This window comes from Aegilops tauschii, chromosome 1 (assembly GCF_002575655.3).
Source record: "Aegilops tauschii subsp. strangulata cultivar AL8/78 chromosome 1, Aet v6.0, whole genome shotgun sequence".
In the NCBI taxonomy this organism is placed as follows: Eukaryota; Viridiplantae; Streptophyta; class Magnoliopsida; order Poales; family Poaceae; genus Aegilops; species Aegilops tauschii.
The window spans coordinates 472,306,925-472,379,013 of record NC_053035.3 but is presented as its reverse complement, the minus strand read 5'-3'; the positions used below and the strand labels follow the sequence as shown (position 1 = coordinate 472,379,013).

General features: G+C 46.8%; 3 protein-coding genes across 6 annotated transcripts; 1 reads left to right on the top strand and 2 right to left on the bottom strand.

The window, feature by feature from the left end:
• Positions 1-38,204: 38,204 nt before the first annotated feature.
• On the bottom strand, positions 38,205-46,000 carry LOC109773600 (oligopeptide transporter 7). Of its 4 annotated transcripts, none has more exons than XM_020332304.4 (7): positions 45,852-46,000; positions 45,259-45,734; positions 45,070-45,167; positions 40,082-40,651; positions 39,734-39,989; positions 39,450-39,632; positions 38,205-39,324 (listed from the first exon to the last, which is right to left on the bottom strand). In XM_020332304.4, the coding sequence occupies exons 1-7, from the start codon at positions 45,928-45,930 to the stop codon at positions 38,707-38,709; spliced, it is 2,280 nt and encodes a 759-aa protein (XP_020187893.1). In that variant the 5' UTR covers positions 45,931-46,000; the 3' UTR covers positions 38,205-38,706. The 4 variants fall into 4 exon arrangements, with proteins under 4 accessions (XP_020187893.1, XP_020187887.1, XP_020187898.3 ...); XM_020332298.4 differs by having other exon boundaries at positions 45,828-45,990; XM_020332309.4 differs by having other exon boundaries at positions 45,259-45,729; positions 45,828-45,968.
• A 3,451-nt stretch (positions 46,001-49,451) lies between these two features.
• On the top strand, positions 49,452-50,510 carry LOC109773639 (putative cyclin-dependent kinase F-2). Its single transcript, XM_020332343.4, has one exon. The coding sequence runs from the start codon at positions 49,452-49,454 to the stop codon at positions 50,508-50,510; it is 1,059 nt and encodes a 352-aa protein (XP_020187932.1).
• A 40-nt stretch (positions 50,511-50,550) lies between these two features.
• On the bottom strand, positions 50,551-51,747 carry LOC109773627 (NADPH-dependent aldehyde reductase-like protein, chloroplastic). Its single transcript, XM_020332333.4, has one exon. The coding sequence runs from the start codon at positions 51,599-51,601 to the stop codon at positions 50,786-50,788; it is 816 nt and encodes a 271-aa protein (XP_020187922.1). The 5' UTR covers positions 51,602-51,747; the 3' UTR covers positions 50,551-50,785.
• Between the last annotated feature and the right edge of the window lie 20,342 nt (positions 51,748-72,089).

The following is a 72,089-nucleotide window of genomic DNA, read 5'->3' as shown; positions in this document are numbered from 1 at the left end:
GCCCTTGCTGACGAGGCGGAGAAGGAGGAGGCTGGCTGCTCTGGCGCGCCGGCGCAGGCGGAGAAGGAGGCGGAGTGCCGCCACGCGCCGGAGAAGGAGGCTGAGTGTCCTGATCACTCGCCGGAGGAGGAGGCGGAGTGCCGCCACGCGCCGGAGAAGGAGGCTGAGTGCCCTGATAACTCGCCGGAGGAGGAGGCGGAGTGCCCTTACTCGCCGGAGGCGTCCAGTTCGGAAGGTTGATGAGCTCCTTCCGCCATAGGCATGGAGTCTTCAGAGCAGAACCCAACCGAGTCTCCCGTTCACCGGTAGGGTGGTCAAGCTGGAGGTCCTCAAATCCCTCCGTTATTTCATCCACCATCACCCTAGCATATCCTTCTGGAATCGGCCGGCGGTGGTAGGTTGCGCCGGGTTCAGGAGGTAAAACAGAGCCAACAACCGCCTTGACTTTGAAGTTCTGCCATTGCGTCATAAGGTGGCAATGTTGAGACTCCGTGATAGCATCCACGGGGTAGCTAGCAGGAGCCGTCAAGACATGCTCCGGCTGAAGCAGCTCGGTGGAAGACACGCTGCTTCTCCGCTGAGATGGCGGGGTAGCTTCGGGGGTAGTTTTGGCATGTCGATTGCCGTCTCGTTCCTCTAGTGCTTGAACCCTTTCATGCAGCTTCTGAATTTGGGTCTGCTCCACTTTTTTCCTCCTCTCCTGGCTTTTGTAACCGCCTGCGTCCGGAAAACCAGCCTTCCTCGGAACGTAGCCTGGCGTGCCTCGTGTCCGTCCAGGGTGCTCAGGATTCCCGAGGGCCATTGTGAGCTCGTCGTTCTCTCTGTCTGGAATGAACGTCCCTTGCTGCGCTGCATCGATATAGTGTTGAAGCCTCTTGACTGGTATTCTCAAAAGCTCGTCCGTCCAAACGCACCTCCCGGATACAGGGTCCAATTTTCCGCCAGCCCCGAAGAACCAAGTCCGGCAACGGTCTGGCCAGTTCATTGTCTGTGGTTCAATCCCTTTATCAAGCAAATCATTCTCAGCCTTGGCCCACTTAGGCCGGGCTTTGAGGTAGCCACCTAACCCCGTGCGATGGTGAAGCTTCTTCTTCGCAGCATTCTTCTTGTTTGTCGCTGACATCTTCTTACTCTTTTCCGATGTCTTGTGGGCCACAAATGCGGGCCAGTGATCTCTGATCTTCTCATACCGGCCGATGAATTCTGGTGTCTCTTCTTTGTCGACAAACGTTTTCAGCTCATTCTTCCACCTCCTGAATAGGTCTGCCATCTTCTTAAGAGCATGAGACTTGATTAATTGCTCTTTAACTGGCTTCTCCGGATCCTCCTCTGGCGGTAGGGTGAAATTTGCCTTCAGCTCAGTCCAAAGATCATCTTTCTGCATATCATTGACATAAGACACCTCAGGGTCTTCCTTCTTAGGCTTATACCATTGGTGGATGCTGATCGGGATCTTGTCCCTAACAAGAACCCCGCACTGAGCAGCAAATGCTTCCTTTGTTCGGATGGGTTCAATCGGTTGGCCGTCGCGCGCGATTGCTGTGATCTCAAACGTTTCATCCAAGCGCAACTTTCTCTTCGGGCCTCGTCTCTTTACCGAAGTTGTGCTCGATCCGGAGGGCTAGAAAAAAGAAGAAAGACGAGAGTTAATTAATATGTGTACATACCAAAACAATGAATGCATCAATTAGCTAGTCAGCACAGGCTTAACTAATATATTTACCTGGCTGGACCCTGTTCGGTCACCGGAGCCGTTACCACGGGCTCCTTCTTGCACCAGCATTGGGTCACCAGAGCCATCATAGTCATGTCTTTCCTCCTCCACTCTTCGATCACCGTAGCCTGCTTCTTCACCCTGTTCTTCCAGACCATCATTGTCGTTAAGATACGACAAGATATCACCTCCGGCTAAGATTATGTCCCCCCAACACCTCTTCTGCTTCCTCGTCTCGTCCGTGCTCCATTGTTTCTGCAAATATTACAACATGGCAATTATTACACAAACATGACAGCAGGTGGATATATTAGTGCAAACGTAGACCTAGCTTATTCCGGGTTTGGGGTGGCCTCGGCAACGCTTCAAGGCTAGGGGCGCGGCGGAAGGGGGTAGGAGACCGACATTGTTTTTTTCCTAGGGTTTGGGTGTCCTCGAGAGTTTTGGTCGAGCGAGAGGGCCCGAGGGGTGCTCCCGTGGTATAAGTTATCATGGTCGAGAGGGGGTATATATATCGACCGCCCATCATGTCGAAGTTATTTTGTAATGGAGTTCCGATAAAAAATAAGAAGAGGAAGTAGAAGATAAAAAAAGTGGAGAAGAAGAAAAAAAGGAGAAGAAGAAGGAATAGAGGAGAAGAAGAAAAAATAGACTATTTTTTCTTCTTCTCCTCTTATTTTTCTTCTTAATCCTCTTCTTAGTTCATTCCTTCTCCCTTTCTTCCTAGCTAGATATATAAAACTTTTCTAAAAAATGTTATCGGGGAGGGGGTATCGACCTCCCCTCATGTTGAAATTATCGGGGAGGGGGTATATCGACCCCCACCCCCCTCATCATGCATATATAGCTACCACATACATATATACATTAAAAAAATTACATATGTACAACAAAAACATTAATACACATATGAACAAAAAAAATACATATATGAACAAAAACATGTTGTGAACAAAAAAGTTAATGTAATAAATCTAATAAGAAATTAATCTAATAAAAAACATGCTTTGAACTTACATATAGCCACATACATACAAATATACATTTTATATATATGAACAAAAAATTAATCTAATACAAAATAAAAACAGAGCTGGACCGGCGCGGCGGCTCACAGCAGGGGCGTCTGGCGATGGCGACGGCGGGGGAAGCGAGGGCGCCGGCGCGCGGGGGCAGGCCGCGGGAAGGGGCTCGGGCGCGGGGCAGGGGCCGGCACGGCGACGGCGTGGTCGGGGACAGGGGCAGCGCGGCGACGGCGTCGGAGGCAAGGGCGGCGTGGCGACGGCGTCGGAGGCAGGGCGATGACGGCGACGGCGACGAGGAGTAGCGCTGGGGCGTCGGGCACGAACTGACGGTGAAGTTGTGAAATTTCACAAGTCCAGCTTATATACAAAGAGCATTGGTATCGGTTGGTGGCACCGTCGGACCAAAGGGCGGGAAGCGGCGGCCTTTGGTCCCGGTTGGTGGCACCAACCGGGACGGAAAGCCTTGCACATCGGCGTGGCGTGGTGGTGGGAGCTTAGTCCCACCTCGCTAGCTGAGAGAGAGCCGCACCTATTAATAAGGTGCGGTGCGCCTGAGCCGTCGAGCTCCTCTCTAAAGCAGGCTTACGGGCCTAACCTCTCTGTACATGCCTGTGGGCCTACTGGGCCTTCTGCGGGCCTGAATCCTGGCCCATGGATGGGTTTCTAGTCGTATTCAGGCCGTGGTGGCCCAGTAGGTGGCATAATTTTTATTTGTTGCCTGTTTTTTGTTTTCTTTTTTGCTTTATTTATTTTGTTTTGTTTCTACTTACAACAAAAAACTTATTTTTTTTTTCTAATTACTTATTTATTTTACTTTATGATAATTCTTTTTGCTATTAAAGTTTCTAACAAAAAAAAGTTCTTTATGAAAATTATTTTTGCTTTCAATGATTTTGAACAGAAAATACTTCGATAATTTTAGTTGCATCAATTTTATATAATTTTAGTTTCAATAATACTAGAGGTTGCTTATAATGTTTTGAACAGAAAATACTTTGATAATTTTAGTTTCATAAATTTTATTTATGTTATTAAAGTTTATTTTATTTTGTTTTTACTTATATATTTTATTAAAGTTTATATTATTTTGTTTCTAATTACTTATTTATTTTAATTTTTATTTTTCATGCACCATTTTTCATGCATTTACTGATTATTTTGAGCTATAAGACCCTAAAATTGAAAAGCATTTCAAATGAACTCTGAAAAGGTTGAAAGTTGGCATGGTATCATCATTTCATCCACATAGCATGTGCAAGAAAGTTGAGAGGGTTACGGCAAAAACTGGATGCACTTGGTGTACAAAACGGACAATCTCTTTCGAAGTATCAGGATTTCATACGGAAACTCGTCTGTTACAAAGGGATTTCACTTTTTAAAACTTATTTGAACTCCTGACTTTTTGTGTGTTCAAAATGCACCATTCAAAGCCACATCATCAATTTTCAACCCTTTCTGACTTCATTTGTTATTTTTCATGCATTTATTGATTATTTTGAGTTATAGGACCCTGAAATTGAAAAGCATTTCAAATGAGCTCTGAAAACGTTGATAGTTGGCATGGTATCATCATTTCATCCACATAGCATGTGCAAGAAAGTTGAGAGGGTTACGGCAAAAACTGGATGCACTTCGTGTACAAAACGGACAATGGTATCATACTCGTTTGTTACAAAGTTGGCATGGTATCATCATAATAGTTGCGGGAGAAAGTATTCACTTTTTCTTCGCTTGTGTCATTTGCTTATTGCGCCGTGACCATGGATAATCTTCATCGTTTATCAGGATGCTTGGGTCAGCCTTGACTTTGAAGGGAGGAATTTCATGAAACTTTTCATAATCTTCAGACATGTCTGTCTTGCCCTCCACTCCCACAATGTCCCTTTTTCCTGAAAGAACTATGTGGCGCTTTGGCTCATCGTATGATGTATTCGCTTCCTTATCTTTTCTTTTTCTTGGTCTGGTAAACATGTCCTTCACATAGATAACATGTGCCACATCATTGGCTAGGACGAATGGTTCGTCAGTGTACCCAAGATTGTTCAGATCCACTGTTGTCATTCCGTACTGTGGGTCTACCTGTACCCCGCCTCCTGACAGATTGACCCATTTGCACTTAAACAAAGGGACCTTAAAATCATGTCCGTAGTCAAGTTCCCATATGTCCATTATGTAACCATAATATGTGTCCTTTCCCCTCTCGGTTGCTGCATCAAAGCGGACACCGCTGTTTTGGTTGGTGCTCTTTTGATCTTGGGCGGTCGTGTAAAATGTATTCCCATTTATCTCGTATCCTTTGTAAGTCAATACAGCCGAAGATGGTCCCCAGAACAACGAGTACAACTAACCACAAACAATGGTGTCACCTCTGAGACGTGTTTTCAACCAACTGCTGAAAGTCCTGATGTGTTCACATGTAATCCAGTCGTCACACTGCTCCGGGTGTTTGGAGCGCAGATTGTTCTTGTGTTCATCGACATACGGGGTCACCAAGGTAGAGTTCTGTAGAACTGTGTAGTGTGCTTGAGACCAAGAATGCCCGTCCCTGCATATTATTGAGTCCGCTCCTAGCGTGCCTTTTCCAGTCAGTCTCCCCTCATACCGCGATTTAGGAAGACCTATCTTCTTAAGGCCAGGAATGAAGTCAACACAAAACCCAATGACATCCTCTGTTTGATGGCCCATGGAGATGCTTCCTTCTGGCTGTAACGCCCGGATAATCAAGCTACAGTAATCCCACGCTAATGGTGCCATGTCACCACAGTTACTGTTGCTAATCTACCGTTAGGTCAAACCGTTTCAAAATTCAAATTCAAATTAATATCAACAATAAAAGTTTTTCAAAATTGAAACAAAAATGTTCGGTGGGTGCCGAATATTACAAGGGTAATTATAGTAAAGAAAACATATTTTTATAAAACGCCTAAATAATTTAAGTTGAAATAAAACAGAAAAGAAAATAAATAAAAGAAAGAAAATACAAAAGAGAAAACAAACAGAAAAAAAAAGAGAAAACCCCTGGACCGTGGCCCAACTGGGCCAGCCCCCCCAGGCCCAGCCGGCCAACCCACCCATTACCTTAACCCCCTGGACCCCGAACCCCCCCACCGACACTCCCCCCCAACGAAATATCTCCCCCCTCTCCCCCGATTTGGATCGGGATCGAGAGGAGACCGCCGACCCCGCGCCAGGACGCCGCCGCCGCCCGGAGCGCTCCCCCGCCGGCCTGCCTTCTCCTCCTCGCGGGCCTGCACCTCATCACCGCGTCGCCGTCGTCCCCGTCTCCTCCCCGCGCCCCACTGCCCCGATCCCTGCACCCGTCGGTGAGGCCCCGGCCTCTCCTCCTCCCCCCTGCCCGCCTCTGCTCCTCACGCTGTTGTGCACACGCGCGCCCGCACGGCCATAGCCGCGCCCGCTCACCTATCCTGCATCCCCACCGCGGCACTCGCCCGCTCCGGCCACTCGTCCTACGCGCGCGCCCGCTCCGTGCTCGTGTGCACCGCACCGCTCGTCGCCCTCGCTCCCCGTGCGCGCCCGTCGCCTACTCCTGCGCCCACCGTCCCCTCTCCCTCGCCTTAGCCAAGCCTGCTCACCGCGCCCCGACCGGGTTCGGCCACGCCTCAGCCGCCACAACCGCGCCCCAAGCTGCGTGAGGTCTGCCTTCCCCGCTACACCTCGCTTCCGCCATCGCCCTGCCTTGCCTCGCCAACACCCGCGCGGTCCCCACCGCTCGAGCCCACAGCCGCCGCGCTCGGCGCCCTACTGCGCCGATGGCCGCGCGCCGCTCCGCCTCGTCGCGCTACGCGCGTCGCCCCCATTGTCCGTCCTCGCCGCCGTTTCGCCGTACTGCTCCGGCCGCCGTCGAGGCCGGCGCCCCCCTGGTGGCCTCGGGCCTGCGCACCCGCACGCCCGTTACTGTCGCCCACTCACACGGGGTCGCCCTGACGGGCGCGTGCCCGCACCCGCAGCAGCTGAGCCCACTATGGCCCTCGGGCCAATGACATGTGGGGCCTAGCCCAGAACGTTTAAAAAAATGAAAAAAGATTTTAAAAAAAATTTAAAAAATTAAATTTATAATAATAATAATAATAAATAAATAAATAATAAAGATAATTAATTAACTTAATTAATCCTGTTAATATTAACTAATTAAGATTAATTCAACTAATAACTAATTAACCTAATTAACTACTATTAATTAGCTAACAGCCCCTGACAGGTGGGACCCACCTGTCAGGTTGACCAGGTCAACGTTGACTGCTGACGTCATGCTGATGCATTAATTAAATTTTGAATTAAATTAATTTATTAAATTCTAAAATGATTTAAATCTTTAAAATTTAATATAAAATAAACCGTAGCTCGGATGGAAAAACTTTGTACATGAAAGTTGCTCAGAGCGACGAGACGAATCCGAATACGTAGTCCGTTCGTCCGCCACACATCCCTAACATATCGAACTCGCAACTTTTACCCTCCGGTTCATCTGTCCAAAATGCGAAACATCGGGAATACTTTCCCGGATGTTTCCTCCCTTCGCCGGTACCACCTACTGCCGCGTTAGGGCACACCTAGTACCGCTCATTGTCATGTCATGCATCGTCATGCTTATGTTTGCATTGTATTTACTGTTTCTTCCCCCCTCTTCTCTCCGGTAGACTACGAGACCGACGCTGCTGCTGCCCAGTTCGACTACGGAATTGACGACCCCACCTACTTGCCAGAGCAACCAGGCAAGCCCCCCCTTGATCACCAGATATCGCCTATTCTTCTCTATACTGCTTGCATTAGAGTAGTGTAGCATGTTACTGCTTTCCGTTAACCCTATACTGATGCATAGCCTGCCCTTGTTTCTACTGTGTTACCTTTACCTGCAATCCTACATGCTTAGTATAGGATGCTAGTTTTCCATCAGTGGCTCTACATTCTTGTCCGTCTACTATGCTATACTATCGGGCCGTGATCACTTGGGCGGTGATCACGGGTATATACTTATATATTCTAAAGATGACACATGTGGTGACTAAAGTCGGGTCGGCTCGTAGGAGTACCCGCAAGTGGATCTTTGTGGCGGAGCGACAGGGCTGGTTGAGACCGCCTAGGTGAGAGGTGGGCCTGGCCCTGGACGGCGTCCGCGGTTACTTCAAAATAACACGCTTAACGAGTTCTTGGTATTTGATCTGAGTCTGGCCATTTGGTCTATACGCACTAACCATCTACGCGGGAGTAGTTATGGGTATCCCGGCGTCGTGGTATCAGCCGAAGCTCTTCTTGACGTCAGTGACTGAGTGGCGCGCGCCGCATTGGACCGTAAGCTCGCGCTTGTATTAAGGGGGCTAGGTCTGCTTCCGGCCGCGTACGCAACGTGCAGGTGTGCAATGGGCGATGGGCCCAGACCCCTGCGCGCATAGGGTTTAGACCGGCGTGCTGACCGCTCTGTTGAGCCTAGGTGGGGCTGCGACGTGTTGATCTTTCGAGGCTGGGCATGACCCAGAAAAGTGTGTCCGGCCAAATGGGATCGAGCGTGTTGGGTTATGTGGTGCACCCCTGCAGGGAAGTTTATCTATTCGAATAGTCGGGTCCCTCGGTAAAAGGATGACCCGGAGTTGTACCTTGACCTTATGACAACTAGAACCGGATACTTAATAAAATACACCCTTCCAAGTGCCAGATACAACCCGGTGATCGCTCTCTAACAGGGCGACGAGGAGGGGATCGCCGGGTAGGATTATGCTATGCGATGCTACTTGGAGGACTTCAATCTACTCTCTTCTACATGCTGCAAGATGGAGATGGCCAGAAGCGTAGTCTTCGACAGGATTAGCTATGCCCCTCTTATTCTGGCATTCTGCAGTTCAGCCCACTGATATGCCCCTTTACACATATACCCATGCATATGTAGTGTAGCTCCTTGCTTGCGAGTACTTTGGATGAGTACTCACGGTTGCTTCTCTCCCTCTTTTTCCCCTTTCCTTTCTACCTGGTTGTCGCAACCAGATGCTGGAGTCCAGGAGCCAGACGCCACCGTCGACGATGACACCTACGACACTGGAGGTGCCTACTACTACGTGCAGTCCGCTGACGACGACCAGGAGTAGTTAGGAGGATCCCAAGCAGGAGGCCTGCGCCTCGTTCGATCTGTATCCCAGTTTGTGCTAGCCTTCTTAAGGCAAACTTGTTTAACTTATGTCTGTACTCAGATGTTGTTGCTTCCGCTGACTCGTCTATGATTGAGCACTTGTATTCGAGCCCTCGAGGCCCCTGGCTTGTATTATGATGCTTGTATGACTTATTTATGTTGTAGAGTTGTGTTGTGATATCTTCCCGTGAGTCCCTGATCTTGATCGTACACATTTGCGTGCATGATTAGTGTACGGTCAAAACGGGGGCGTCACAAGTTGGTATCAGAGCCGACTGCCTGTAGGAATCCCCCTTTCCACACTCCTTGGCCGAAGTCGAGTCTAGACATTGCAGAACTTTTACTAACATGGCTGTGTGTCTTACGGGCCCACGTCGCCATTGGGTGGTACTAGGATCTTTTACTCCTCGACCTTTACTCTCGGACTCTGAACTCTCTTCTACTCGGGTTAAACGAATTTACTAACTCTAACACTAGGATCCCGTGACCGCATTCACCCCAAAGTTGGATAAGCCATAGCTATTTCTTAGAATAGTATTTTGAACAATTCACACACTGTCATTTGACTCCTTTGAAACATCTTTGCTTTCAGATGGAACCCATGAGGCAGGTCGTGCGCCACACGACGGCCATTGGTGCCTCGGGATCACCTGCTGTGCTAGCTGAGATGATGACCTATCTGGGTTATCGCTGGCACCCTGAGTACACCGTCTACGAGGAGTACCAGGACTTTAACCAGGAGCAGTACCATGCCATCGTCCACCTCTACTCGCGGGAGTATGACTCCACTACTGTGCTGCACACCGCTCATGGTGTTGGAGTGACCATCGATATGGCTGTCCACGACGCTGCTTATGCAGCTCTGACACGTCTTCGTGGAGAGTACCGGGAGTTGGACACCTCCCCTTTCAGGCACATTGCTATCACATCTGATGTTGGTGCGGAGGGATACTAAACTGCTGCCTACTCCACTGTCACCCGAGAGCCCTTCTACCATCAGAACCTGGTTCTGCATGCTGATGGGCTGGATCGAGCTAACCGAGCTCTTCGTCACGACTTGTACACCACCCGACAGCACCTTTACCGAGCTCTGACGCTGTTGCACCCCCGTGTCCGTTCTGGTGATCTGTCGCGTTCTGCGATCTACCCAGCAAGGACTGTGATGCCCCAGGGTGTCGGTTGGCCAGATGTGGGAGGCTACTCTCCCGCACTTGGTCCTCTTCTGCCACCTGAGCATCAGGTTCTGCACCAGAGTATTCGCGGACCCCAGGTTGCTGACGTGGAGTTCCCGATGCGACACTACCAGCTTTCGGGCTACACCTACCTCCACAGTACCTCTTGGGACTGATGTAGGCTAGCTTGTTAGTGTTAGATGCATTCGCCGCGAGCCTGTGTGCCGCCTATGTTGTTTTAGTCTATGTACTGAACTCTGTGTACTGAACTCTATGCATGACCCCTTTTGTAAGTTATGTCGACTACTATGTAGTAGCTATCGTGCTCCTTTCATTATGCATGTTTTATCATGAATGATTCTTGTCTTTGCAAATTTTCTCAATGCTGAACTACCCCTGTTATATATTAGCAGGATGGTTAGACCAGGTGGTCGTGGTAGTGGTGGCAATGCCCCACCACCACCTGAGTACATGGCTGGTATGATCCAACAGTTCGAACTGAACCGCCAATTCATGGAAAATATGATGGCTCAGTTTCCTCGCCCCAATATGGACCAGCAACCAACCCCAGTAACTATGCAGGATTTCATGCACCTCAACCCAACTGTGTACCGCAGCTCAACTCAGCCTCTGGATGCTGATGACTGGCTCCGTGACATCACCTATGAGATGGAGTCTGCCAATGTAGCCCCTGCCAGCTATGTCAACTTTGCTTCCTTCTTTCTGAAGGGACCCGCAGCTCAATGGTGGGACAGCCACAGGCGTACTCTGCCAGCTGGAACAATCATCACCTGGCCAGACTTCCAAGCTGCTTTCCGTGCCCGCTTCATTCCTCAAGGAGTCATGGACCGGAAGAAGCGTGAGTTCCGCAACCTCACCCAAGGCAACAAAACTGTTGAAGCTTATCGGCGGGAGTTTCTGGACTTGTCTCGCTATGCTGAAGAGGACATTGCAACTGATGCACGCAGACAGGAGAAGTTCCGTGATGGCCTTCAAGCTGACATCAAGCTCGCACTTCTAGTGCATGACTTTGCTGATTTCGCCACCTTGGTGAACAAGGCCATCAATGTCGAAACTGGTCTGCAGGAATACCAGAGCTCTCACAGGCGCAACCGTGACACGGGCTCATCTTCGGGCCCGCCCTCACAGAAGCGTAAGATATGGATCCCGAACAGCATGTACCGTCCAAATGCATCTCCCCCAAGGCAGACCTATGCTGCACCTCGTCTGCCTCCACCACCATCTAGGCAGTCAAGACTTCCAGCTCCACCATCCCAAGCTCCTGTTCCCACTCCCAATAATGGTCTGTGCTACAAGTGTGGAAAACCAGGTCACCGTGCCAGGGACTGCAATCAGAATCAGAATCAACTTGCCCTTCCCGCAGCTGGCCGTGGTAACAACCAGCCCCGCAACAACAATGCTAAGTCATATGGTCGTGCTCATGCCAACCACGTTGATCTGAACGAAGCTCAAGACCAGCCTGCTACTGTGATGGGTACACTCCTCGTAAATTCAGTACCAGTATCCATTTTATTTGATACAGGTGCATCACATTCATTCATGTCAGAAGATTTTGCATACAAGCACGACGTTAAATGTGAGGAGATGAACACCTCGGTATTGGTCAAAACCCCCGTGGGACAGTGTCAAACCTCCCTGGTTGGCATCGATGTCCCCGTGGAAATCGAAGGGCTGGAATTCTATGCCTCTCCCATTATCCTGAAGTCGTCTAACATTGACCTCATTTTGGGGATGGATTGGTTGAAAGCGCATACTGCTTCTATAGTTTGCGCCACTAAGACCGTTCATCTACTTCACCCTTCAGATGAAATAGTTGCTTACCAAGCTCATCTGGTGCAAAATGCCGAGGCCAGGCTCTATGCATTGAATGCCTTGAACGCCGCACCACTCGAGGGCATTGAAAACATTCCCGTCGTGCGTGAATTCCTCGACGTCTTCCCTGAAGAACTTCCAGGGATTCCCCCTGCTAGAGCTGTCGAATTCATCATCGACTGTAAACCAGGCACCACTCCTATAGCCAAGCGACCCTACAAAATGCCGCCGCATGAACTCCTTGAGCTTAAGGAGGAAATCGACAAATCTCTTCGCAAAGGATTCATTCGCCCAAGTTGCTCTCCCTGGGGAGCACCTTCTCTCTTTGTCAAGAAGAAGGATGGGACAAACCGATTAGTTCAAGACTACCGTCCTATAAACCAAGCTACCATTCAGAATAAATACCCTCTTCCTCGGATCAATGATCTATATGATCAACTGGCGGGTTCATCAGTGTTCTCTAAGCTTGACTTGAGGTTGGGTTACCACCAGATCCGTGTTCGCGAAGAGGATATCCCAAAGACTGCCTTCGTGACTCGCTATGGTTCATACGAGTACACCGTCATGTCTTTCGGTTTAACCAATGCTCCAGCCACCTTCTCTCGTCTGATGAACTATATATTCATGGATTACTTCGACAAGTTCGTCGTGGTTTATCTGGATGATATCCTGGTATTTTCCAAGAACGAAGAAGAACATGCTGAACATCTTCGACTTGTGCTGGAAAAGCTACGAGAGCACCAACTATATGCCAAGTTCTCCAAATGTGAATTCTGGCTACCGGAAGTAACCTATCTTGGGCATGTCATCTCTAAGGATGGTATTGCCGTCAGCCCTGAACAAGTCCAGGCTATCCTTGATTGGACTCCTCCCAAGAACGTTAAGCAAGTCAGAAGTTTTCTCGGTCTCGCCAGCTATTGCCGTCGATTCATCGAGAACTTCTCCAAGATCGCCAGGCCTCTGACTAACCTGTTGCATAAGGGCGTCAAGTTCCAATGGATAGACAAATCTCAGGAAAGTTTCCAGGCACTCAAAGACAAGTTGACTTCTGCCCCAGTTCTAGCTCCACCTGATACTAAGAAGGACTTCGTCATTTACTGCGACGCTTCCCGTCAAGGATTAGGCTGTGTCCTAATGCAAGACCGCAAAGTGATTGCTTATGCCTCTCGGAAATTGCGACCTCACGAAGAGAACTACCCAGTTCACGACCTCGAACTTGCTGCTGTCATTCATGCGCTGAAGCAGTGGCGACATTACCTTCTCGGTAATCGTTGCGAGATCTTCACTGACCACCAAAGTCTGAAGTATCTGTTTACTCAGCCAGACCTGAACGTCCGTCAGCAGAGATGGATGGAGCTTGTTGCAGACTTTGACTTGGGTATTTCCTATACGCCAGGCAAGGCCAATGTAATGGCTGATGCCTTGAGCCGCAAGTCTTACTGCAACCACCTCCAGGTTCACAAAGTTCAGCCCTCGCTTGTTGAAGAATTTAAGAAGCTGAACCTCCATATTGTTCCTCCGGGTGCACTCGCTCCCCCTCCTAAGGAGTTTCGCAAGATGAACCTCCGTGTTGTTCCCCAGGGTTATCTCAATACCCTGGCTATCGAACCAGATCTCTTGGACTCCATCAAGAGAATACAGGGATATGACTCTGAAGCCCACAAGATTAAGCGCTACCTTGCAGAAGGAAAGCCCTCATTCTTCACTATTGCTGAAGATGGCACTTTGTACTTCAAGGGCCGCCTAGTGGTGCCATGTGCAGAGAAAAACCTGGATATGACACAGGAAGTTATGAAAGAAGCTCATGATACGCCTCTATGTATCCATCCTGGTAGTACAAAGATGTACCAAGACATCCGTCAGAGATTCTGGTGGTCTAATATGAAGCAAGACATTGCTCGTTATGTTGCTGAGTGTGACGTTTGCCGTTGTATCAAAGCAGAACATCAAAGGCCTGCTGGAACTCTGCAACCTATCTCTATTCCTGAATGGAAATGGGACCATGTTGAGATGGACTTCGTCACTGGATTTCCCAAATCACAGAAAGGTAATGATGCTATTCTTGTCGTCAATGACCGGCTTTCCAAGGTTGCACATTTTCTGGCGGTCAAAGAAACGATCACTGCTAGTCAGCTGGCAACGCTCTATATGTCCAGGATTGTTTCACTCCATGGTATTCCATTGGTTATCAGCTCAGACCGTGGCAGCTTATTCACTTCAAGATTCTAGGCAAGTTTCCAAGAAGCTATGGGAACTCATCTGTCATTCAGTACTGCGTTTCATCCTCAGTCGCAAGGGCAAGTTGAACGCGTCAACCAAGTTCTCGAAGACATGCTTCGAGCTTGTGTTATTTCCTTCGGCAAGAAATGGGAGGAATCTCTCCCGTATGCTGAGTTCTCTTATAATAATAGCTATCAAGCTAGTCTGAAGATGGCCCCCTTCGAAGTGTTATATGGACGAAAGTGCCGAACCCCTCTGAACTGGTCAGAAACTGGGGAACGTCCACTCTTCGGTCCGAATATTATCCAACATGCCGAAGAACAAGTCCGCATTATTCGTGAGAATCTCAAGACTGCTCAGTCACGTCAGAAGAGTCAGTATGACCGTCATCATAAAGACATGGTCTATCAACCTGGCGAAAAGGCTTATCTTCGAGTCACACCAATGAAGGGTGCTCACCGCTTCGGGATCAAGGGCAAGCTAGCTCCTCGCTATATTGGCCCATTCACTATTCTCGAAAGGCGTGGAAAAGTGGCATATCGACTGGAGCTTCCGCCGAACCTTTCTCAGGTTCACGATGTGTTCCATGTGTCACAGCTCCGCCGTTGCTTCAAGGACCCAATCCGAGCAGTGGATCATGAAGTGCTCGAATTGCAGCAGGACCTCTCCTATAAGGAGCATACGGTCCGCATTCTCGACCAAGCTGAACGCCGCACACGTCAGAAGGCGATCAAGTTCCTCAAAGTCTAGTGGTCGCACCATTCTGAGGATGAAGCCACTTGGGAACGCGAGGATCGCCTGCGTGATGAATACCCCGCACTATTTCCTTCTACCTCCTAAATCTCGGGACGAGATTTCTTGTAGTGGAGGAGTTTTGTAATGCCCGGATAATCAAGCTACAGTAATCCCACGCTAATGGTGCCACGTCACCACAGTTACTGTTGCTAATCTACCGTTAGGTCAAACCGTTTCAAAATTCAAATTCAAATTAATATCAACAATAAAAGTTTTTCAAAATTGAAACAAAAATGTTCGGTGGGTGCCGAATATTACAAGGGTAGTTATAGTAAAGAAAACATATTTTTATAAAACGCCTAAATAATTTAAATTGAAATAAAACAGAAAAGAAAATAAATAAAAGAAAGAAAATACAAAAGAGAAAACAAACAGAAAAAAAAAGAGAGAAAACCCCTGGACCGTGGCCCAACTGGGCCAACCCCCCCAGGCCCAGCCGGCCAACCCACCCATTACCTTAACTCTCTGGACCCCGAACCCCCCCACTGACACTCCCCCCCCCACGAAATATCTCCCCCCTCTCCCCCGATTTGGATCGGGATCGAGAGGAGACCGCCGACCCCGCGCCAGGACGCCGGCGCCGCCCGGAGCGCTCCCCCGCCGGCCTGCCTTCTCCTCCTCACCGGCCTGCACCTCGTCACCGCGTCGCCGTCGTCCCCGTCTCCTCCCCGCGCCCCACTGCCACGATCCCTGCACCCGTCGGTGAGGCCCCGGCCTGTCCTCCTCCCCCCTGCCCGCCTCTGCTCCTCACGCCGTTGTGCACACGCGCGCCCGCACAGCCATAGCCGCGCCCGCTCACCTATCCTGCATCCCCACCGCGGCACTCGCCCGCACCGGCCACTCGTCCTACGCGCGCGCCCGCGCCGTGCTCGTGTGCACCGCACCGCTCGTCGCCCTCGCTCCCCGCGCGCGCCCGTCGTCTACTCCTGCGCCCACCGTCCCCTCTCCCTCGCATCGGCCAAGCCTGCTCACCGCACCCCGACCGGGTTCGGCCACGCCTCAGCCGCCACAACCGCGCCCGAAGCTGCGCGAGCTCTACCTTCCCCGCTACACCTCGCTTGCGCCATCGCGCTGCCTTGCCTCGCCAACACCCGCGCGGTCCCCACCGCTCGCGCCCACAGCCGCCGCGCTCGGCGCCCTACTGCGCCGATGGCGCCGCGCCGCTCCGCCGTCGTCGCGCTGCGCGCGTCGCCCCCCATTGTCCGTCCTCGCCGCCGTTTCGCCGTACTGCTCCGGCCGCCGTCGAGGCCGGCGCCCCCCCCTGGTGGCCTCGGGCCTGCGCACCCGCACGCCCATAACCGTCGCCCACTCACACGGGGTCGCCTTGACGGGCGCATGCCCGCGCTTGCAGCACCTGAGCCCACTATGGCCCTCCGGCCAATGACATGTGGGGCCTAGCCCAGAACGTTTAAAAAAATGAAAAATGATTTAATTTTTAAAAAAAATAAATAAATTAAAAAATAATAATAATAATAATAAATAAAGATAATTAATTAACTTAATTGATCCTGTTAATATTAACTAATTAAGATTAATTAAACTAATAACTAATTAACCTAATTAACTACTGTTAATTAGCTAACAGCCCCTGACAGGTGGGACCCACCTGTCAGGTTGACCAGGTCAACGGTCAACGTTGACTGCTGACATCATGCTGATGCATTAATTAAATTTCGAATTAAATTAATTTATTAAATTCTAAAAATGATTTAAATCTTTAAAATTTAATATAAAATAAACCGTAGCTCGGATGGAAAAACTTTGTACATGAAAGTTGCTCAGAGCGACGAGACGAATCCGAATACGTAGTCCGTTCGTCCGCCACACATCCCTAACATATCGAACTCGCAACTTTTCCCCTCCGGTTCATCTGTCCGAAAATGCGAAACATCGGGAATACTTTCCCGGATGTTTCCCCCCTTCGCCGGTACCACCTACTGCCGCGTTAGGGCACACCTAGTACCGCTCATTGTCATGTCACGCATCGTCATGCTTATGTTTGCATTGTATTTACTGTTTCTTCCCCCCTCTTCTCTCCGGTAGACTACGAGACCGATGCTGCTGCTGCCCAGTTCGACTACGGAGTTGACGACCCCTCCTACTTGCTAGAGCAACGAGGCAAGACCCCCCCCCCTTTGATCACCAGATATCACCTATTCTTCTCTATACTGCTTGCATTAGAGTAGTGTAGCATGTTACTGCTTTCCGTTAATCCTATACTGATGCATAGCCTGCCCTTGTTTCTACTGTGTTACCTTTACCTGCAATCCTACATGCTTAGTATAGGATGCTAGTTTTCCATCAGTGGCCCTGCATTCTTGTCCGTCTACTGTGCTATACTATCGGGCCGTGATCACTTGGGCGGTGATCACAGGTATATACTTATATATTCTATACATGACACATGTGGTGACTAAAGTCGGGTCGGCTCGTAGGAGTACCCGCAAGTGGATCTTTGTGGCGGAGCGACAGGGCTGGTTGAGACCGCCTAGGTGAGAGGTGGGCCTGGCCCTGGACGGCGTCCGCGGTTACTTCAAAATAACACGCTTAACGAGTTCTTGGTATTTGATCTGAGTCTGGCCATTTGGTCTATACGCACTAACCATCTACGCGGGAGTAGTTATGGGTATCCCGGCGTCGTGGTATCAGCCGAAGCTCTTCTTGACGTCAGCGACTGAGTGGCGCGCGCCGCATTGGACCGTAAGCTCGCGCTTGTATTAAGGGGGCTAGGTCTGTTTCTGGCCGCGTACGCAACGTGCAGGTGTGCAATGGGCGATGGGCCCAAACCCCTGCGCGCATAGGGTTTAGACCGGCGTGCTGACCGCTCTGTTGAGCCTAGGTGGGGCTGCGACGTGTTGATCTTCCGAGGCCGGCCATGACCCAAAAAAGTGTGTCCGGCCAAATGGGATCGAGTGTGTTGGGTTATGTGGTGCACCCCTGCAGGAAAGTGTATCTATTAATAGCCGGGTCCCTCGGTAAAAGGACGACCCGGAGTTGTACCTTGACCTTATGACAACTAGAACCGGATACTTAATAAAATACACCCTTCCAAGTGCCAGATACAACCCGGTGATCGCTCTCTAACAGGGCGACGAGGAGGGGATCGCCGGGTAGGATTATGCTATGGATGCTACTTGGAGGACTTCAATCTACTCTCTTCTACATGCTGCAAGATGGAGATGGCCAGAAGCGTAGTCTTCGACAGGATTAGCTATCCCCCTCTTATTCTGGCATTCTGCAGTTCAGCCCACTGATATGCCCCTTTACACATATACCCATGCATATGTAGTGTAGCTCCTTGCTTGCGAGTACTTTGGATGAGTACTCACGGTTGCTTCTCTCCCTCTTTTCCCCCTTTCCTTTCTACCTGGTTGTCGCAACCAGATGCTGGAGTCCAGGAGCCAGACGCCACCGTCGACGACGACACCTACGACACTGGAGGTGCCTACTACTACGTGCAGTCCGCTGACGACGACCAGGAGTAGTTAGGAGGATCCCAGGCAGGAGGCCTGCGCCTCGTTCGATCTGTATCCCAGTTTGTGCTAGCCTTCTTAAGGCAAACTTGTTTAACTTATGTCTGTACTCAGATGTTGTTGCTTCCGCTGACTCGTCTATGATCGAGCACTTGTATTCGAGCCCTCGAGGCCCCTGGCTTGTATTATGATGCTTGTATGACTTATTTATGTTGTAGAGTTGTGTTGTGATATCTTCCCGTGAGTCCCTGATCTTGATCGTACACATTTGCGTGCATGATTAGTGTACGGTCAAAACGGGGGCGTCACACTGGCCTAGCGCGGTTACGGACATATTTCTTTAGGACTCCCATGAACCTCTCAAAGGGGAACATATTGTGTAGAAATACGGGCCCCAGAATGACAATCTCGTCGACTAGATGAACTAGGACGTGCGTCATGATATTGAAGAAGGATGATAGGAACACTAGATCGAAACTGACAAGACATTGTGCCACATCACTCCTTAGCCTTGGTATGATTTCTGGATCGATCACCCTCTGAGTGATTGCATTGAGGAATGCACATAGCTTCAGAATGGCTAATCGGACATTTTCCGGTAGAAGCCCCCTCAATGCAACCGGAAGCAGTTGCGTCATAATCACGTGGCAGTCATGAGACTTTAGGTTCTGGAACTTTTTCTCTGGCATATTTATTATTCCCTTTATATTCGACGAGAAGCCAGTCGGGACCTTCATACTGAGCAGGCATTCAAAGAAGATTTCTTTCTCTTCTTTTGTAAGAGCGTAGCTGGCAGGACCTTCATACTGCTTCGGAGGCATGCCGTCTTTTTCATGCAAACGTTGCAGGTCCTTCCGTGCCTCAGGTGTATCTTTTGTCTTCCCATACACGCCCAAGAAGCCTTGCAGGTTCACGCAAAGGTTCTTCGTCACGTGCATCACGTCGATTGAAGAGCGGACCTCTAGGTCTTTCCAGTAGGGTAGGTCCCAAAATATAGATTTCTTCTTCCACATGGGTGCGTGTCCCTCAGCGTCATTCGGAACAGCTAGTCCGCCGGGACCCTTTCCAAAGATTACGTGTAAATCATTGACCGTAGAAAGTACGTGATCACCGGTACGCATGGCGGGCTTCTTCCGGTGATCTGCCTCGCCTTTGAAATGCTTGCCTTTCTTTCGACATTGATGGTTGGTCGGAAGAAATCGACGATGGCCCAGGTACACATTCTTCCTGGATTTGTCCAGGTATATACTTTCAGTGTCATCTAAACAGTGCATGCATGCATGGTATCCCTTGTTTGTCTGTCCTGAAAGGTTACTGAGAGCGGGCCAATCGTTGATGGTTACAAATAGCAACGCGTGTAGGTTAAATTCCTCCTGTTTGTGCTCATCCCACGTACGTACACCGTTTCCATTCCACAGCTGTAAAAGTTCTTCAACTAATGGCCTTAGGTACACATCAATGTCGTTGCCGGGTTGCTTAGGGCCTTGGATGAGAACTGACATCATAATGAACTTCCGCTTCATGCACACCCAAGGAGGAAGGTTATACATACATAGAGTCACGGGGCAGGTGCTGTGATTGCTGCTCTGCTCCCTGAAAGGATTAATGCCATCCGCGCGTAAACCAAACCATACGTTCCTTAGGTCGGCTGCAAACTCAGCCCAGTACTTTCTCTCGATTTTTCTCCACTGCGACCCGTCAGCGGGTGCTCTCAACTTCCTGTCTTTCTTACGGCCCTCACTGTGCAACTTGGCATGCTCTTCGTTTCTGAACAGACATATCAACCGTGGTATTATAGGAGCATACCACATCACCTTCGCAGGAACCCTCTTCCTGGGGGGCTCGCCGTCAACATCACCAGGGTCATCTCGTCTGATCTTATACCGCAATGCACCGCATACCGGGCATGCGTTCAGATCCTTGTACGCACCGCGGTAGAGGATGCAGTCATTAGGGCATGCATGTATCTTCTGCGCCTCCAATCCTAGAGGGCATACGACCTTCTTTGTTGCGTATGTACTCTCGGGCAATTCGTTATCCTTTGGAAGCTTCTTCTTCAATATTTTCAATAGCTTCTCAAATCCTTTGTCAGGCACAGCATTCTCTGCCTTCCACTGCAGCAATTTCAGTACGGTACCGAGCTTTGTGTTGCCATCTTCGCAATTGGGGTACAACCCTTTTTTGTGATCCTCTAACATGCGATCAAACTTCAGCTTCTCCTTTTGACTTTCGCATTGCGTCCTTGCATCGAAAATGACCCAGCGGAGATCATCATCATCGGGCACTGGTTCCTTTTGATCTTCAGCAGCTTCCCTCGTTGCAGCATCATTGGGCACATCGTCTGGTTCCTCTTGATCTTCAGCAGCTTCCCACGTTGCAGCATCACCGTATTCAGGGGACACATAGTTGTCATCGTCCTCTTCTTCTTTGCCGTCTTCCATCATAACCCCTATTTCTCCGTGCCTCGTCCAAACATTATAGTGTGGCATGAAACCCTTGTAAAGCAGGTGGGTGTGAAGGATTTTCCGGGCAGAGTAAGACTTCGTATTCCCGCATGTAGGGCATGGACAACACATAAAACCATTTTGCTTGTTTGCCTCAGCCACTTCGAGAAAATCATGCACGCCCTTAATGTACTCGGAGGTGTGTCTGTCACCGTACATCCATTGCCGGTTCATCTGCGTGCATTATATATAATTTAGTGTGTCAAAAACCATTACAGAACATCATGAATAGATAATTAAGTGACCAAATTAATAAAAGTTCATCATCACATTAAAACCAAAGTACATACATAGTTCTCATCTAACAACATATAGCTCTCCAGAGCATCTAATTAATTAAACCATACATTGAAACTATGTAAAACATTTCAATGCGAAAACAAATGCGATCATAATCGCAACCAAGGTAACAATTGATCCAACGGCATAATAATACCAAGCCTCGGTATGAATGGCATATTTTCTAATCTTTCTAATCTTCAAGCGCATTGCATCCATCTTGATCTTGTGATCATCGACGACATCCGCAACATGCAACTCCAATATCATCTTCTCCTCCTCAATTTTTTTTTATTTTTTCCTTCAAGAAATTATTTTCTTCTTCAACTAAATTTAACCTCTCGACAATAGGGTCGGTCGGAATTTCCGGTTCACATACCTCCTAGATAAATAAAATCTATGTCACGTTGGTCGGCATAATTTTCACAAACAATAAATGAACCAATAGTTATAAAGATAATATATACCACATCCGAATCATAGACAGGACGAGGACCGACGGGGGCGGATACCAAACCATCGCACTATATAATAACAAGCAATAAAATAGTAAGAAAATTAGACAAGTATCTATCTAAAGTAAGAATTTTTTTCTTTCAGAAAGAAGATAAGAACAAGAGGCTCACCACGGTGGTGCCGGCGACGAGATCGGCGCAGGCGATCGACGGCGGTGAAGACGGGAATGGGACGTGACGGGCCGCTAAACCTAGACAAATCTCGAGGAAAATGGAGCTTTGAGGTCGAGCTTCGAGAGGAGAAAGCTTAACTAGTGTGGCTCGGGCATTTCATCGAACACCTCATGTGCATAGGAGGTGAGCTAGAGCACCACAAAGCCCTCCCCTCGCCGGCCAGAAAGAAATAAAGCACTGGACCGGGACTAAAAGGCAGCCTGTGGTCCCGCTTCAAGCCACCAACCGGGACCAATGGTGGTGGGCCAGGAGCGAGACCCATTGGTCCCGGTTCTTCCCACCAACCGGGACCAATGCCCCCACGAGGCCCGGCAGGCCCCTGGCCTCACGAACCGGGACCAGTGCCCCCATTGGTCCCGGTTCTGGACTGAACCGGGACTAATGGGCTGACCCGGCCTGAACTAAAGCCCCATTTTCTACTAGTGTCCTCCGCCGTGATGGTAAACACTCCGGTCTCTCCTTCGATCACTGGTGTGTACTACTATCTTGGAGGGTATGGTGTGCTAATGACACTCATTTAATTAAACACTCATGTGTTTGTTGCCATCTCTGTTAATAAAAGTGATTGTAATTGGAGACTTTGAGCTCATCGACAAAAGAGCTACATTGACTGTGTGGAAACCACGGGCATCAGTTTCGGAGAAGCTTTCCTTGAGTCCTTGTCATGACATCGAGGGTGACATTTCCGCGGTGTACCCGGCAAGAAAAAAGATTTTTCGTTGACGCGTCATGTTATATGTGGGCGTTTTCTTGCAATTTTCAGCCTTCTAATCAGTTTGTCGCGATGATGAGTTTAGTATGCTATGGCGGTGGCATGTCACATCGTGGAATACTTTGAGGGGCCTTTGATGACTCGTCTACACAAAATTTACACCAGAAAAAACAAGAGATTTCCACATTATTTTTCTTTAATTAACCTAGCACTGATAGCAAAATTTCTAGTCTACATTTTCTCATAAGTTGAGCCAGTAATCTTTTAGTAGTATTTTTTTTGCGGGAAAAACTTTGAATCTATTCATCTTCAATCATGATAGTACAACAAACACTAGAAATAATAAAAATTACATCCAGATCCGTAGACCACCTAGCGACGACTACAAGCACTGAAGCGAGCCGAAGGCGCGCTGCTGTCATCGCGGCATCGCCCCTCCCTCGCCGGAGCCGGGCAAACGTTGTTGTAGCAGACAGTCGGAAAGTCGTCGTGCTAAGTTGAGCCAGTAATCTTTTAGTAGTATTTAAAGCTTCTTTCCACTCGACGATGTCAGTCCAAAAAAAAAGAAGTAACAAATCTGCCAAGTCAATCCAAAAGTCTGTCCAAGTCGAGGCAAAACCATGAGTGACACGTTAGTTAAAGTTAGTTGGTATTCCCTCCGTCCTAAAATGTAAGATGTTTCTTAACACTATGAGAATGTCAAAAAACATCTTACATTTTGGGACAGAAGTTTGTACTGTATTAATTACTGGCACCAGTGCACCACACATGTATATGTCCAACAGCAACATGCCAATTGCTAGTTAGCAAAAGCTAATGCCACCCTGGCTTTGTTCGATCGAGCAGCTGAAAATTCAGCGAGATGGTAATCAACGAAGCTTTCCTTTGGGAATGTAGATATTTATAGCAGCTCTACGAAACAGCTCTCGCCGGTCTCTTACTGCAAATCGCAAAACAAATTATCTACCTCGATCTTCAGGCCGGTGTGGTACAAATTATCTACACGTTAGTTAAAATCAGACCACACGGAGTATGTCGTAAGCAATCTCAAAACAAACAATGTCAACAAAAAATATACGAAAATCAGGAAGCAAGTATAAAAAATAAAAAAATGCCAAGCCCCCTAGCTTTTACGGCTGTACCACCATCAGTGGCGAGTTGCTGACGTGTACAGTTTTGCCTGTTTTGGAGCTTAGATACGCCTGCATGATGTGCATGGACTTGATCAGAGATTCAGAGTTTGGTAGCAGCTTGCAGTCAGCTAAGTTCAGGCAAATATTTATGCTTCGTGAGCGATACGTTCTGCGTCGTGGACTTTTCCATGTGTACTAAGTAGTTGTTGCCAATGTTTCTCTCCGATTTGACAGAGAAAAAGCGGCCGATGAAAATGTTATGGTCGCTGCCGCCGATCGACCATCGCCGACTCGGACAACTTAGTTTAACTGGTTTCAGAACGAAAAAATCGCCCACTTTGGTTCGTACTAGTGCTAAGCAGTAAAGTTTTCAGAAGCTGCACGCGGTTGCTTCGGTGTTGCTCCATTTAACTCCTCGGTAACAAAGGTGTTGGGATTGGATTGAAATGGCCGGCGTGTGGCTTCTTCGCCGGAAGTTTGCTTAAAGCTTCCTTGGCAGTCTTTCGTCAGTCACATGACCAATTCTTTTCTTATTTGTCAATTGTATAAACTCCCTTTCCTTTCAAGGTTCAACAGAGACGAAGAATGCGGCGTACTTGTGTGTACGGTGCTCTCACTCTGCTTGATGATTTATCTCTTTCTCCATCATAGGTACCACGTCCTAACGATCGCTCGAACAAAAGGCCGTCGTGTCGATCTCGCAGCACTACCAAATGTTCCTTCTTTAGCTGTCGAGAAAAAGAAACAGACTGTCAAGTTAGCAGAGTTTTAATTTCCGGTTTGAGATTTTTTTTGGCCCAAGGCCGAGATGGCCGAATTTCGGTCATTTTCTAAAATGTCGGTTGAAAGTTGACCGACATTTGACTGAAATTTGACCAATATTTGCCAAATTTGTCGGCGAAAGATACTTTTCGCCCCAGGCCGAGATTGCCAAAATTCGGCCACTTGGAGCTGATAATCCACGCCTTTTCGCACTAATATAGCACTAAAAGGATGCAACTTCAGCACCGCGGACAACATTCTGCACTTGAGAACAGCAACGGATCGTATCCTTTCCCAATCAGTTGCTACATATCATCAGCTAGCACATGGATGTGTCTCTCGCTGTCGTTTCCTCTTGTCTCGGCTCTTTGCCACACGAAGATTCTGCATCCAAAACCGCCTGTCCGTCTGCCTAATCAGTGCTGGCAGCCAACGAGGATAACTACCATTACCATAACCAGTCCTGCATAGTTGCAGACAGAATGTCACTCTCAAACAACCCATACGGACTGGTCAAAGGGATGCCCCCCTCCCAGCTACCGTCCAACAAACCTCAGTGTCAAAATCAGAAGGTCCCTCCGCTGCCTAACAATTTTGCTATTAGTAGCACTACTCTTTGGGTCACTCGTTCTAAAGACTGAAGGTGCAGATGCATGCAACGAGCTCGCTGAGTCGGAGAGCATGGGACGGATCAACACGCCCGAGGGGCTCGCGCATGTGACTTGTTTTCGCGCGTCCCCGCCGCCGTCTACACGCCCGACAAAATGTTGAAGCAAGAATCACTTCTAAACAAGCTTTCATCCCATTTTATATATAACACAACAATCAAATAGGATACATAGGCGAATGCTACAGGAAGATGGGGTGACCCTCGTATAATGCCGATTCCAAGATAATTGGATCACGCAGAGCACACTCAACTACGCTACCAATAATCACTCGCCGGCCGCCAGTTGCTAGTACCACCGCAATCTATCCTTGATCCGACCATATAATCTAGAAGCTTCTACTTATTTTGTTTTATTTATTTACACGCTTTTCTCTTTCCCATGTACCACGATATGTTCAAGTACTAGTATGTAGGTGTTTTTTTTGGAGGGAATAGTATGTAACTCCCTCCATTCCTAAATATAAGATCTTTTAAAGATTTCAATATGGACTACATACAGAGCAAAATGAGTGAATTTACACTCTAAAATACGTCTATATACATCCGTATGTAGTTCATATTAAAATCTGTAAAATGTCTTATATTTAGGAACGGTAGGAGTAGGTGTTTATTTTTTGAAACAATTCAAATATTGATCCAGTTTTACAAACCTTCCATGCGGCAAGAGGTAAAGAAAAATAAGTCGAGTACATAGGAGAAAACCTAGGAAATGTTTTTTTAAGTAACTGGCATGAACTCTCCTTTTCACTAAACTAGTAAGCGTAAACGTACAATACACGTCTCTGCATGGTCATACGTTTTATAGAAATTATTTGCACTCACTTGCTTCACTTAGATCATTTTTGAGAGTTGAATAGGGAGTGCTAATTTGCACGAGTTATATGGTTGGTGAAGGAAATATGCACTAGAGGCAATAATAAAGTTATTATTTATTTTCTCATATCATGATAAATGTTTATTATTCATGCTAGAATTGTATTAACCGGAAACATAATACATGTGTGAATACATAGACAAACATAGTGTCATTAGTATGCCTCTACTTGACTAGCTCGTTAATCAAAGATGGTTGAGTTTCCTAGCCATGGACATGAGTTGTCATTTGATTAACGAAATCACATCATTAGGAAAATGATGTGAATGACTTGACCCGTTCCGTTAGCTTAGCACTTGATCGTTTAGTTTACTGCTATTGCTTTCTCCATGACTTATACATGTTCCTGTGACTATGAGATTATGCAACTCCCGAATACCGGAAGAACACTTTGTGTACTACCACACGTCACAACGTAACTGGGTGATTATAAAGGTGCTCTACAGGTGTCTCCGATGGTGTTTGTTGAGTTGACATAGATCGAGATTAGGATTTGTCACTCCGATTGTCGGAGAGGTATCTCTGGGCCCTCTCGGTAATGCACATCACAATAAGCCTTGCAAGCAATGTGACTAATGAGTTAGTTACGGGATGATGCATTACCAAACGAGTAAAGAGACTTGCCGGTAACGAGATTGAGCTAGGTATTGAGATACCGACAATCGAATCTCGGGCAAGTAACATACCGATGACAAAGGGAACAACGTATGTTGTTATGCGGTTTGACCGATAAAGATCTTCGTAGAATATGTAGGAACCAATATGAGAATCCAGGTTCCGCTATTGGTTATTGACCGGAGACATGTCTCGGTCATGTCTACATAGTTCTCGAACCCGTAGGGTCCGCACGCTTAAAGTTTTGTGACGATCGGTATTATGAGTTTTTGTGATTTGATGTACCGAAGGTAGCTCGGAGTCCCGGACATGATCACGGACATGACGAGGAGTCTCGAAATGGTCGAGACGTAAAGATCGATATATTGGACGACTATGTTCGGACACCGGAAGTGTTTCGGGAGGTTTCGGACATATATCAGAGTACCGGGGGTTACCGTAACCCCCTGGGGAGTGTAATGGGCCTATTGGGCCTTAGTGGAGAAGAGGAGGGGCGGCCAGGGCAGGCCGCGCGCCCCCTCCCCCTCTAGTCCGAATTGGACAAGGAGGGGGGCAACGCCCCCCTTTCCTTCCTCCTCTCTCCTTCCCTTCCCCTTCTCCTACTCCTACTAGGAAAGAAGGAGTCCTACTCCCGGTGGGAGTAGGACTCGCCCCTTGGCGCGCCCTCCTCCTTGGTCGGCCGCCTCCCCCTAGCTCCTTTATATACGGGGGCAAAGGGGCACCCCAAGACACAACAATTGATTATTGATCTCTTAGCCGTGTGCGGTGCCCCCCTCCACCATAATCCACCTCGGTCATATCGTAGCGGTGCTTAGGCGAAGCCTGCGTCGGTAGCATCATCATCACCGTCACCACACCGTCGTGCTGACGAAGCTCTTCCCGGAAGCTCTACTGGATCGTGAGCTCGCGGGACGTCACCAAGCTGAACGTGTGCTGAACGCGGAGGTGCCATACGTTCGGTGCTGAGGATCGGTCGATCGTGAAGACGTACGACTACATCAACCGCGTTGTCATAACGCTTCCGCTTACGGTCTACGAGGGTACGTAGACAACACTCTCCCCTCTCGTTGCTATGCATCACCATGATCTTGCGTGTGCGTAGGATTTTTTTTGAAATTACTACGTTCCCCAACAGTGGCATCCGAGGCAGGTTTATGCGTAGATATTATATGCACGAGTAGAACACAAGTGAGTTGTGGGCGATACAAGTCATACTGCTTACCAGCATGTCATACTTTGGTTCGGCGGTATTGTTGGATGAAGCGGCTCGGACCGACATTACGCGTACGCCTACGCGAGACTGGTTCTACCGACGTGCTTTGCACACAGGTGGTTGGCGGGTGTCAGTTTCTCCAACTTTAGTTGAACCGAGTGTGGCGACGCCCGGTCCTTCTGAAGATTAAAACAACACTAACTTGATGAAATATCGTTGTGGTTTTGATGCGTAGGTAAGAACGGTTCTTGCTCAGCCCGTAACAGCCACGTAAAACTTGCAACAACAAAGTAGAGGACGTCTAACTTGTTTTTGCAGGGCATGTTGTGATGTGATATGGTCAAGGCATGATGCTATATTTATTGTATGAGATGATCATGTTTTGTAACAGAGTTATCGGCAACTGACAGGAGCCATATGGTTGTCGCTTTATTGTATGCAATGCAATTGCCCTGTAAATGCTTTACTTTATCACTAAGCAGTAGCGATAGTCGTAGAAGCAATAGTTGGCGAGACGACAACGATGCTACGATGGAGATCAAGGTGTCGCGCCGGTGATGATGTGGCGGTGCTTTGGAGATGGCCATATCATATCACTTATATTGATTGCATGTGATGTTTATCTTTTATGCGTCTTATTCTGCTTTGTTTGACGGTATCATTATAAGATGATCTCTCACTAAATTTCAAGGTCAAAGTGTTCTCCCTGAGTATGCACCGTTGCCAAAGTTCGTCGTGCCGAGACACCACATGATGATTGGGTGTGATAAGCTCAACGTTCATCTACAACGGGTGTAAGACAGTTTTGCACACGCAGAATACTCGGCTTAAACTTGACGAGCCTAGTATATGCAGATATGGCCTCGGAACACTGAGACCGAAAGGTCGAGCGTGAATCATATAGTAGATATGATCAACATAGTGATGTTCACCATTGAAAACTACTCCATCTCACGTGATGATCGGTTATGGCTTAGTCGATATGGATCACGTGATCACTTAGATGATTAGAGGGATGTCTATCTAAGTGGGAGTTCTTAAGTAATATGATTAATTGAACTTAAATTTATCATGAGCTTAGTACCTGATAGTATTTTGCTTGTCTATGTTGTTGTAGATAGATGGCCCGTACTGTTGTTCCGTTGAATTTTAATGTGTTCCTTGAGAAAGCAAGGTTGAAAGATGATGGTAGCAATTACACGGACTTGGTCCGTAACTTGAGGATTATCCTCATTGCTGCGCAGAAGAATTACGTCCTGGAAGCACCGCTGGGTGCCAGGCCTGCTGCAGATGCAACTGACGACGTTAAGAACGTCTGGCAGAGCAAAGCTGATGACTACTCGATAGTTCAGTGTGTCATGCTTTACGGCTTAGAACCGGGACTTCAACGACGTTTTGAACGTCATGGAGCATATGAGATGTTCCAGGAGTTGAAGTTAATATTTCAAGCAAATGCCCGGATTGAGAGATATGAAGTCTCCAATAAGTTCTACAGCTGCAAGATGGAGGAGAATAGTTCTATCAGTGAACATATACTCAAAATGTCTGGGTATAACAATCACTTGATGCAACTGGGAGTTAATCTTCCGGATGATAGCGTCATTGACAGAATTCTCCAATCACTGCCACCAAGCTACAAGAGCTTCGTGATGAACTATAACATGCAAGGGATGGATAAGACAATTCCCGAGCTCTTCGCAATGCTAAAGGCTGCGGAGGTAGAAATCAAAAAGGAGCATCAAGTGTTGATGGTCAACAAGACCACCAGTTTCAAGAAAAAGGGTAAAGGGGAGAAGAAGGGGAACTTCAAGAAGAACGACAAACAAGTTGCTGCTCAAGAGAAGAAACCTAAGTCTGGACCTAAGCCTTAGACTGAGTGCTTCTACTGCAAACAGACTGGTCACTGGAAGCGGAACCGCCCCAAATATTTGGCGGATAAGAAGGATGGCAAAGTGAACAAAGGTATATGTGATTTACATGTTATTGATGTGTACCTTACTAGAGCTCGCAGTAGCACCTGGGTATTTGATACTGGTTCTGTTGCTAATATTTGCAACTCGAAACAGGGACTACGGATTAAGCGAAGACTGGCTAAGGACGAGGTGACGATGCGTGTGGGAAATGTTTCCAAAGTCGATGTGATCGCCGTCAACATGCTACCTCTACATCTACTGTCGGGATTAGTTTTAGACCTGAATAATTGTTATTTGGTGCCAACGTTAAGCATGAACATTATATCTAGATCTTGTTTGATGCAAGACGGTTATTCATTTAAATCTGAGAATAATGGTTGTTCTATTTATATGAGTAATATCTTTTATGGTCATGCACCCTTGAAGAGTGGTCTATTTGTGTTGAATCTCGATAGTAGTGATACACATATTCATAATGTTGAAGCCAAAAGATGCAGAGTTGATAATGATAGTGCAACTTATTTGTGGCACTGCCGTTTGGGTCATATTGGTGTAAAGCGCATGAAGAAACTCCATACTGATGGACTTCTGCAATCACTTGATTATGAATCACTTGGTACTTGCGAACCATGCGTCATGGGCAAGATGACTAAAACGCCGTTCTCGGAAACAATGGAGCGAGCAACAGATTTATTGAAAATCATACATACTGATGTATGTGGTCCGATGAATATTGAGGCTTGTGGCGGGTATCGTTATTTTCTCACCTTCACAGACGATTTGAGCAGATATGGGTATATCTACTTAATGAAACATAAGTCTGAAACATTTGAAAAATTCAAAGAATTTCATAGTGAAGTGGAAAATCATCGTAACAAGAAAATAAAGTTTCTACGATCTGATCGTGGAGGAGAATATTTGAGTTACGAGTTTGGTCTACATTTGAAACAATGCGGAATAGTTTCGCAACTCATGCCACCCAGAACACCACAGCGTAATGGTGTGTCCGAACATCGTAATCGTACTTTACTAGATATGGTTCGATCTATGATGTCTCTTACTGATTTACCGCTATCGTTTTGGGGTTATGCTTTAGAGACGGCTGCATTCACGTTAAATAGGGCACCATCAAAATCCGTTGAGACGACGCCTTATGAACTGTGGTTTGGCAAGAAACCAAAGTTGTCGTTTCTTAAAGTTTGGGGCTGCGATGCTTATGTGAAAAGCTTCAACCTGATAAGCTCGAATCTAAATCGGGGAAATGTGTCTTCATAGGATACCCAAAGGAAACTGTTGGGTACACCTTCTATCACAGATCCGAAGGCAGGACATTTGTTGCTAAAAATGGATCCTTTCTAGAGAAGGAGTTTCTCTCGAAAGAAATGAGTGGGAGGAAAGTAGAACTTGATGAGGTAATTGTACCTGCTCCCTTATTGGAAAGTAGTTCATCACAGAAACCGGTTCGTGTGACACCTACACCAATTAATGATGAAGCTAATGATGTTGATCATGAAACTTCAGATCAAGTTACTACTGAATCTCGTAGGTCAACCAGAGTAAGATCCGCACTAGAGTGGTACGGTAATCCTATTCTGGAGGTCATGTTACTTGACCAAGGCGAACCTACGAACTATGAAGAAGCGATGGTGAGCCCAGATTCCGCAAAATGGCTTGAGGCCGTGAAATCTGAGATGGGATCCATGTATGAGAACAAAGTGTGGACTTTGGTTGACTTGCCCGATGATCGGCAAGCCATAGAGAATAAATGGATCTTCAAGAAGAAGACTGACGCTGGCGGTAATGTTACTGTCTACAAAGCTCAACTTGTTGCGAAAGGTTTTCGACAAGTTCAAGGGGTTGACTACGATGAGACTTTCTCACCCGTAGTGATGCTTAAGTTTGTCCGAATCATGTTAGCAATTGCCACATTTTATGATTATGAAATTTGGCAAATGGATGTCAAAACTGCATTCCTGAATGGATTTCTGGAAGAAGAGTTGTATATGATGCAACCAGAAGGTTTTGTCGATCCAAAGGGAGCTAACAAAGTGTGCAAGCTCCAGCGATCCATTTATGGACTGGTGCTAGCCTCTCGGAGTTGGAATAAACGTTTTGATAGTGTGATCAAAGCATATGGTTTTATACAGACTTTTTGGAGAAGCCTGTATTTACAAGAAAGTGAGTGGAAGCTCTGTAGCATTTCTAATATTATATGTGGATGGCATATTGTTGATTGGAAATGATATAGAATTTCTTGATAGCATAAAAGGATACTTGAATAAGAGTTTTTCAATGAAAGACCTCAGTGAAGCTGCTTACATATTGGGCATCAAGATCTATAGAGATAGATCAAGACGCTTAATTGGACTTTCACAAAGTACATACCTTGACAAAGTTTTGAAAAAGTTCAAAATGGATCAAGCAAAGAAAGGGTTCTTGCCTGTGTTACAAGGTGTGAAGTTGAGTCAGACTCAATGCTCGACCACTATAGAAGATAGAGAAAAAATGAAAAGTGTTCCCTATGCTTCAGCCATAGGCTCTATCATGTATGCAATGCTGTGTACCAGACCTGATGTGTGCCTTGCTATTAGTTTAGCAGGGAGGTACCAAAGTAATCCAGGAGTGGATCACTGGACAGCGGTTAAGAACATCCTGAAGTACCTAAAGTGGACTAAGGATATGTTTCTCGTTTATGGAGGTGAGAAAGAGCTCATCGTAAATGGTTACGTCGATGCAAGCTTTGACACTGATCCGGACGATTCTAAATCGCAAACCGGATACGTGTTTATATTGAACGATGGAGCTGTCAGTTGGTGCAGTTCTAAACAAAGGGTCGTGGCGGGATCTACGTGTGAAGCCGAGTACATAACTGCTTGAGAAGCAGCAAATGAAGGAGTCTGAATGAAGGAGTTCATATCCGATCTAGGTGTCATACCTAGTGCATCGAGTCCAATGAAAATCTTTTGTGACAATACTGGTGCAATTGCCTTGGCAAAGGAATCCAGATTTCACAAGAGAACCAAGCACATCAAGAGACGCTTCAATTCCATTCGGGATCAAGTACAGGTGGGAGACATAGAGATTGGAAAGATACATACGGATCTGAATGTTGCAGACCCGTTGACTAAGCCTCTTCCATGAGCAAAACATGATCAACACCAAGACTCCATGGGTGTTAGAATCATTACTGTGTAATCTAGATTATTGACTCTAGTGCAAATGGGAGACTGAAGGAAATATGCCCTAGAGGCAATAATAAAGTTATTATTTATTTCCTCATATCATGATGAATGTTTATTATTCATGCTAGAATTGTATTAACCGGAAACATAATACATGTGTGAATACATAGACAAACATAGTGTCACTAGTATGCCTCTACTTGACTAGCTCGTTAATCAAAGATGGTTGAGTTTCCTAGCCATGGACATGAGTTGTCATTTGATTAACGGGATCACATCATTAGGAGAATGATGTGATTGACTTGACCCATTCCGTTAGCTTAGCACTTGATCGTTTAGTTTACTGCTATTGCTTTCTCCATGACTTATACATGTTCCTGTGACTATGAGATTATGCAACTCCCGAATACCGGAAGAACACTTTGTGTGCTACCAAACGTCACAACATAACTGGGTGATTATAAAGGTGCTCTACAGGTGTCTCCGATGGTGTTTGTTGAGTTGGCATAGATCGATATTAGGATTTGTCACTCCGATTGTTGGAGAGCTATCTCTGGGCCCTCTCGGTAATGCACATCACAATAAGCCTTGCAAGCAATGTGACTAATGAGTTAGTTGCGGGATGATGCATTACCGAACGAGTAAAGAGACTTGCCGGTAACGAGATTGAGCTAGGTATTGAGATACCGACAATCGAATCTCGGGCAAGTAACATACCGATGACAAAGGGAACAACGTATGCTGTTATGCGGTTTGACCGATAAAGATCTTCGTAGAATATGTAGGAACCGATATGAGCATCCAGGTTCCGCTATTGGTTATTGACCGGAGACATGTCTCGGTCATGTCTACATAGTTCTCGAACCCGTAGGGTCCGCACGCTTAAAGTTCTGTGACGATCGGTATTATGATTTTTTGTGTTTTGATGTACCGAAGGTAGTTCGGAGTCCCGGATATGATCACAGACATGACAAGGAGTCTCGAAATGGTCGAGACGTAAAGATCGATATATTGGACGACTATGTTCGGACACCGAAAGTGTTTCAGGAGGTTTCAGACATATACCGGAGTACCGGGGGGTTACCGGAACCCCCCGGGGAGTGTAATGGGCCTATTGGGCCTTAGTGGAGAAGAGGAGGGGCGGCCAGGGCAGGCCGCGTGCCCCATCCCCCTCTAGTCCGAATTGGACAAGGAGGGGGGGCGGCGCCCCCCTTTCCTTCCTCCTCTCTCCTTCCCTTCCCCCTTCTCCTACTCCTACTAGGAAAGAAGGAGTCCTACCCCCGGTGGGAGTAGGACTCCCCCCTTGGCGCGCCCTCGTCCTTGGCCGGCCGCCTCCCCCTAGCTCCTTTATATACGGGGGCAGGGGTGCACCCCAAGACACAACAATTGATCATTGATCTCTTAGCCGTGTGAGGGCCCCCCCTCCACCATAATCCACCTCGGTCATATCGTAGCGGTGCTTAGGCGAAGCCCTGCGTCGGTATCATCGTCATCACTGTCACCACATCGTCGTGCTGACGAAGCTCTTCCCGGAAGCTCTACTGGATCGTGAGTTCGTGGGACGTCACCGAGCTGAACGTGTGCTGAACGCGGAGGTGCCGTACGTTCGGTGCTGAGGATCGGTCGATCCTGAAGACGTACGACTACATCTACCGCGTTGTTATAACGCTTCCGCTTACGATCTACGAGGGTACGCAGACAACACTCTCCCCTCTCGTTGCTATGCATCACCATGATCTTGCGTGTGCGTAGGAATTTTTTTGAAATTACTACGTTCCCCAACAGTTGGTCCAAAAATAATAGGTATATAAAGGTGGTATAATAAAAACTAGCATGGCCTCGTGGGCGTTGCTAACTTGGTGCCCCTCCGCTCAGCCTCTTATCTTTTCCCTCTCACCCCCTCCCCCTTTCTCTCCCATCTCACTAACGCCGCCATGGACGACCTCGGCCTTCCTCTCGTGCCAGGCTGAGGTCGTACCACTGCCCTTGCCATTCACCCGTGATACCTCGCCAACCTCCACCGCCGGTCATGCTTATCCTGAACCACCGGCCTGGGAGCTAGTGGTCCACGCAACGGAGCTCGAAGGCATGCTTTGACTGCCACCAGGCACTGCCGTCACGTGCCGGCTGCGCCTTGGCCTTGCTGGCCACGCTGGCATGAGCATGGCCCTTGTTGTGGTGGACATGATTGTGGCTGTCGTCGTCGAGCACGCCTCGACTTGCACTGTTCCGACTCCGGCAGATGTGCGCATGTGTACTATTTGATGAAATGCTTGCGATGAAATAAGCTTGAGAGAGAAGAGTGTTAATGATGACATGTGAGCCCATCTTGTCATAATGCCAAACATACGATCAAATAAACACCTCTAAGTTGTATGCCACATCAGGTCTAACGTGTGGACCCGATCTGTCATAATCGCGATTAAAGTTAACCAACACAATAATCAATGCAACATGGTAGTTCTTTTAAACAGCGAATAAAAACCATGTTAGGTTAAAAAAAAGGTAGTCTTTTGAAAACCTAACCCCAACTATGGTAGTTTTATGCTATTAACTCTACGCCTCGCGCTTGTTCCCGTGTGCCCTCTTCCACAGAACATTCAATGAAGCCTAGCTGCATCCTCTTCTTTCTTCTTTATGCCATGCATTTAGACCTTTAAATCCCTTCGCCTTGATATTTGAAAGCTTTAAATATTTTTTTACATTTGAATGCCATGAAACAGTGAAAATTTTCATCCCTACAATCTTTTCATGCTCTTTATGTCTGTACTGGACTCCTATATTGGACACCAAAACGTCGAATTTGATGCGCACCAAAACGTCGAATGGAAATGGGCCCAAATACATAAGTGAATTCGCTATTACGCGCTCTCCCCTTCCATGTTATGGAGGGTCCTCCTATTTGGCGACCTGCGCGTCAAAAGACGATGAAACACACAACATGGGGGAGTCTGGCATCATTACATGGGTTGGCCCAACTCCCGCTCATTCGCTGCATTTTTTCCTGCTCATGATAGTTTCTTTCTCTCTCATTCATACATTTCTATCACGTATGTTTCATACTTTCATCCAATACTATTTCATCAAAACAAACAAAAAAATGTTTGGATTCAAAAAATGTTCACGAAATTATAAAAATTTTGTGGATTGTTTTCAAAATGATCGCATATTCAAAAAATGTTCAAGATTTTGAAAAATGTTCGTGGTACTAAAAATATGTTCGGGTACATTAAAAAATATTCATGATCTTTTAAAAAATGTTCACTAAAATAATAAAAATTGTTCACTAAGAGAATAAAAGTCTTGAATTACAAAAATTTCATTGATTCAAAAAATGTCCGTTGATTCGAAAAATGTTCATGCATTTTCAAAAAAATTGTCAAAAAAAATCATGAATTTTGAAAAATATTTCCAGATTTCAAGAAATATTGGTTCTAAAAATGTTTGCCGATTCGGACAAATGTTGAATAATTTCAAACAATATTCCGCAATTTCACAAATTGTTCACAAATTTAAAAAATCTTCACGATTTCAAAAAATATATTCATGAATTTGGAAAGATGTTCGCAAAATAAAAATGAAAGAAAAAAGGAAAATGCAAAACAAAAACGAGCATGAAAAAAAAGAACCAAAAATGAGAAAAGCAGAAAAAAATTGAAAGACAAAACGCAAAACAGAAAATAGATACTTCGTTAGGCCTTGTACAATCCAAGGTGCTTGAAGAAATAAACCAGACTTTTCTAAAGCACCGGTACTTATTTGTACAGAACAGACACTTGATTAAGTGTCTCTCCTGTAGAAATAGGCACCGGTATTTAAAAAAAGCTTAATTTATTTTTCTAAGCACCTTCCTAAGCGTCTAGTTACGGAGTTTCCCCGGTCCGATTTCGTTGGAATTGACTCCCATCTCCTCCTCTGGCCCTCCAAAAAAGAAAAAAGAAAAACAAATCTTCTCCTCTGGCCGCCGCGGCACTCCCTGGCCCTGCATGCCCGCCGCCGGATCCCATCTCCTCTGGCCGTAGCGGCCCTCCCCGACGCCGGGTCCCATCTCCTCCGGCTGTGCACTGCCGCCGGATCCCCATCTCCTTATCTGCCCCTTCTTCCCCTTCCCGGCCTCCCGTTCGTCCTCTGCCCAGCATTGGTTCAGGAGCAAAAGTTCAGAGCGGATGCATTGATGGATCTCTGCAGAGTAAGTAGCTATGCCACAGGTTATAGTGTCGTTGCCTCAGTTAATTTTCTTACCTGTGAACGTGGGAACTACTCCCTCCGTCCGGAAATACCTGTCGGAGGAATGGATCCGACAAGTATTTCCGGACGGAGGGAGTATAATTTTCTGAAGTTCTATACCCTTGGTGTTGAGTTCTGATTTCCCTTAAATACTCTCTCTGTACATATAGTTGGTCACTCATAGCTTACACTTTCTTTTGGCAGTCAGACATGAAGATGAAGAAATTATTGCATAAAATTGACAACTCCAGTTTATTACCCAGTTATATATGATGGCAACAAGTAAACCAATTTCATGGTATTATGGTTGCATTTCTCGTATTTTGCATCCAAGGCGTATGGTTTTGTTATAAAAGGCGAGACTCATACAGCAAGCTTGCAGAACTGTATTATCGTTACCTCCAGTGGTGAATGTAGGGGGAGGGGGGTGCTTCCATAGGCTCGAGCCCCCCCTCCAAAATTGGGAAAAAATTACTCATATTCAGCCTAGCCTCACATCAAAATTTAAACCTTATTTGAACTAAAAAACTGAGAGTTAGTGCCTTTTTCTTCACACCGTTAACATTGAGCCCCCACGCCACTGGTTACCTCATCATCAGTGGTGCACATTCTGCTATCACCCTGAACTGAATGCACTGCTACATACCTCATATCTACTCCCTCCATTCCCAAGTATAAGTCTTTTTAGAGATTCCAACAAGTGACTACATCCAGCAAAATGAGTGAATCTACACTCTAAAATATGTCTACATACATCTGTATGTTGTAGTCCATTTGAAATGTCTAAAAAAACTTATATTTAGGAACGGAGGAAGTAGATAATAATTGGAAGTGATAGATTTTAATATTTGCCGTAGAACAGTTGATTTTTCTGATGCAAATTGCAGCCTTCTACCTGTATCCAATTTTGTTTTTGTTTGTCTGAATAATTGTGCAAGGCAATGTTTTCTGCTCGAATTATTCGAATTTGGGTACCTGGCTTTTAGCAAGTGAAATGTGCAATGCATCATCTTCATACTGATGTTACTACGCAATTACAAAGTTTGCCATCCAAACAAGATTTGGCATTAAAGCCTCACTAAGACTCGATCGGCCAATTCAGTGAACATCTAAACAATTAATTTGTATTCATGCCCATGACAGTTTCATTGCTGATTTGGTATTACAACCAATTCAATACGGAGCCCCCCAATACAGACATCCAAACAGATCGTTAAGACAATTCAGTTTTTTATCCCCCACCATGCCGGGTATTCTTCTATAGTTATGCCTTTGCAGTGGGGCAAGACGCCATCCAAACCATTTCCCCACCAATCTAAACTGATGTTCTCTATTCCTATGTATAAATAGATTGAGACGACCATTAAAGCCAAAGCAGCATCAAGGGCACCTGAAAGCAATTTCTTCTTTATTCTTTCTAAATGCAGACCTTTAGTGAATGCTCTAAATCTTTATATACAAAGGAGAATACCATGCAAAATCTCTCATCCCTGGAGCCCTCATTCATCTTTTCTTGCTCTCAATTTTATCCTCAGGCCTGCCGTGGATGCATGAGAATATTCTCAATTATGCACCGGACAACCATGTACAATTATACCCTTTGCAGTGGGGCAAGAAGCCAGAGGACATCCATCTGAGACATTGCCCCACCAGTTCAAAGTGATGTTATCTAGTTCCAGGCATAAATATATCAAGACAGCCATGAATGCCAAACCAGCATCAAGGGCACCTGAAAGAAGGTAATTGTGTCTCTTCCACCAGTTATGTCGGTACTTATAGACCACATAACCTGACAAAAATGCAACGCATATCCACGCCGTGTAGTTTACTGCAGTGGCAGGAGGCATATGACTGATTCCACCAAGCAGCACAGGCATATTGACAAGTAAGATCCATTTTTGGCCTGGGAATGCCTTGTGTGCAAGCCAGACAAGGAGGGGAGCAATGGCACCGCCCAAAAAGAACCAGTTCACAGCAGAGTAAGTTCCCAAATCACCGAATATTCTGCGTGGGCTGATAAGGCCCCATATGACTGATGCATCGTAGAATAAATGATCGTAAGGGCAGGTCCAAGTGCTGCCTGCTGGGAGGAGCTCGGTGTTGCACATATTGGGGATTGTGTCCATCATCCACCATGCTGTTCCAAGGTACACAAATGCTGATATCAAAGTGCCTACAACCTGTTATTTTCAATAACTTCACTTTTAGCTAGGGACACGTACAATTGATACAATGGGGAAAATATAAATGTGATTATCTTGGACAAGTAACGGTCGTTGTTCATGTGACTAGTGTAGTAGCTGACCTGAGCCATAAACATGGTCCTTGGGGGAATCTTCATGTAGTGGCCCAACTTAAAATCTTGCAGAAATGCTAGAGCTTGACGAGGGGCAACGTGGCCATATACCTTGAAACACATGTTTGCAACAGGTCGTCCAGGATATAAGTAACCCATGATGTACTCCGTGATGATATTCAAACCTGGAGTCTGTCAATATGATATAAAAATAAATAGCTAAACTGCTAGCTGCTCCTAGCTAGAGCTGCAGGACATATAGGATCCATGTGTGTTCAAGTTTGGATCCATACCTGGTTGGTTGTTGCTGTGATGATTCCAATTGGAAGGGTGTAGAAAATGGAAAGGGCACATGCAAGCAGTATCCCCCACCAGGGTAACTGAAGTTGCTCAATGTAGTACTCACAAGTGAACACGGTGATTGCAGCACTGGCAACAAGGATGCAAATGAACCACCATTCAGGGACCTGCCTGTATCTCCTCATAAGCTTTGTGTGTACATCCATCTTTCTATCCTGGAAAGCTGATTTGCTTAACTGCCAAATTTCACTGGACGGACACAAGTACACATTGCAAGTTTAGTCGCATATCTAGCTACTTTTGCTCAAAGGACAAAGGAAGCAGATAGTGAAATTACGTACCTTCCATGGAAAAGGATAACATGGACAATCGTTGCAGTCAGGCAAGCAAAACCAAGACCATAGCTGACAGCAAAGAATGTGCTTATGTATAGTGGCCCATTCTTCTCATAGGCATTTGCATCGAAGTGGAACTCGGAATCCACAATACTAGAGATGTTGTATTTCTGACCAGTCGCCGTAAAGAGACCATCTGAAAAGATGGGGAAGTTCCGCGCCTCGTAGACGTTGAACCAGTAGGCGATGGGCGTGACTAGATAAATGTAGATGAAGAAGCCCACGGCAATGTTGGCAGTGGCAAACAAGGGGCTAGCGAGAGGGCTTCCGAGGTACGAGGAGATGGATGACCAGTCAAGCCCAATTGCACCTATGCCAAGGCCGTGGAGGCCTGAGCCAAGCTGTTGAGCGACTACAGAGGCGGGGAAGATCCAACAGATCCAGGAAATGGAAGTGAGCATCTCAAACAGGTAGCCTGGGAAGATGTAGTAGGCAAAACTGCACGCGAATGCCACCATGAAGAATTGAGTGCGCGTCATGCCGCCTTTGCGCCTTCGTTCCTTCTCATGAAGTGCCCTGATCAGCATATGTATCATGATTCATGAATCTGTAAGTTACTTGTTCATAAACACATCAGTAGTACTCATTCTATTTTCTTATTAGTTGGTAGAAGTTTCATTTCAACAAACTGTAAAAAATTTGCTGACAAAGTGCTGAATTTTTCCGAGGCGGTATTTACGACTATCTTGATAAACATGTAAGGTTTCTGTTTTGATGAGGGTGCTTGCTAATTTCTGAAGTCACAAATTTATCCATGCATTTACGAATTGTGGGCCTCAGTTCAGGCGGAACTGGTAAAAGCACAAGGCTGCATTTTGGTCATAAAAATACAGTAGGTAATTGAATCTTTGGATTTACTGCAATCTAATCCTGACTTGCGTTCTAACTTCCTATTTTTGCCCCTTGGTAAAATTATTGTAGTGAGCTTCACAGAATCTTGGAAGTGGTAATAGATTATTCTGTTTTTCTTTTTAACTTTCTTTCTTTTACATGGAGGCTGATCGGCGGTCTTCTTATTTACTCAGGATAACTGGACACCCTTCTGGTTCTGTCTTGTGCAATTTGCACCTGCACTGATTGATATTAGAGTTGCCAGAACCATTGGCGGAGCTTGAAAGAAAAAGTTGGGCGGGCCAGACTAAACAAGATCACATTTTTTTTTAGACATTTGTGAATACTCAATAGCTTTTGTTCTCATTGAATTTTCATCCGATATGTTAACAAAAAAGTTACTGGGAAGATACTAATATTTACCTTATTACGCCTTGTTTCAATGATCTTCTTACACTAAAAATTGTGAAAAACCTGGGCGGGCCATGGCCCGGTTTAGCCCCAACAAAGCTCCGCAATGGTTTTATTATCGAATAGGTAATTGATTTCTGTCCATTTTGGTAGCTCAATGCAGAAGTTTTGTAAGGCAATATTATGTTGACATCTACTTTCTGTGACAGCGTTAATTTCATGTCAGTGTCTAAGTGACAGGAAAGTGATAGAATCGAATGTTCACACAGTGATACTATTCAGCGAGCTTCCATGGCGACGTGCAACTTGGCCGCTTGCAATCATTCTGCTTGTGGTACCACTAACACTACCTAACATTCAAGGCTGCGACGACTCCATGACCACCCGCTACCACACAATGATTAGCTAGAACAATTCGTCAAGCATGATGCTACGACACTGTAGAGCTGGCTGATCTAAGAAATTATATGCTCGCAAACTGCAATAACATGCACCCCTTTATTGAATAAGGATGCAACAGTATATGATGCTACTCTGATAACATTAAAAACTGTGACACTCTGTTTGATGTTATAGGAGTATTTGTTACTGGGTATTAAATTATCGCGGATTCAGAGCTAATACCTGGTGGCTGATTGGCGGTCTTCTTATTTACTCCCTCCGTCCAACGTCTTACATTATGGGACGGAGGGAGTACTCAGGATAATTGAACACCCTTCCGGTTCTGTCTTGTGTAATTTGCACATGCCGACATGCGCTGATGTAAGACCATCTACAACCGGAGCCCCCATATCCACTTCAATTGCCCAAGCGGCATGCCCGGTCACTACCCGATAGCGAAACACCAACCAACCGGACATGGCAAACGCTGGCTAAACGTCAAGACTGCCTGGCACATCCCATACCCAGCCCATATTGGGGCGATATGGGGTGGACCGAATGCCCCTAGACATCGCCGCCACGTCGCACCAGCCCATTCTCACCCACACTGTCGCAACCCATGTCCCCAAACCCTTGTCAAACCTCACTCTCTCGACCTCTCAACTCCACTATCGTCTCCTCCCCCTCCTCTACCCCCCCTCCACCATGGTCGGGAACAGATCCGATAGCGATTCCGACGAGATCGACCGGCCGACGCTGGTGATGGACTCCTCGAGCTCGCCTGCGTCGGGCAACTAGGATCTCACGCTCCGCATTGCCCCTTGCCTCCTCCCCGGTGGCCCGGGTGGGCAGCTACAACTCTGTGTCAGCCTGTGGCCGCACAACTTGGTCCATCTGTGCCTTTCTCGGTAAGGCGGCAGGGCGAACAGTGGCGCCCGACACCTGCCCCTCCCTTGCACCGGAGAAAGCCGCATGGCTCGCGAGGGAGCATGCCCGTGCCACCGATTGCATGGCAGTATCATCTCCTCCTCCTAGGACAACGACACCACCAATGATGACGCTCCGCCCATCGAGGACAACCCGCGCTCCCGAGACCTCAAGGGGAAGCGACCGGCGAGGAAGTGGTGAACTCCGACGGCTCTCTCTTATTAATTACTTTTAATCAAAGTGTTTTAGTTAAGTGATGAACTCCGGCGGCTCTTTCGGACCAGATTGTAACTTAATCCCCTATCTATGTCAGATTACAATGTTTTATTTTATATGTTGCATGTCGATCTGCACGCTTTTGTAGGGATTTGGGGCAGACATTTGAGGACCATGGCTGTGGATTGGCACAAATAAAGTGTGATATGGGGTGGACCGGATGCCCCTGGACATCGCCGCCACGTCGCACCAGCCCATTCTCGCCCACACTGTCGCGGCTCATGTCCCCACAAATACCCCACCCCGGATTCCCAAACCTTGTCAAACCTCACTCTCTCGACCTCTCAACTCCACCATCATCTCCTCTACCCTCCACTTCGCCAGGCTGGGAACAGATCCGACAGCGATTTCGACGAGATCGGCCAGCCGATGCTTGTGAGGGACTCCTCGAGCTCATCTGTGCCGGGCAACTAGGATCTCACGCTCCGCATTTCCCTTTGCCTCTCGTGGATGGGCTCGGGCGCAGGCTCCTCCTCCCCGGCGGCCCGGCTGGGCAGCTACAGCTCCGTGCCGGCCTGTGGCCACACAACTAGGTCCGTCCGTGCCTTTCCCGGTCTGGCGCCAGGGCGACCAGTGGCGCCCGACACCTACCCCTCCCCGTGCGCCAGAGAAAGCCGCATGGCTCGCGAGGGAGCGTGCCAGTGACACCGATTGCATGGCAGTATCATTTCCTCCTCCTTGGACAACGACGCCACCAATGATGACGCTCCGCTTGCCGTCAACGCCTACGCGAGGACAACCCGCGCTCCCGAGACCTCAAGGGGAAGCGGCCGGCGAGGAAGTGGTGAACTCCGACAGCTCTCTTTGTTTAATTACTTTTAATCAAACTGTTTTAGTTGAGTAACTTGAGTGATGAACTCCGGCGGCTCTTTTGGACCAGATTGTAACTTAATCCCCTATCTATATCTACAATGTTTTATATGCTGCATGTTGATCTACGTTGTAGGAATTTGGGGCAGACATTTGAGCATAGTTGGCCAAACGGGCCGGCCCGGCCCGGCACGACACGGCCCATTCTAATCGTGCCTGGCCCGGCCCGGCCCGCCGAGGCACGATTATTATACAGGACGGGCCGTGCCGTGCCGGCCCGCGTGCTGCAGCCCAGGCACGGCCCAGCTGCTAATCGAGCCGGCCCACTGGCACGCCAAGCCCACTAGTCTGCCTGCTATTTCGCGCACTGGGCATTTTTAGCCTATTTTACCTGTTGGGCCATATAGAGATTTATAAAAAAATTAAAAAGGATAATCGGGCCGTGTCGTGCCGGCCCGCGTGCTCCGCCTAGCAGCCCAAGCACGGCCCAGGGCGTGCCGTGTGCTAGGCCCGGCCCGTTTAGCTCATGTCGTGCCTGGCCCATGGCAGGCCGTGCCGGGCGTGCTCACGGGCCGGCCTGGTTGGCCCGGCCCATTTGGCCAGCTATACATTTGAGGACCATGGCCGTGGATTGGGACAGATAAATGGTGACATGCCAGAGCCCTCCGGTGCTGCCCCAGCCAGCGCCGCAATGGTTTTATTCTTGAATCGGTAATCGGTTTCTGTCCAGTTTTGCTCTTGGAGTAACGTCTATAGTAGAAACGAATGTTCACACAGTAATACTACTATTCAGCGCAGCTTCCATGCCGACGTGCAACTTGGGCCTTCCCTTGCTTTAACCATTCTGTTTTTGGTACCACTGCCACCGCTACCTAACATTCAAGACCGCGATGACTCCGTGACCACACATTCATTAGCTACTACTACAACAATTCGTGAGGCATGATGCTGCTACCACACTAGTAGTACAGTGGCTGATCTAGCTAGGCGCACTGGTACCGTACTTACAAGAAATTATATCCTTGCAAACAGCAATAACATTGATTGGAAACTGTGATACTATACTAAGAAATTAGGAGTATATCCTTGCAAACAGCAATAATACTGTATGTGCACCACTCCACTTTTTATTGAATAATGATGCAACAGTACGTACTACTATGCTGCTTTGATAACATTGATTGAATCCCGTAATATAATGGAGTGCTACTAATCTGACATTGATTGAAAACTGTGGAGTATAATATTAATCGGAGTATCTATTATTGGGTATTAATTTATGGCAGATTCAGAGATACCTGAAGAGGGAGACCTGCACAAGGTTGGACGGCCACCACATCGCCGCCGGCTCCACGAGATACCGCCGGAATATGCCCGCCCACCCGAACCCCAGCACCTACATGCATGGCCGAGCCGAGTACCGCTTCATTCATGCTCCACTCCACCACTGAAGGCACCTTGAATATCAGCTATGAAGTACTACGAACCTGGCTGGTGAGGACGACGAGGAGGGAGACCAAGAAGGAGATGGGCTTGCCGTAGAAGACCCGGAGGACCGTGACGAGGTTGATGGCGAAGACGCTGCCGGCGCCGGCGTTGGCGAAGATGGTGATGAGCACGTGCTCCTTGACGTTGAACGGCCCCGGGTTGAGCGTGAACTCCCACCGCCGGCCCCGGAAGAAGGCGCGCTCGGGCAGCGCCGCGGCCATGAGCCGGCCCAGCGGCACCACGGCGACCTGCGCCGAGATGGCCGTGATCTCCAGCGGCTCCTTGCGGTACCCGAAGAAGGTGTTGAGGAAGGAGAGCGCCACGCAGGCGGTCGCGCCGAGCACCCACATCCGGAACGTCAGCACCGGCGTCGACGGGTCGTCTCCCACCGGCACCGTCAGCGCCACCTGCTCCACCGGCGAGTTCTCCGCCTCCTCCCATTCTTCTCCTTCCTCGGGCGAACTTGATGGCTGCACTGCACGGGAAGTTAAGCAACGTCAGCCATCGTCTTGCCAGTCCACGCCCAGTAAACGACTGAGCCGACGATTTTGTGGCTCGGCCGGCTTACGAAGTGGGGCGGTGATTTGGTCACCATGCTGGTCGTGGTCTTCCCCTTCTTCGTCTTCCTGGCCTTGTTCATGCAGTTCTTCTTGGTGGGAGGAGGAGGCCATGGTTAGGAGTGTTGGGACTTGTAATTATGCTCTATGGAAGCTTGTCGCTTTTGTTCCTTTTGGCTGGGAATTTTTGCAAAAAAAAAGAGAGAAAATTATAAGATATTGATATCTGAAAGCTCCCCGAGTCCCCATAGCTGATGGCGACACTTCTCACTATTACTCCCCCAGTGGAGTACCAAGGATCACATGGCACGCTTATCAAGGATCAATGGACCACATAAGTGTAGTTGTTGGGAAGATAACTTTCGATAAGGTTCTTTGCTATTAACATATTATTTTATTTTGTAAAATGTTCAAATCCACAATTTGACTTTGGGCAGATTTTTAAGCGCCCACACCCATAACAACATGTACTCCCTCCGTTCCATATTATGAGCATATTAGGGGCAAGTAAATGTCAGGTGTGGGTTCGAGTTAGGGAGAGAAATGAAATTTTCTCAATTTTATTATAGGTGGGTTTTCAGATAATTGGCTTAATTAATGATCCTTAAAAGAAGTGAAAGTTCAAATTTTGAAATGCAACAAAGGTGGATGTTACTTGTCTGAGCAGACATTGTGTTTGAAGGCCCACAAAACCAGGATCTCAAGCAGTGAAAGGTTGCCACCCGCGCGTGTGCAACTACTTCGTTCTACGGGATCTCCAATGGTTTCCTTTTATTTTTGTCAGCTGTTTTGTTACTGAAGATCAAGACGGCGAGCGCGAAGGCGAAGATTCAACTCATGGTCCAAGGCCTAGGCTCACTCGTCATCACATTCTTCCCCAGTGGCTTGCAGGCCCAGACCGGGCCCGTTAATCGGGATGTAATAGTCTCATTCAAATACATGTGTATGTGGTTAGTTGTGAATTAGAATAGAAGTAGGTGGCCTCGGCCAAGACACTGTGGCTACCGACATGTGTGGGAGGATAGATCCACGGTGATGAACTCGTTTGAATGATTACTAGAGAAAGTAGTTCACATTTGGCATCAGAACCATTTCGATCCTGGAGATTCCACGTCACCGGCACGCTTCGAGCAAAGTCCATTTTCGATGGTGGCAATGTCCAGCTCTGCTGCTTCGTCCTTGATTCCTATGATCCTAGTGTGGAGTGCTTGGCCTCTAGATCTTTATTTTCGTTTCATTGGCTGCTTTATGGAGGCTGTAGTTCGGGTTTGCTCTTAGTGTTCCCCATTGTACCAGTTTGGCCGTTGTAATTTGGGTGCGTGTTGTAACTCCTGACCGGTTGATGGTTTTGTTAATTCAAAGCCAGGCTCTTCACAAGCCTTTGTTCTAAAAAAAGTAAGGATGGCGGCGGAGCTGCGAGACGTCCGACGCGGAGAAGGAAGAAGAGAGGAGAGAGCAAATGGATCCGTTAGATCGAGGGGGTGATTTTGGTGCAATTTATGATGAGGTAGACCTGTCGGCTCCGATGTTGCGGACTGGATATGAGGGGTGCCGATCAGCTCGAACGTTTGAGGCGCTCGTCTGAGTCGGGTTTTACCAGGCGTTCGAGACGGGTTTGGGCAACCCGCTGTGGATGCTGTAAGGTAATTGAATCTGGTTGAATGCTCCTTTTTTGCTAATCACGGAGTGCACCGGTCCATGCATGCATATGCCGCACGAGACGCGCACACACATTATGGCATGCATAGGCCGGCCGCTTTGAGTGTTTTTTGTTTTAGTCGAGCTTGCGGTGTTGAAAAGGAGTAGTCTAGTTGAGGCCGTGCGTACGTCAATTTTGCCATCGTGGAGTAAACGTGACATGCGTCCGCCTCACAACTGGTGCGCATCCGTGCGTTGCACAATCGATGCGGCGGTACATCTGGGCGCATGGAGATGGAACTAACCTTTGTATAAGACCCTAATTAGCTCAAGCCTATTTAGGCTTAGGCTCAAGCTAAGCCTAACTTCATTAACACGCACATACCGTTCCAAGGAAGCACGAGTTCAGCCGGTCCCTTTTTTTTCGGGCAATTCAGAAAGCTTTTATTCATATGAGAGCATTCCTAGGACAGTCAGCCATAAGGCTGATCACTAGGAAGCTAGGAGTTACATCCATCCAACATTCGGTCACATTCAGAATGCAAGCATGCTTAGCACAGAGATGCGCCGGTAAGTTTGCTGACCTATTATGGGAGAAAAAGGGTTTCCCCCGCTTTGTATTCCAAAGCAACCATCCGATACATCCAACGATAGGTGCTGGGGCGGAAGCAGCACAAGCACGCCCAAAAAAAAAGAAAAAGAAAAGGAAAAGAAACAAATGCCGATAACGGCGGATCGACAAAAACGACGAAGCCTCGCGGCCGCTGCGTCCACCGGAGATCCCACCAAGCTCCGAGACTCCGAAGCGCCGGTACCAATCAACACCTCCAAGAAGGAACGCAATGATGACGAGGCTGTTGCCAAGGGTTTCCCCCGGTACGCGGCGAGGAGAGAGGAAGGGTAGCCCCGACGCCCTCCAGGAAGGTCTGGCGGCACCCTCAAGCGCCATCGCGTCGGTGTCGGCCAAACCAACAGGGATTTCTCCCGATCCCATCCTCTACCTCAGGCACTTCGGAGCTCGCCACCAAACCGACCACCACCCAGCGCCAACACGGACACGAAGCTTCCCACGCTGTCTCACCACAGCACCGCAAAGATGGCCTGCACAACGAAGAAGAGGAGCTGGGACTAGTGCAGCAGCACCGTCGGCATACGGGAGGGCCCCACCTCCACCGTCCACGATGGTAGCCGACCGGACGCCATAGCAGGAGCCTACCGAGCCCGTGGCCCCACAGGCCCGGCGGGGCCCTCAAAGGCCCGGACAGCTCCCGCCTTCACGCAGCAGCTGGCATGCCGCCGGCGTCACTGTCCCAGTCCAAGCCGCTCCCCTGCCTTCCCATACGGAGGGCGTCGCGGTCGCACCGGAGTCGACCCGCAAGGACCCAAACAGGACCCTACGGGCCCAGATCAGGGGGTCTGAAATCCCCATATATGGCTTGCACCAAGAACCTATCAAAGCCGAAGAGGAACGTGCGACACCACCTGCACCGCCCCGCCCCTCGGCAAAGTTCAGTGCATCATCCGTCGTGATTTTTACAGTAGCATCATCAGGTGGTCTCGAGCCATAACCAGGTAACATAGCGGCTGCCTTACGCGGAAGCTGAAGGAGGGCAATGGCCTCCTTGATTGCTCTGATAGTTCAGCCGGTCCCTATCTGTCCGAGTTTGAATAGAATTCGCACGTATAATGTACACGCGCGCGCTACGTACGTGTAATTGCCGGCTGGCTGGGTGCATGGTACGCCTCCCTCACGCTGCTGGTGCCTAAACCCAATTAACATGCACCTGCATAATAAGCCTTCTCAAATAAAACCGAGTTTGAATCGAATTCCATAACCGAGTCGTAGGTGGAATGCAGACTAGCGTACGCGCTCTCCATCTACATATACATTGGCATACGCATACGGCCTTGTGAGATCAGAAACCAAAACCAATCTCTCCCTACCTCCGTCTACCTAGCTTTTGCCGATCCATCTCCACGATTTTTCTCGCCGAAACATGGGATGGTCCACCTCAACGCCGCCGGGCATGGGCGTGGCTGCCCTAGACCACGCCGTCACGGCCACACCAGCAGCGCGCAAGAATCAAGGAGCAGCGGCCACTAGCAACGACTCCAACTCCCCAACAGCCAGCCGCTACCACCGCCTCGAGGTGCTCGGCACCGGGACATTCGGCGTCGTCTACCGCGTGAGGGACCGGCGCACGGGAGAGATCGCGGCGATGAAGTGCCTGCGGACGAACGGCGCTCACGGCCGCGACGTCGACCGCTACCTCTCCGACTTCGCGAGCGAGGTCAGCGCCCTCGAGGCGTGCAGCGGCCACCCATCCATCGTGCAGCCGCGCGCCTCCGGCCACCTCCGCGGCGAGGCCTTCCTCGCCATGGAGTTTGTGGGGCCAACTCTCAGACACGTCATCAAGCATGTCCGCTTCGGGAGGAGACACACCGAGCTGGAGGTTCGCCTGCTCATGAGGCAGCTTTGCGCCGGCGCACGGAGGATGAATCGTCTCGGCCTCATGCACCGCGACCTCAAGCCGGAGAACGTGCTTGTCGACGGCCGTGGGAACCTCAAGATCTGCGACCTGGGGTTATCGTGCAGCATGGCCGATGGGCCGCCTTACTCCAACCCCGTCGGGACACGGGGATACCGCGCGCCGGAGCTTCTCCTCGGATGCACGGATTATGATGAGCATGTCGACTCTTGGGCTCTTGGCGTCATGATGGCCGAGCTCCTCGCCGGCAAGCACCCTTTTCATGGGAGGTCAGACACGGAGCACCTCAGCGAGATCTTGGCCCTTCTTGGCATGGCTGACATCAAAGAGTGGTCGGGATACGACGGGCGCCGTTTGCCCAGGGGATGCCAACCAGAAAGCTTTCTGCGCAACAAGTTCCCATGTCCCGCTGAGGCCAGGATCAAAGGCCCGCCGACATTGTCGGAGGCTGGTTTCGAGGTCTTGAGCGGTCTTCTACGATGCAACCCGGAGAAGAGGCTCACGGCAGAGCAGGCGCTCAAGCATCGGTGGTTCAAGGAAGCCAACCCGAGAGCTACAAGGAGCTGACCGGTGAAACAGCACAATCTACAACGGCGTCTGATTCATGTAAACTAGAAATGCAAATATTAATTGTATATGAATTGTATGAATGAGTCTGTATGAGGTGTGAGATAAGCAAGCAGTAGTTTTCCTGTGTACACAATCTACAACGGCATTTGATCCATTTTTAGTGTGGTTTCTTGCTCTTATGCTAAGCACAAATTCCCACAAGATTTATTTGTCCAGTTTTCTGCAACATCCAGACGCATTTCGCATGGCATGGCACGCCAGCCAACAGATTATCAGACGTACCCGCCGTTGACCCGGATGACTTGCCCATTGACCCACTCGGCGGCGTCGGTGCAGAGGAAGCCGACCACCGGTGCGATGTCGCCGGCCTCCCCGAGCCGCTCCATGGGGTTCGTCTCCGCGGTCCGCCTCACGGTCTCGTCGCTCTTCCCGGCGAAGAACATGTCCGTGGCCGTGGCCCCCGGAGCCACGCAGTTGGCCGTGACGCGCGTGCCCTTGAGCTCCTTGGCCATCGTCCGCACCATCGCCTCCACGGCCGCCTTGGACGCCGTGTAGGCGGAGTACCCCGTCGGGTTCGACCCGACCACGGACGACGTCACGGCCACGATCCGGCCGCCGCCGCCGCGGGGCAGCCGGTTGGCAGCCTCGCGGAGGCAGAGGAACGCGCCGCGCGCGTTCACGGCGAGCACGCGGTCGAAGTCCGCCGTGGCGGTGTCGGCGAGGGACGGGTACTTGTCGTCGAGCACGCCGGCGTTGGCGACCAGGATGTGCGGCGCCGCGCAGCCGAAGGCCGACTCGGCGGCGTCGAAGAGGGAGCGCGCGCCGGCCTCCTCGGACACGTCGGCCCTCACGGCCACGGCGCGCGGGAGCTCCGCGGCGAGCGCGTCGGCCTCGGCTGCGCTGGCCGCGTAGCCCAGGACGACGCTCGCGCCGAGGGACGAGAGGTGGGCCGCGATGGCCCGTCCGATGCCGCGCGACGCGCCGGTCACGATGGCCACGCGCCCGCCGAGCGGCAACGCCGCGGGACCCGACGAGCCGGCGACGGCGGCGACGGCCGCGGCCGCAGCTGTGTCAGCGGCAGCAGACATTTGGATCTTGGTGTCTTGCGCTCAGCGCGTGCGTTATCTACTGGTGGTGCGCGCGTGGGCTTCTCGTGTGCGGCGGGCGCGCGCTCCACGTCGTTTCTCGCTGTCAGCTGCACGACGTCTGCATCTATCCATGTATCTTGTGGTTGCAGCCCAGCCACGGGTGGTCCAGAGCACGAGTGGTAACGACGGGGTGACCATGCATGCATTGCGTTGCATAGTGTGGAACTCTCGTGATGATTATTTATTTGGCAACTTCCCTGGCGACAACTGAAATACAGTCTCGACTCTGAAAGGCTACACTTGTTACTTCTCCTAAGATAGTTGAGCCTCCGTTTGCACGAAGTAAACCTTTCATGTACACTTTGATTCAAGGAAAACGTTCACAATCCACACGCCAGCCGAATGCTCGGCCTATCGCGCGCGTCAGCATGGCACCCGCCGGGTTCAGGTCCCGTAACTCGCGTTTCAATCTGTTCCCATACTCATACCCGATCGGGTGCGGGTAATACCCGCGGGTAAAAATGCCCATCTCGGCCATGTTACCTATTTCACGTTTCATCATGTATTTTTCAACATATATGCATATATACACAACATTTCAGCATGCATATTTCAACATTTCAGTGCATATATACCACATTTTAGCATTTGAGCACATATAGTGATGATTTGCTGTGAGATGGAATAAAAAGAATGATATTAATTTTCAGAAATGGATAGCAATAAGCACGAAATAGATGCCACTAAACATCCCGCAAAAAAATGGCTCTATATAGTGTCCATTTATATACATGGATGAGTAGCTTGTAAATGAACTTTTAGAGAAACATTCACATCTATTCTTTTTCACAATTACAAGACAAGCAAGAGGGACACAGTTTTCTCTAATTTTCTTTTATTGAAGGCACTTCTGCAGCCCCTACTTTGAAATAATGAAATGAAGGAGACTATATAATAGGATCAACAAAATCATGAGCTCACAAAACAAGATCAACGCATTTAAAAAAGATCATGTATATGCGTAAGGGGAGAGGGTTTTTGGTCGAGACTAGCGGTTGCGTTAGCCTAGGTTACAATGGCTAGGTTCCATTAGTGAATGACACATGAAGCCTACTGTTAGAAGAAATTAGTATATGGATATGTGGGTACGTGGGTATGGGTATTGCTTTTCCGTACCCATACCCGGCTTACCTGATGGGTATAATTTTTTCTCATTTATAAACCCATGGGTATTTTTTTCCCAAACCCGTATCCTAATAGGGTTTTTACCCACCCGGTTCGCGGATTGCGGGTACCCATTGCCATGTTGACGCGCGTGACCTGTGCGATCTACTTTTATGGTACGGCAACCCTCTCGCGTGGTGGGATGCGTGGCTGATCGGGCCCACCAACATCTCGCCATTAACGCCCTGTGCGGCTGCGCTGCTCCCTCTCTCATCTCGCGGGCCGGCCAGCCGGTCCCCACCCCCGTCGGTCGTCCTCGCTGGCCATCTTCGTCGTCGTTCGCCACTCATGCAACCTGCTGTTTTGCAGCTCTTGACGCGACGGTTTTAGCTTCGGTGGAGATGGCTGCAGCTCACCGGCGGGCGACGCCGCTCATGTCCGTGAGTCGCAGCTCATCGCTCAGATCCCTCACCATTGCAACATCTCGCTTGCCCCGTGTCAGCAAATATGAGCATCGCTTCCAGCAAAAAAAAACGCATCGTTGTGCGATGCAGCAAATCACGATGCGGTTGTAGCTGTACAACACGCGGTGGTAGCGATTTTCAATGCCGGATGTAGCATGTAGCACATATCCACGACGCCGTCCTCGCGCGAGTGTTGCTTGCAGCAGCGCTGCCCGTCCTCGCCGCCTGCGGTCACCATGCTCACCAGCCATGGCTGTAGCAAAAAACGAAGTCGGTTGTAGCAAAAACAAAATCACCATGCGCGGTCACCATGCTCGGCGGTTGCAGCTTTCGCGAACATGGATGAAGCTTTTTCAGTGTACAGTTGTAACATTCGTCAACATATGTCGTCGATGTAGCTCCAGTGTGAAAAGGTTGTAGTTCTGCGTGAATGTGGATGTAGCTTTTACCGGATACGGTTGTAACAAACGACGACGACCACGTTTCTGGCTGCAGCTCCGGTTCCAACAAAAACCATCATCGGATGCTAATAGCCGGTTCCAGCATATTTCAACTTTGTTTCCAGCATCCACATCTGACGATTCGACAAAGATCCATGGTTGGGAAGCACCGCGGCGCGACGAGGGTTTTACAACGCGCTGGTCGCTGCCGCCAATGCTGGTGATCTCCCGCAGCGCAGCAAAATGCGCGTGCGGAGGGTGGGGGTTGTGGCGCCCGACAGGAGACGCATGGAAGGCGCCGACCGCTGGCGAAGCTGCGGCGACTGGCGGCGAATTACTGCGGGGGTCGACGGCGCTTGCCGCAGCCTCTTCTCATTGCGTTGTGCAGCGCTGCAATTTTTTGAGGAAGACGATGGAGAAGAAGGACGAAGGGAGAAGGCACATTCGACGACTAGAATCCTGGGGATCGTACGGTCCTAGGGCGACCGGCGAATCGTTGCGGCCGGCGCAGAGTACTGCCCTTTTGCTAAATGGTCCTCATCGTTTAGCAATTAGCACACAACCCGTAGTCCTCGTTCTGCTTCCTCGCTCTCCAATATTGAACAGAACACTATGATCTCCACTATTGTCTAAAATTAAGAACTTAGGAACAGAACACTATCTGTAGGTGACACAATATTCTAGCACTTCCCAGATTACTGTGGTTGTTTTTTACTCAACTTATTTTAGCTCAGATTGAACCCTCTCAAGAACATATTTTAATGTTAATTAGATTGCTGAAAATGAGTACATAATTCCTAATGCTTCTTCTTTTAGCTTTGCTTCTGAAATCTCAACAGCAAGTTCCTAAATCTTGACTTATATTCACATGCTAACATTCAGAGTCCCTTAGTTAACATATCAGTGTCATATGCTGACCTTCACATGCTGAGTACATGACTAGCAGTTTCACTCAAGAGAAGACTTGCGTCAATTCACACGAAAATTTTAGATAATGCTTAAAATTTTCATGTGAATTCACAGTACTTGTAATTTTTCATGTGAATTCACAGTACATACAAATTTTCATACTGTCAATTAACATTATGTTCTCTAGCATAAATTAACATTATGTTCTCTAGCAGAAGGACCACTACCAGTTCTACTTATCTTATGATGTGTAGGTACTTAGAGATATTACTTAGGATCTTAGCTGAGAAGATCTGCTCTGGCATTGAGCAAACTAGGAGTACTACTGTATGACTTTTTGAGTAAGAAAAACAGGGCATTTCCTTTGCAGGAGATAAAAGATTAATTAACATTGGAGCATATTTGTAGATTGTTTTTGGAATCTGGTGGTCAGTAACAAATTGATTGATAGACGAAAAATAACGCTCTGCCCCCATGTCTCTCTTCCTGGGCGACACGGGCAGCGTTGCCATTCCCTCGCCTAACCCCCTCTCCTCCCGTCTTTCCCTCCCGCCATCGCCGGAGGACTCCGGCGAAGCTAGTGTGGCTGAATATATCTGTATCCAAGGCCATGAGTTGTCTCCTGATGCATGGTCCTGCCTTCCTAGGCATACTGACGTTTACTATTTTGTTTCATTCATATACATCATAAGTAAAGGAAACCTCTAGAGAGACAGAAAGTCATGGTCCTGCCTTCCTAGGCAAACTGAAATTTACTATTTTGTTTCATTGATATACAATGATGAGAAAAGGAGGCCTCTCGAGAGAAAGACAGTCTATGTTATTTAAAGAATTCTACATAAGCAGATTTATATGCCGACACACTCTTTTCAGAGCTAGTGACTTGTTTAGAGGTAATTACAGAGCTACAACATGTAAAGCCACACACTACAGACCCTCCTTCGGGTCTCATCTCTTAATAATGGAACCTCAGGATTGATCTTCCTATGCATGATCTCCTATGAATTGATCTTTATAATACTATTTTTCGACAAAGGATGGATTTTATTGGTCTTTATTTATAATAGTTTCTGCATTATATACTTAATATTTGGTTCTTTTGGATAATCATAATGCAGAGAAAGTTTCAGTTGTTTTACATTGACAAGTCTTCTTTGTTGAGAAGATAAGAGAGAATCGGAGATACAACTTGATAAGGAAGAAAGGAGGAGATAGACTTGGTTACAACAGAATAGATATGCCGCTAAACTACCTCTAGAGATCTCCTCTGTCACGTGTATGCGTATGCTTCATGTATGTTTAACACCCTCCCTTAATCACAACTTGGTCAAGTTGAGATTATGTTTGAAGTCTACAAAGCTTCATATGGGCAAGGCCTTGGTGAATCCATCTGTAATTTGATCTCTGGAATCCACAAAACGAATGTCAAGTTGCTTCTGGGCAACTCTTTCTCTCACAAAGTGAAAATCAATCTTTATATGTTTTGTTCTAGCATGAAAGACTGGATTTGCAGAAAGATAAGTGGCACCAAGGTTGTCACACCAAAGACATGGAACTTGTGTATTTTTCACACCTAGCTCCTTTAACATGGACTGAACCCATATTATCTCTGATGTAGCATTTGCCAATGCTTTATATTCGGCCTCTGTACTTGACCTAGAGACAGTAGCATGTTTTCGTGCACACCATGATATCAAATTAGGTCCAAAAAATATAGCAAATCCACCAGTTGATCACCTGTCATCCAAGCATCCTGCCCAATTAGAGTCAGAGAAGGCACTGACAAGAGTAGAGGGTGATTTGCTGAAATTTAGACCAATGCTGAAATTATTTTTGATGTATCTGACTATACGTTTTGCAGCAGTCAAGTGAACAGTAGTAGGTGCATGAAGAAACTGGCATACTTTGTTAACAGCAAAGGAGATGTCAGGTCTAGTAAGAGTGAGATACTGTAATGCCCCCACTAAACTTCTGTATCTTGTACTGTCCTCTTGATTCAAGAGTGTTCCTTCTGTGAGAGATAATTTTTCTGAACTGGATAATGGAGTAGGTGAGGGTTTACAACCTTGCAAGCCAGCCTTTTTTACCAGATCAGTAGCATACTTTTCTTGAGAGAGATGAAGTCCATCCTTGTGTTTCTTCACCTCAATTCCAAGAAAGAAGTGCAAGTCTCCAAGATCATTCAAGGCAAAATCTGCACCTAAGTCTTTCAGCAGTCCTGTGATTGCCTCATCAGATGAGCTTGTCACAATAATATCATCAACATATTGAAGGAAATATGCCCTAGGGGCAATAATAAAGTTGTTATTTTATATTTCCTTATATCATGATAAATGTTTATTATTCATGCTAGAATTGTATTAACCGGAAACTTGATACATGTGTGAATACATAGACAAAACAAAGTGTCCCTAGCATGCCTCTACTTGACTAGCTCGTTAATCAAAGATGGTTAAGTTTCCTAACCATAGACATCTTTTGTCATTTGATGAACAGGATCACATCATTACGAGAATGATCTGATGGACAAGACCCATCTGTTAGCTTAGCATAATGATCGTTTAGTTTTATTGCTATTGCTTTCTTCATGACTTATACATGTTCCTTTGACTACAAGATTATGCAACTCCCGAATACCGGAGGGGAACATCTTGTGTGCTATCAAACATCACAAGGTAACTGGGTGATTGTAAAGATGCTCTACAGGTGTCTCCGAAGGTGTTTGTTGGGTTGGCATGGATCAAGATTAGGATTTGTCACTCCGTGTATCGGAGAGGTATCTCTGGTCCCTCTCGGTAATGCACATCACTATAAGCCTTGCAAGCAATGTGACTAATGAGTGAGTAAAGAGACTTGCCGGTAACGAGATTGAACTAGGTATGAGGATACCGACGATCGAATCTCGGGCAAGTAACATACCGATGACAAAGGGAACAACATATGTTGTTATGCGGTTTGACCGATAAAGATCTTCGTAGAATATGTAGGAGCCAATATGAGCATCCAGGTTCCACTATTGGTTATTGACCGGAGATGTGTCTCGGTCATGTCTGCATAGTTCTCGAACCCGTAGGGTCCACACGCTTAACGTTCGATGACGATTTGTATTATGAGTTATGTGATTTGATGACCGAAGTTTGTTCGGAGTCCCGGATGATATCACGGACATGACGAAGAGTCTTGAAATGGTTGAGAGGTAAAGATTCATATATAGGACGATGGTATTTGGACACCGGAAGTGTTCCGAGTGATACCGGGTCACCGAAAGTGGTTTCGGGCAACCCCGGGCAAAGATATGGGCTTAATGGGCCCAGTAAGGGAACACACCAGCCCACAAGGGGCTGGTGCACCTCCTATAGGGCCAACCACGTGGGGAGAAAGGGAAAGGAGAGGAGGAAAAGGAAAGTATGAAGTAGGACTCCTACTTCCTTCCCCTCCCCCCTCCTTCCTTTCCCCCTTGTCCAAATATGGTAAGAGGGGAGGGGGGCGCCCTAGGCTGCCTCCCTCCCTCTCCCTCCTTTATATATGTGGGGAGGGAACCCCTAGAACACACATAAATTGTTCCTAGCCGTGTGCGGTGCCCCCCTCCACAGTTACACACCTCGGTCATATCGTCGTAGTGCTTAGGCGAAGCCCTGCGCCTGTAACTTCATCATCACCGTCGCCACGCCGTCGTGCTGATGGAACTCTCCCTCGGCCTCAATTGGATCAAGAGCTCGAGGGACGTCATCGAGCTGAACGTGTGCTGAACACAGAGGTGCCATACGTTCGGTGCTTGGATCGGTTAGATCGCGAAGACGTTTGACTACATCAACCGCGTTACTAAACGCTTCCGCTTTCGGTCTACGAGGGTACGTGGACACACTCTCCCTGGTCGTTGCTATGCTTCTCCTAGATAGATCTTGCGTGATCATAGGAATTTTTTTAAATACTACGTTCCCCAACTGTGGCATCCGAGCCAGGTCTATGCGTAGATGTTATATGCACAAGTAGAACACAAAGAGTTGTGGGCGATAATTGTCATACTGCTTACCAGCAACGTCTTACTTTGATTCAGCGGTATTGTTGGATGAAGCGGCCCGAACCGACATTACATGACCACGTTCATGAGACTAGTTCTACCAACGTGCTTCGCACACAGGTGACTGGCGGGTGTCTGTTTCTCCAACTTTAGTTGAATCAAGTTTGATTATGCCCGGTCCTTGTTGAAGGTTAAAACATCACACTTGACGAAAAATCGTTGTGGTTTTGATGCGTAGGTAAGAACGGTTCTTGCTAGAAGCCCGTAGCAGCCACGTAAAACTTGCAACAACAAAGTACAGGACGTCTAACTTGTTTTTGCAGGGCATGTTGTGATGTGATATGGTCAAGACGTGATGAGATATAAATTGTTATATGAGATGATCATGTTTTATAAAGTTATCGGCAACTGGAAGGAGCCTTATGGTTGTCTCTTTATTTGCATAAAGATGCAAGCGCCATGTAATTGGTTTACTTTATGGCTATGCGATAGCAATAGTTGCAAAAGGCAATAGTTGGCGAGACGACCATGTGACGACACATTGATAGAGATCAAGATGATGGAGATCATGGTGTCATGCCGGTGACGATGGAGATCATGACAGTACTATGGAGATGGAGATTAAAGGCACAAGATGATGATGGCCATATCATGTCACATATTTTGATTGCATGTGATGTTTATCTTTTATGCATCTTATTTTGCTCAGTACGACGGTAGCTTTATAAGATGATCCCTTACTAAAATTTTAAGGTATAAGTGTTCTCCCTGAGTATGCACTGTTGCGACAGTTCTTCGTGCTGAGACACCATGTGATGATTGGGTGTGATAAGCTATACGTTCACATACAACGGGTGCAAGCCATTTTTGCACACGCAGAATACTCGGGTTAAACTTGACGAGCCTCGCATGTGCAGATATGGCCTCGGAACACTGAGACCGAAAGGTCGAACGTGAATCATATAGCAGATATGATCAACATAGTGATGTTCACCATTGAAAACTACTCCATCTCACGTGATGACCAGACATGGTTTAGTTGATATGGATCACGTGATCATTTAGATGACTAGAGGGATGTCTATCTAAGTGGGAGTTCTTAAGTAATATGATTAATTGAACTTTAGTTTATCATGAACTTAGTCCTGATAGTATTTGCATAACTATGTTGTAGATCAATAGCTCGCGATGTGGCTCCCCGTTTATTTTTGATATGTTCCTGGAGAAAAATAAGTTGAAAGATGATAGTAGCAATGATGCGGACTTGGTCCATGATCTGAGGATTATCCTCATTGCTGCACAGAAGAATTATGTCCTTGATGCACCGCTAGGTAACAGACCTATTGCAGGAGCAGATGTAGACGTTATGAACGTTTGAAAAAGCTTGATATGATGACTACTTGATAGTTTAGTGCACCATGCTTTACGGCTTAGAACCGTGACTTCAAAAACGTTTTGAACACCGTGGAGCATATGAGATGTTCCAAGAGATGAAATTGATATTTCAGTCTCATGCCCATGTCGAGAGGTATGAGACCTTTGACAAGTACTTTGCCTACAAGATGGAGGAGAATAGCTCAACAAGTGAGCATGTGCTCAGAATGTCTGAGTACTACAATCACTTGAATCATGTGGGAGTTAATCTTCCCGATAAGATAGTGATTGATAGAGTTCTCTAGTCACTATCACCAAGTTACTAGAACTTCGTGATGAACTATAATATGCAAGGGATAACGGAAACGATCTCTTCGCGATGCTGAAATCGGCGAAGGTAGAAATCAAGAAAAAGCATCAAGTGTTGATGGTTTACAAGACCACTAGTTTCAAGATAAAGGGAAAGGGAAAGAAAGGGAAACTTCAAAAGGAATGACAAGAAAGTTGCCACTCCCATGAAGAAGCCCAAAGCTAGACCCAAGCTTGAAACTGAGTGCTTCTACTGCAAAGGAAATGATCACTGGAAGTGGAAATGCCCTAGATACTTGGCGGATAAGAAGGATGGCAAAGTGAACAAAGGTATATTGGATATACATGTTATTGATGTGTACTTTACTAGTGTTTATAGCAACCCATCGGTATTTGATACTGGTTCAGTTGCTAAGAGTAGTAACTCGAAACGAGAGTTGCAAAATAAACAGAGACTAGTTAAGGGCGAGGTGATGATGTGTGTTGGAAGTGATTCCAAGGTTGATAAGATCAACATCGCACACCCCCTTTACCTTCGGGATTAGTGTTGAACCTAAAATAAATGTTATTTGGTGTTTGCGTTGAGCATTTATATGATTGGATCATGTTTATTGCAATATGGTTATCCATTTAAGTCAAAGAATAATTGTTGTTCTATTTACATGAATAAAACCTTCTATTGTCATACACTCAATATAAATGGTTTATTGAATCTCGATCGTAGTGATACACATATTCATAATATTGGTGCCAAAAGATGCAAAGTTAATAACGATAGTGCAACTTATTTGTGGCACTGCCGTTTAGGTCATATTGGTGTAAAGCGCATGAAGAAACTCCAGGCTGATGGGCTTTTGGAATCACTTGATGCTTGCAAACCATTCCTCATGGGCAAGATGACTAAGACTCCATTCTCCGGAACAATGGAGCGAGCAACTAACTTATTGGAAATAATACATAATGATGTATACGGTCTGATGAGTGTTGAGGCTCGCGACGGGTATCGTTATTTTCTGACCTTCACAAATGATTTAAGCAGATATGGGACACAAGTCTGAAACATTTGAAAAGTTCAAAGAATTTCAGAGTAAAGTGGAGAATCATCGTAACAATAAAATAAAGTTTCTACGATCTGATCGCGGCGGCGAATATTTGAGTTACGAGTTTGGCCTTCATTTAAAACAATGTGGAATAGTTTCACAAACTCATGCCACCTGGAACACCACATCATAATGGTATCTCCGAGCATCGTAACCGTACTTTATTAGATATGGTGTGATCTATGATGTCTCTTACCAAATTACCACTATCGTTTTGGGGTTATGCATTAGAGACAACTGCATTCACGTTAAATAGGGCACCGTCTAAATCCGTTGAGACGACACAGTATGAACCGTGGTTTAGCAAGAAACCTAAGCTGTCATTTCTTAAAGTTTGGGGTTGCAATGCTTATGTGAAAAAGCTTCAGCCTGATAAGCTCGAACCCAAATCAGAGAAGTGCGTCTTCATAGGATACTCAAAAGAAATTGTTGGGTACACCTTCTATCACACATCCGAAGACAAGATCTTTGTTGCTAAGAATGGATCCTTTCTAGAGAAGGAGTTTCTCTCGAAAGAAGTGACTGGGAGGAAAGTAGAACTTCATGAGGTAATTGTACCTGCTCCCGAATTGGAAAGTAGTTCATCACAGAAATCAGTTGCAGTGATTCCTACACCAATTAGTGAGGAAGCTAATGATGATGATCATGAAACTTCAGATCAAGTTACTACTGAACCTCGTAGGTCAACCAGAGTAAGATCCGCACCAGAGTGGTACGGTAATCCTGTTCTGGAAGTCATGTTACTAGACCATGACGAACCTACGAACTATGAGGAAGCGATGATGAGCCCTGCTACCTCTTGAGCATGCGTTGGTTTTCCCTTGAAGAGAAAAGGGTGATCCAGCAAAGTAGCGTAAGTATTTCCCTCAATTAATGAGAACCAAGGTATCAATCTAGTAGGAGATTACACGCAAGTCACCTAGTACCTGCACAAACAATCAAGAACCTTGCAACCAACACGATAAAGGGGTTGTCAATCCCTTCACGGTCACTCGCAAAAGTGAGATCTAATAAAGATAGTAAAGTAAATATTTTTGGTATTTTTGTTGTATAGATTGGAAAGTAAAGATTGCAAAATAAATTAAATAGGAAACTAGAATTGTAGATCGGAAACTTATATGATGTAAAATAGACCCGGGGGCCATAGGTTTACTAGTGGCTTCTCTCATGATAGCATGTATTACGGTGGGTGAACAAATTACTGCCGAGCAATTGATAGAAAATCGCATAGTTATGAGAATATCTAGGCAATGATAATGAATATAGGCATCACGTCCGTGTCAAGTAGACCGAAACGATTCTGCATCTACTACTATTACTCCACACATCGACCACTATCCAGCATGCATCTTGAGTATTAAGTTCATAAGAACAGAGTAACACATTAAGCAAGATGACATGATGTAGAGGGATAAACTCAAACAATATGATATAAACCCCATCTTTTTATCCTCGATGGCAACAATACAATACGTGCCTTGCTGCCCCTACTGTCACTGGGAAAGGACACCGCAAGATTGAACCCAAAGCTAAGCACTTCTCCCATTGCAAGAAAGATCAATCTAGTAGGCCAAACTAAACCCATAATTCGAAGAGACTTGCAAAGATATCAAATCATGCATATAAAAATTTAGAGAAGAACCAAATATTATTCATAGATAATCTTGATCATATATCCACAATTCATCGGATCTCGGCAAACACACCGCAAAAAGTATTAAATCGTATAGATCTCCAAGAACATCGAGGAGAACTTTGTATTGAGAATCAAAGAGAGAGAAGAAGCCATCTAGCTAATAACTATGGACCCAAAGGTCTGTGGTAAACTACTCACGCTTCATCGGAGAGGCTATGGTGTTGATGTAGAAGCCCTCCGTGATCGATTCCCCCTCCGTCTGATCACCGGAAAAGGCTCCAAGATGGGATCTCCCGGGTACAGAAAGTTGCGGCGGTGGAAAAGTGGTTTCATGGCTCTCCCTGATGTTTTTAGGGTATAAGAGTATATATATAGGCGAAAGAAGTACGTCGGTGGAGCTTCGTGGGGCCCATGAGGGTGGGGGCGCGCCTACCCCCTGGGCGCGCCCTCTTGCCTCGTGGCTGCCTCGCGGAGTTCCAGACTTCAACTCCAAGTCTTCTGGATTGCGTTTGTTCCAAGAAAGATCCTCGCGAAGGTTTCATTCCGTTTGGTATTCCTTTTCTGCAAAACACTGAAATAGGCAAAAAAACAGAAACTGACACTAGGCCTTCGGTTAATAGGTTAGTCCCAAAAATAATATAAAAGAGTATATTAAAGCCCATTAAACATCCAGAATAGATAATATAATAGCATGGAACAATAAAAAACTATAGATACGTTGGAGACGTATAAGCATCCCCAAGCTTAATTCCTGCTTGTCCTCGAGTAGGTAAATGATAAAAACAGAATTTTTGATGTGGAATGCTACCTAACATATTTTTCAATGTAATTTTCTTTATTGTGGCATGAATGTCCAGATCCATAAGATTCAAAATAAAAGTTTAATATTGACATAAAAACAATAATACTTCAAGCATACTAATAAATCAATCATGTCTTCTCAAAATAACGTGGCCAAAGAAAGTTTTCCCTACAAAATCATATAGTCTGGCTATGCTCTATCTTCGTCACACAAAGTATTTAATCATGGACAACCCTGATGACAAGCCAATCAATTGTTTCATACTTTTGATGTTCTCAAACTTTTTCAATCTTCACGCAATACATGAGCGTGAGCCATGGACATAGCACTATAGGTGGAATAGAATGGTGGTTGTGGAGAAGACAAAAAGGAGAAGATAGTCTCACATCAACTAGGCGTATCAACGGGCTATGGAGATGCCCATCAATAGATATAAATGTGAGTGAGTAGGGATTGCCACGCAACGGATGCACTAGAGCTATAAGTGTATGAAAGCTCAACAAAAAGAAACTAAGTGGGTGTGCATCCAACTTGCTTGCTCACGAAGACCTAGGGCAATTTGAGGAAGCCCATCATTGGAATATACAAGCCAAGTTCTATAATGAAAAATTTCCCACTAGTATATGAAAGTGACAACATAGGAGACTCTCTAGCATGAAGATCATAGTGCTACTTTGAAGCACAAGTGTGGTAAAAGGATAGTAGCATTGCCCCTTCTCTCTTTTTCTCTCATTTTTTTATTTGGGCCTTTCTCTTTTTTTATGGCCTCTTTTTTTTCGTCCAGAGTCTCATCCCGACTTGTGGGGGAATCATAGTCTCCATCATCCTTTCCTCACTAGGACAATGCTCTAATAAAGATCATCACACTTTTATTTACTTACAACTCAAGAATTACAACTCAATACTTAGAACAAAATATGACTCTATGTGAATGCCTCCGGCGGTGTACCGGGATGTGCAATGATTCAAGAGTGACATGTATGAAAAATTATGAACGGTGGCTTTGCCACAAATACGATGTCAACTGCATGATCATGCAAAGCAATATGACAATGATGGAGCGTGTCGTAATAAACGGAACGGTGGAAAGTTGCATGGAAATATATCTCGGAATGGCTATGGAAATGCCATAATAGGTAGGTATGGTGGCTGTTTTGAGGAAGGTATATGGTGGGTGTATGATACTAGCGAAAGTTGCGCGGTATTAGAGAGGCTAGCAATGGTGGAAGGGGAAGAGTGCGTATAATCCATGGACTCAACATTAGTCATAAAGAACTCACATACTTATTGCAAAAATCTATTAGTTATTGAAACAAAGTACTACACGCATGCTCCTAGGGGGATAGATTGGTAGGAAAATACCATCGCTCGTCCCCGACCACCACTCATAAGGAAGACAGTCAATAAATAAATCATGCTCCGACTTCATCACATAATGGTTCACCATACGTGCATGCTACGGGAATCACAAACTTTAACACAAGTATCTCTCAAATTCACAACTACTCAACTAGTATGACTCTAATATCACCATCTTCATATCTCAAAACAATCATAATGAATCAAACTTCTCATAGTATTCAATGCACTTTATATGATAGTTTTTATTATACCCATCTTGGATGCTCATCATATTAGGACTAGTTTTATAGCCAAAGCAAATTACCATGCTGTTCAAAAAGACTCTCAAAAATATATAAGTGAAGCATGAGAGATCAATAATTTCTATAAAATAAAACCACCACCGCGCTCTAAAAAGATATAAGTGAAGCACTAGAGCAAAATTATCTAGCTCAAAAGATATAAGTGAAGCACATAGAGTATTCTAATAAATTCCGATTCATGCGTGTCTCTCCAAAAGGTGTATACAGCAAGGATGATTGTGTCAAACTAAAAAGCAAAGACTCAAATCATACAAGACGCTCCAAGCCAAACACATATCATGTGGTGAATAAAAATATAGCCTCAAGTAAAGTTACCGATAGACGAAGACGAAAGAGGGGATGCCTTCCGGGGCATCCCCAAGCTTAGGCTTTTGGTTGTCCTTGAATTTTACCTTGGGGTGCCTTGGGCATCCCCAAGCTTAGGTTCTTGCCACTCCTTATTCCAAAATCCATCAAATCTTTACTCAAAACTTGAAAACTCCACAACACAAAACTTAAACAGAAAATCTCATGAGCTCCGTTAGTATAAGAAAATAAACCACCACTTTAAGGTACTATAATGAACTCATTCTTTATTTATATTGGAGTTAAATCTACTGTATTCCAACTTCTCTATGGTTCATACCCCCGATACTACTCATAGATTCATCAAAATAAGCAAACAACACACGAAAAACAGAATCTGTCAAAACAGAACAGTCTGTAGCAATCTGTATCAAACGAATACTTATGGAACTCCAAAAATTCTGAAATAAATTGGTGGACGTGAGGAATTTGTCTATTAATCATCTGCAAAAATAATCAACCTAAAAGCACTCTCCAGTAAAAATGGCATCTAAACTCGTGAGCGCAAAAATTTCTGTTTTTTACAGCAAGATTGAAAAGACTTCACCCATGTCTTCCCAAAGGTTCTACTTGGCACAAACACTAATTAAAACATAAAACCACATATAAACAGAGGATAGATGAATTATTTATTACTAAACAGGAACAAAAAGCAAAGAACAAAATTAAAATTGGGTTGCCTCCTAACAAGCGCTATCATTTAACGCCCCTAGCTAGGCATAAAAACAAGAATAGATCTAAGTAGTGTGATCTTCTCCCTTTTGGTGGTAAAGAGAAAGTTTCTTATCTAAAGCACTTATCTTTCTATTTTGTGAAAGCACGTGGCAATTAATGGTAGAAGAAAGATTAAGCACACTACGAAAATTTGCATCTAAACCAGCCTTCATCTCTTTGATAATTTCATTCTGATAAAAACACAAAAGAGAAGTAGATTCAACCTTTTCACTCATAGTGTCGTGGAATTGTCATGGCAGATGTCCTAGTGAAAGGACTTAGTTGTGGAGCCATGGCGATGAGGTTAGCTTAAAGTGGTTAAACGGGACAAAGGACACGAGGAGTTTATACTGGTTCGGCCCCTTGCTGTGAAGGTAAAAGCCTAATCTAGTTTGAGGTGGTATTGCTAGGGTTTTGATTACCAGGGAGCGAATACGCTTTGCCTGGCTTTCGATCTGTTGTTTCTTGCCCTAAGCCGCTGCCGGGTCGTCCCCTTATATACATGGGTTGACGCCCTACGGCCTACAGAGTCCCGGCCGGCTCATAAAAACGTGTCCGGCTCGGTGACTTATCTTACATGCCTTACAATACAAGTTACATATACATGGCGGTTTACACTTACGGGCCTTAAGCTGCCTTCGGGTTTGGGCCTTTTAATAAGCCTGTTATGAACCGCCATCTTCAATATACTCTTGGGCTTCATTTAGATGAACCGCCATCGGGATAACCCGGCCCCTCCTGGGCGGGTCATATCCAACAGTCATATCCCCAACATTAGGCCCCAGGTTGATTTGAACTTGTTCATGTCAATCTTCAATACTTTGAAAAAATCCTTCTTCATCTTCCTGTGAAATATTGTAACCCGCCATGACGTCACCTTCTGAAATTGGGGTAACCCGCTATGACGTCACCTGTTATTAATTCCACATACGGCCCAAATCTTAATAAATCTTCTTTTTAATGAACCTCCGAAAATCAAGGCGCTCGCGCCGTCACATATCCATTTCCTTGTCTCATTGATTCCCGCGCCTACCGTTTATCCTTCCAGTCCTATAAATAAGGCCACGGGTCCTCTTTCCATTCTCCCCCTTCTCTTTCTCGTCTTCGTCTTCCTCCTCGCAACGCACCAGCGCGCCCGAGCTCTGCCGCCGTCGACCTTCGTCCACTGCCTCGACTCCGGCCGCTGCATCACCCTGAATGGACCAGAACGCCGCGGCGCCCCTCCGCTATCCATCAGGACCGGTAAGCCTTCACCTTTCCTCGTAAAAGATCTGTCCTTAGGGTTTCCTTGTTCGTCAGTGTTCATCACCGTTCCTCTTTCTCCTTCTAGATCGCATAGCTTTGATTTGAAAATAACACAGGTCCTGCACGGTAGCAGTTTTAGCACTAGTTTTTTGACACTAGAACATATCCTCATTACAGCAGATCTCATCTGGGCACCCCCACCTTTCTGCTGCCGCCACCTTAGGTTTAGAATTTATTTTCTTTTTCTGAACTGTCGTAGATCCAATCTTATAGCTTTAATCTGTGAAACCTGTTTGTCCCAACACTTAGTAAAATTTCACTCCGTCAGATCTTAGTTAACAGTAGTTGTCATGGCGGCTTACATCACCGGCTTATAAATGCCCACATATCATTAGTCCCCGTTTTAAGCCGCCATTCTGAACATATACTGCAGCTTTTTAACTTGCGGCTTAATGAATCAATTTGAACCGGCAAAACTTTTTCTTTCCTTTAGGTTTCTCTTTTCATGATGCTGCCGAAGACAGTCACTTCGTGTAACTGGGTTCCCTCCATTGTCACTGAGAACACCTTCAAAGACTTTGTCAAAATTGGGTACTTGCCAGCAAAGAGTGTCATGCATTATCGCGCCCCTGTTCCAGGTGAAGAATGACCTCCGCCAAAGGATGACGAAGTCATTGTTTTTATTGACCACATGAATCGGGGCTTCTCACCGCCCGGCTCTAAATTTTTCCGAGACGTTCTGCACTTCTTTCAACTCCATCCTCAAGACATTGGACCTAATTCCGTGTCAAATATCTGCAACTTTCAAGTCTTTTGTGAAGTATACCTTCAAGAGGAGCCCAGTGTCGAACTCTTTAAGGAATTTTTCTATTTGAACTGCCAAAATGAGTTCACGAACGGGCCCAACTTAGAACTTGGCGGAATCCCAATTCAACGCAGAAGAGACGCCATCTTCCCTTGTGCGTGCCTGCCGAGTCACCCCAAGGATTGGAATCAGACATGGTTTTACTGCAAGGATACCTCTCCGGCTGACGAGAATCCATTGCCGGGTTATCGTGCTGAATGTCTTGACCCGAAGCATAATCTTCCGGAAAAGCTTTCAGCCACTAAACATAGAAAACTTGCACCCACCATTGCAAAGGTTAAGGCCTTGCTGGGAAACGGATTAACTGGCATTGACTTGGTCCAGTGCTGGGTCTCGTGGCGAATCATACCCTTGAGCCGCCGGTCCGGCTTAATGTGCGCTTATACAGGCGGTACCAAAGATCCATTACGCCACAGCCCCTTGCGTTTGACTAATGACGCAATTACCGATATGGTTAAAACTCTTCTGAATGAAGATTCCGAAGACTGCAGCAAAGTGGGTCTAAACCCTTTCTGCAAGCTTAATCCGCCGCCAGATGTAAGTCTCTAATTTACTTTACCTTTATCTCATTATTCAAATATTGTGTTAACTCAACCTTGCTGACATTTATAGGCTAAGTCGGATTTTTGCAAGGCAAAATATGACCATGAAGCTGCCAAAAAGGCCAGGGCTGCCAAGAAAGTCGCCAAGAAAAACACCAAGAAGCATAAGAAGAAACCAACTGCCTCTGAAATGCTTGAGCTAGATGACACCTCCAAGTCGGAGGTAGCCCTTGACTCTCTTGGCTCCTTTTTCAATTATCTTATTGACATTGATTACTCTCAGGATGATACGGGGGCCAGCCAAGCAGTTGAAGAAGAGGTAACTATTATTTCCTCCGACTCAGAGCCTTTGCCAAGAGAGAAATTTCGACAAGTAACCCAGAAAGTAAGGTTTTCACACCCCTTAGCTCATTTGGATCCTCACTTTCTTTTGAAGCAACAGTAGCACGAGAGCCGGCGCCAGACTCGGAACAGCGGAGGTGAAGAATTGTCCTCCGGCTTACCGAATACTCCGGTTCCACGGAAACGCCAAAATGAGGTTCTTCCAAACTTAACTTCTTTTTACCCACTGGCGGGTCTCTTTCGCCAGCCACTCAATTCCTCTGATTCAAAATACCAGGAGATTTCTCGTTCTTCCTCTGGCGATTCATCATAGACCCAGCTGCCAGCTTTCAAGACTGCCCCTGGGTAACAATAACCAACTTTATTCTGTTCCTCTTTATACTCTGATAACTATACTGACTTGTCACGACCCATGTAGTGGACAAGCAAAGCCTAGCAAGAAGGCCAGGGTGACCAAGCCAACTGAGGCTCCTAAAGTTGTTGAAACGGAGCAGCAAGTCTCTGCACCTGAAGCTTCTGAAAAACAGCCAGACGAACCTACCTCTGATGCTCCACCTGAAATTCCTGATCCCTCCATTGATCATACCAACACCGAATCTTTGATCACTGAACCGTCAAGCTCACCTAAGCTGTCAGAGACTCATACTAATGATGTTCTGATCACTGGCTCCGGTTTTATAGAACTGAGAAATCCAACTATCTTAACCAAACAATCCGCCAAACAAGAGGTTATTGAAAGGCGGAAAGTGAGGTTTGATGTCTCCCACTATGCACAATTGAGCAGCAGTGAAATATTGTCTGGCTATCTGAACCAAGTACACTCCAGCCGCGATCTTGAAATTGAGATGGTGAAGCAGATGCATCAGAAACATGTGATATGAATTCCTGCTTAAATAAATTATATACATCCTGCCAGCCCCCAAGTCTTACTGGCTATGATAAAATTGAATAGGCTGTAGACTTAGTAGAACTGTGAACATCTGTAGTGGAATCCGTCAAAAGCCGGCTTGTACCTTTATAATTAAGCCGGATTTCATCAATTAACATTGCACCCGTAGCCCCCAAGGTCTGGTTTAATCAGCATGAATGAGCCGGTCCTGTTTACCATTGTTGAAGAAAGGAGAGCTTATCTGTGTAGCCCCCATGAGTCGGCTGTGATTGTTTACAGCACAACCGGGTTATCATAAAGTAGTAAGAAGATACAAGCGATATGCATTAGCCCCCAAGTGCCAAGTAGTCTTGCTTGCAAAGTGCTTGGGACTTTATTCAGAAGAGCCGTTTACTTGAAGAAATTCTTTGACAGACATTAGCCCCCAAGTGCCAAGTGTTGTTGCTTGCAAAAGACTTGGGACTTATACTCTTGTAATCCGGATATAAATGTATTTGTAATTCTATGTTTGTAAAGAATACCACTGCTGAACTTCAATCACAACTGACCCGGCTGGAAAACCAAGAATCTGAAACCCGGAAAGCTGATTCAAAATTCCAATTTAGCGTGGCTGAGATGGAAAAGCTGAAGACCAGTTTTGAGGCGGAACGAAACACTTGGGCTAAAGAGAAAACTGCTTTAACGCAACGCTCTGAAAAAGCAGAGGCAGCTCTTCAAGAGGTGACCACTGAGCTCACCGGCTTAAGACACCGTGTATCTCAGATGGTTTTTGCTATCTTTGGTGAGTCGCCTTGCTAGTCATCAAAAGTGAATCCTTGTCGTGATAATATAAACCGCCATTAACCAATCTGTGATTTATTCAGGTCCCAGGAGCAGCAACCTTAACCAAGACATGCTTGTGAAGCTCAAAGCTGTCTACACACTTGTCGAACAGCTGTACACCGGAGCTCAACGTGCATTGGCCGCAATTTCTCCAACGAATCAAGCGCCTACCCTTTTGATAGATGTCTTGAAAAAACTTTCTGTGCTGCCTGCCAGGTTTGATGAAATGAAACGGTCGTTTGCAAGAGCCGGTGCCATGACGGCTTTGAGCCGGGCGAAGGCATGGGTACCAGAGCTTGACCCGTCTGAGGTAGCCACTGGATACCCAAGCTTGAAAGAAGATGGCACTTCATTTGATTAGAAGGACTACTCGGCTTGCGTGAAAGAAATACGTCCAATGGCGACTCTGATTGCCAATGACTCGGACCTTACAAAGTACCATCCGGCTTATAACAAGGAGAATCAGAAGATGCCGACCCTGGCTTATAGAGTGATGGATTTAATCCCCCCAATTCGTAAGCACACTTTCGCCCCTGAAGTTGAGCCGTCTGATCTTATAGATGACGAGGCTGAATTTCAAGCTTTATTTGGCATCGATTGGTCATCACCAAATTTTCAGACGGCGGAGGAGGACGAAGAACCGGAAAGGGATGACCTAGAGGCCTCCAATCAGCAAGGCCACGAAGAATGAACCGCCAAGCAGTTTATATATTGGTCCCTCTAAAAACACTTGATCTTATTTGGCTCGTGGAGTCATGTAATAGGGTAGTAAAAACTTGAATCTGTCATGCCATCGTGCATGTTTCTGTTTTTGTGCAACACTGCTGGTCGCCAGTTTGAG

Excerpts from the sequence above, each read along its gene's own strand:
- LOC109773600 (XM_020332298.4), bottom strand. The coding sequence starts at position 45,930 with ATGGCCTCCTCCTCCCACCAAGAAGAACTGCATGAACAAGGCCAGGAA. Across the intron at positions 45,735-45,827 it reads CCAAATCACCGCCCCACTTC|TGCAGCCATCAAGTTCGCCC; the intron begins GTAAGCCGGCCG and ends CTTCCCGTGCAG. Across the intron at positions 40,652-45,069 it reads GTGCAGGTCTCCCTCTTCAG|GGCACTTCATGAGAAGGAAC; the intron begins GTATCTCTGAAT and ends TATGCTGATCAG.
- LOC109773639 (XM_020332343.4), top strand. The coding sequence starts at position 49,452 with ATGGGATGGTCCACCTCAACGCCGCCGGGCATGGGCGTGGCTGCCCTA.
- LOC109773627 (XM_020332333.4), bottom strand. The coding sequence starts at position 51,601 with ATGTCTGCTGCCGCTGACACAGCTGCGGCCGCGGCCGTCGCCGCCGTC.